Here is a 72,089-nt window from a genome sequence, read left to right as displayed (position 1 = left end):
CTCTCCCTCTGCCCCTCTGCCTGCCTGTGTTCTCTCTCTCTCCCTCTCTCTCTCTCTCTAATAAGTAAAATCTTTTTTAAAAAATTGATTACTGATACAATAACATGGATGAATCTCAAAATAATTACACTATGAAGTGAGACAAAAAAGAGTATATACTGTATGTTTCCATTCATACAACATTCTAGAAAATGAAAAGTAATTTTTAATAACAGGAAACAGATTATTTAGTGGTTTAGATTATTTATTTTGTGATGAGGGGGCGAGAAAGAGGAGGAAGGACAGTGGAGGGCATGATGAAACTTTGGGGGGTATTGCTGAATATGTTTATTTTATGCTGATGGTTTCACAAACGTGTACTATGTCAAAATTTATTAAATTGTACAATTTAAATATTTGTATTTTATTATTTTAATTATATTTTGATAAAACTATAAAAATTGGGATTGAGATCTGTGTTAGGTTCCCTGTTCCATGGGGAGTCTTCTCCCTCTCCTGCTGCCTGTCCCTCCTGCTTGTGCATGCACTCTCTCTCTTTCTCAAATGAATAAATAAAATCTTAAAAAAAAAAAAAAAGAAACTGAATACTGATCTTTCTGTTTAGAACCCAAACACAATCTTTTCACTACTTTATTTTGCTATAATAAGGCATTTCAAGAAATGACTAGAGGGCAGATTTTTATTAGTTATAAACAAATAAAGTGATATCTTTCAAAGAAAATACCAAAAAGCAGACATTCTAGTATATTTTTTGCTAAAGTAAGTCATAGTAGAGAAGGCACAGGAAGAAAATATTATCAGTTATAAGAGAATGAAACTGCACTTATGGAAAAAATTAAAAAGCAGAAGTCTTTTTATATAATTTCCATAGCTAACTAATAATCAACTGTGCCATTGATGACATAGAAAAGTTTCTGAAGCTCACATCTCTTAGATATAAAATAGATACAAATAATCTATTTTTCAGGTTACTTGGACCCATAATTCTATCTATATCCACTTCTAAATTATAAATTCTTTCAAAGATATATATTTTAAATAACCGAAAGAGTTCACTTCTTTGCCTTTTGGCTAAGATTAATTGTAAACAGAAATAGACATAATACAACATGTTTCTTGATAAATATAAAGCTCTAATCAAGGCCAATTGGTTTTATTAAATAAATATACAATGTCAAAGAAGAGCATTAAATCCAAGAAACATGGTGCTTCTGTATAGGAGGTTTTCAAATAACTATAAAATAGCAAATTCATATTAGAATAGAGTGAATATAATTATGGGAAAAACAGACAGGAAAAAAATCATATCAGGAATATAAACATTTTCTTTGAGAAGAATACTATTTACCATATATTATCACCCAGGAAGTAAAGTTGTCCTAAGATAGCTTCATTAATGTCCATTTATCTGAACAAGACAAATTTTTTAATTATAAATAATTAATAAACTATTTTAAACAAAAATTCATTAAGTATATTAGTTTCATATTGCTACCATAACAAATTGCCAACAAATTTAATGGCTTAATACATTTTTTTTTTTCTGTTACAGTTCTGGAGGCCAGAAGTCTGAAATCAATTTCACTGGACAAAAGTCAAGGTGTTGACAAAGCTGCATTTCCTTCCGGAGACTCTAGGGAGTCTAGGTTCTGGACACCACCAGCATTCTTTGAGGCGATGATTTCCTCCTCACATCATCACATCACACACTTCCTACTTCAGAATTTACCTCCATCTCCTAAGCACATTTATGATGATACTTACAACAAGCCTGTTAGGATTGTCCAGGATGGTTGTGAATTAAATTATGCCCCCCAAATTCAAATATTGGTTGAGTCCTAACCACCAAGACCTCAGAATGTGACTTTATTTGGAAATCAATCCACCACATGTGTAATTAATAAAGATAGATCACTAGGGTGAGTCCTAACTTGATAGGACTCACTTAGTTTCTCTTAGGACTCAGGTCCTAAGAGAAAGGAGAAATTTGGATATAGAAACAGACACGAGGCACACAGAGAGAACACATATAAAGATGAAGCCAGCAATCAGAGTGACACTTCCATTGGTCAAGGAAGACCTAAGACTTCCTTGCAAACAAGCTAGGGGAGAGACATGGAACTGATTCTCCCTCACAGCCCTTGCAGGAAAACAACAATACCTTGATCTTGGACTTCCAGCCCCCAGAACTGTGAGACAATAAGTTTCTGTTGTTTCAGCCACCCAGTTTGTGGTACTTCATTACAGCAGCCTTAGCAAACTAATACAAGGATAATTTCCTATTTCAAGATCCTTAACTAAATCACTTCTGCAAAATCTCTTTCATACATAAGGTAGCATTCATAAATTTGATATAGCTAAGTTTCCACTAGCTATACTGACACACAAAGTGACAAATCAAGATTCCTTCTCAACACCCATATCTAAAATACCCCTCTATGCTATTATAGTTATACAATTTCTATGACAAGAAAATTTTACGTGCATTTAGATTTACGGGTACCTTGTTCAGAAAATCATCAATCTAAATGCAAATAGACTCCAACCAGGACTTTTGAGGAAAAAGAAATCCTCAAAACTTTCTCATTTCTTCAAAATTTAAGATGAGAAAGTTTTGGCCAAATAAATGCTACCTACCTGTTCAAAAAAAAAAAGAAAAGAAAAAGAAAAAGCAGGCTTTGTATTCTGTTCATGTACAGTTATGCTATTAAAAAATAGCAGTTTAATAGTTTAATTGGCATTATAATAAATTATATGGCAACATGTTGGTCAACACTAAAGGACACAGAGATATCATTTCCACTTGTTACTATGAATAGAACCACCCAGATATCAATTAACATCACATCACTATGATTACTTTTTATTGTCCTTATTCCACTAATCAAACACACACCTTTTTAGTTTATATTTTGATTTCAAAAATTATGCTAAGAAAAGATTAAATTTAGGGAACCCTGAGCAGCTCAATCAGTTAAGCGTCTGCTTTCAGCTCAGGTCATGAACTCAGGGTCCTGGGATCAAGTCCTGCATCTGGCTCCCTGCTCAGCAGGGTATCTGCTTTTCCCTCTGCCTTTCTTTGTGCTCTGTCTCCCTCTCTCTCTCTGTCTCAAATAAATAAATTTTTAAAAGTAAAAAAAAAAGATTAAATTTATTTCAAATGCAAATGAATGTGAAGCATGTAAAGCTAATTAGGTTTATAACCACTGAGAATAATATGAAAAAGAAGATTAAATTGCTTTGGTTCAAGGAAAATCTTTTAGGAAACATTTGTTGAATAAATATGAAAGAAAATTTTTAATGTTTTCATTCACAGTTAATATTTGGCTTAGGGGTATCTGGGTGGCTCAGTGGGTTAAAGCCTCTGCCTTCGGCTTGGGTCATGATCCCAGGGTCCTAGGGATCGAGCTCCACGTTGGGCTCTCTGCTTAGTGGGGAGCCTGCTTCCCTTCCTCTCTCTGCCTGCCTCTCTGCCTACTTGTGATCTCTGTCTGTCAAATAAATGAATAAAATCTTTTTTAAAAATTGGTTTATATTTTACATTTGAAAATTATATGCATTTTCTTTAATTCTTAATATACACTGATTACTGTCTTTATAATGTATTAGTATTATGTGTTGGTGGTAGAAGAGAGGAGGAGAAAGATATTTATAAAATATTTAAATAAAGCTCTCACAATTTTTGAAGAGTATAGAGGAATAACGCCAGTTAACAGTGACAGATTTCAAAAAAAGCAAAATGAAAATTTATGGGAAACAAAAATACGCTGAAAGTTTTAGTGATAAAGTAACATTAATTAATTAATGTTCTGACATTGGTAATAATTTAGAACAATTAAATTTAGAACAATTTAATCTAAGGAGATGCAGCTTTTAAAAATATTTTCTTTAATTATATCTCAGCTATTCCCTAGATTCTCAGACATTGGGTAGGCAATATTATCTATGCAAGTATTTTGTTTATTATGGAAATGGGATTTCATTTTGAAATGCATCCGTGATGATTTATTGACTAGTTTTAAGTCCTGTATAAGGAAAGAGAGTGTTGAGTGGAAGTTTGGCACAGCCAATATTTTTTTTTTTTCCCCAGCTGACAGGTTTACAGGATTAAGCTTTAAAGTGTTTGCTAGCATCCCCAGGATGCCTTTCCATAGTGGAGCAGAGTTTAGATCGACTCTGGGGTATTAACACATGATGAAGGTAATCTGTTTCCTTAGCTGAAGCTCACAAACAAAGCAGTTAAATCCCCATCACAAATGACTATACTGGGACTCATTACACTTTTCATAGGCCTGGATCTTTTTGTTTCTAAGTCCCTAAAACATTTATATAGGGCAATGAAATTTTCACAGAACCTGAGCCAATTCCTTTAACGAAGAATGAGATACATTGCTTTGAAAGGTACAGTGTTATTCCAAAAGTAGGAATGTAATTCAAGGAGCAAAGAAAGACTGGAAGAATGAAGAATAAACACTGCCTCCACAGTTCCTGGTTGAAAATAGAGTAGGGACTTGGTCTCAAAATGCTGCTTATTTTGCCAAAGTTTTCATTTATGGGTTAATGTAACAAACCTTGGTTGAGTTTCTACCATGTGCCAGGCTTAATGCGAGGACCTGATATAAGAAAGTGAGTAAGTCATGATACAAATCTCCAAGAAGTTTGGTCCAGCAGAGGAGAAAGGTCTGTAAAACTTGTTACAAAACAATGTAATAGGGCCTATTAAAAGATAAGTAAAAAGTGCCTAATATTGTGAGACCAGGTAGAAAGGGGCTATTCAGAGAGTATTGGGGCTGGGATGAATGGGAAAGGCTGAACCATAGAAAGAAAGCCTTATAGATATATGAACGTATATGTTCAGAAGTGAGAACTGGAAAAAAAAAAGTGAGAATTGCCAGGTATAAAGTAAGAAAAGCTTTTTTGGAAAATGCCTTTTAAAGTTTCAGAATATTGACTTAATGAGTGCCGTAAACATGACTTTCTAAGTGAAGTTTAATGTTACAGTCGTTCTAATTTCCTACTTATTTCCTTGAAAATGAAAGAGAAATGCCTACAGAAACATCAAAGCAACATGAATATTGGACTTTTAATGATAAAGTTTTAGATATGTAGTCATTATGTGTCAGCTTTACAAAGAGATAGATGGAGACAGAAATAGAGAATTGAGAGAGAGAGAAAGAGATTAAGATTCATGAAAACCTACTGGACACTGGGTTGTGAGAGTTGAAAATGTGTCCTATTCAGTCAGAGATCACTTTCTGTAGTAGAGTATGTATATTATGCTAACCATGCTGTCAGATCAGAAGCAGTACTGACTTTGGTAAACTTACGTCAGATGTTTAAAATATAGATAAAAATTCTCATTTAAGTTCTGTGATAAGTTCTCTTCTAAAAAATGTTCTACATATAGTATCTTTTAATCCTCAAAAATCTGTGTAAAGGAAGTTGTTTTGTTTTATAAATGAAGACATGGAGAAACTCATTAACCTACCAGAAGGCAAAATGATGGAACTGGGTAGATGTGGGTTTCAGGCCCAGGTGGTCTAACTCTACGGCTCCTACAATTAAACCTAGCCTATTTGTTTCTAAATCATAACTATTTGATTTTTCTTCTCTTGAAAACTTTAGCTACTTATTTTCTAAAAATTTTTTTGTCCACAGCAATGAATATTTTCTACCACTTGCCCATGATGTTACTTTATAGAATACTTTCCATTTGTCTGTAATTACAGATTATAGATAATGTAATAACATTATCTTTGGGGAATTTGAAATTTCCTCACTTTGGTGTCATCTTTGTTGAACATTTGTTCCTCCTAACACACACAATGTATGAATTGCTTGTGAACCCAAGGTTTAACATATCTCTGTAATAAGAGGTTAAGTAATTATTAGAAGATACTGGTTGACTGCCCAAAGTATTTGGATAGAATGAGTGAACTCTTTAATAAAGACTTTCTTTTCCTTAATAAACCAAATAAATGGGGTTCCGTTATCAGGAGGAATGGTTACCTGTTACTGTGAAAGTTTAACAAGAAATGTCATTATCAGTATCATTATCACCACAGTTGTTTGTGCCTGGCCAACATCCATATCCCTTGGTGTGATAACAGCTGCTCAATATTTACTCTGAGGAGTTATTGGTATCTTATTTCAAGGAGGGCTGTTGAGACTATCAATTGAAGAGCCTTGTCCTCCTTTGGAGCATGTAGCTCAAACTATGCCAAAACGATGGTTTCTCCTAGGAATAAGAATAATGAGCAAAGTGATTCTAGGATAGAGAATGGCTGGACATGATTTATTCCAGTGACAATTGACTCAGGAGCCAATTATTACCACCCCATCACCCCACCTTCCCACACCTGAAGTCATCATGGTTGCTAACCTTTTAGAGACATTCTTCTTTGACTTCTTTTCTTCTATGAAAAACAACAAACCCTACAATAACATTATTTTTTTCTTAAATGACTAGAGTTAGATTCTGTTGATTTAAACTAAAGAACACTGACTGATTCAAGAGTCAATAAATTTTTGTTTAAAATCTATGTTGATGGATGCTAGAAATCATTTATCAGCCTGTATCAATAGCCAGTCCTTTGTTTGCCTATGTCCAGATTAATTTCATTGTGGACCAAAATGAAATAGGTAGAATTAGTATCTCCAAATTAGCGGGATTGATTCTAACATGAAGTTTGTTCTACTACAAAAATCAAATAGCTGCAACAAAATAAATTTCTATCTGCTTTTCATGGACAGCCTATTGCAGAGTACATGAATGAGATCTATTTAAAGGGGTAATTCTAATGCTTAGCATGTAGCAAAAGCTCAATAAAGAGTAGTAATATCATGAATAGAATTGTATTTTCTGGGCACTTGGAATATAAGTATAAACACAACTACATCCAGGAAAATTGTTTTCTGTCTGTCAATAAGGCAAAAGTTTCTTGCTAAACTTGGACTGGGCTCGGAGATCGAAAGCATCCTCAGAGATATACTATTCTTCTAGGAATATCCAAGAACCTGATAGTATAAGAAAAGGTATTTCAATTGGTTGTTAACTGCAGTGAAGGAAGGTACATAAAGCATAGTATGATATCCTAGTTTAAGAATCAACCTAGAAAGCAGGAGAACAGAGTTTGTTTTCTTGCTTTATCACAAATTTACTGTATGACTTAATGAATGTATTTCATCTACTTTACCTTCCATTTTTCACTTGTCTGTTGAGGATTTTGATTTAAACAAGATGAAGGACTTTGCCCTTCCTTAAAAATGGTATGAAACTGTGCTTTTTACAGTATCTATGGATCTAGACTTCATCTATTTATTCACTTGTTTAAGAAACAATTTTATTGAGTGGCTATTTTCTGTTAAGTGCTGCGGATAGATGCCCAAAGTGAATAAATTAGGAGAGCATATCTACAAGCAGGAATGGAAGAAAAAAGAAATCATAAATGCATCTTATAAGAAATTAGAACAATTAAAAATAAAGTACTAGAGGTAATTGGCTACTAGAATGTGAGAGCAAACTCTTATTGAATAAGGGTGAGGAATCATAGGTAATTTAAAAGATGACGATAAACCATGACAAAGCATGGTATATCCAAGGGATAACAAAAGCATCTGTATAACTAACTGGAGCATAGAATCTAGGCATAAAGGAGGATAAGGGGGAGCATTTTACAAATGACCTTGCATTGCATACCACTGAGTTTAAACATCAGTGTCTATTTGAAGACTTAGGGTCATCCAGGCCAGAGTACAGTTTATTTTGCCAAAATAAACTCTTCCTGTTTGTTTAATATTTCCAACTCTCATTTACTTGAGCATCAAATTCTATCTATTACTCTCTCAGTAGTCTATTCCCTCTCCTATACTCCCAGATTACTTTTTTTAGTTTAGGTCTTGTTCATTTTTACCTGGATTTTATAATTATTTAGGAGGGAAAATGTTGCAGGAAAACTTGAGAACTACTGCTCTGTATGCATCTGAATTTTCTTCTCTCACTACTAAAGTACAAAGATTTATTGTCTAGAAAGCAATTTCTCTATTTCTTCTTTATTCCAACCTCTTTTGCTTTTTAAAGGAAACATACACTTATGACAACCTGTCTCTTGAGTGTACTAAAAATCCTTCCTCTCATATGGACACTACTTGTCTGCATTTACTGCTTAAGATCCCAAGTTTAAAAATTACGCATTAAATCCTCATACTACTCCAGGCCCAACTCAAAACATCTCTAGCAAAAACCCTTTAGATTTTCCTTATATTTATTGCCTCAGTGTCCTCAGCTTTGACTGCTCAATGCCCTTAGCAAAAGCTAAGGCTTTTGCCCGTAGCAAAAGCTTCTACTCCTACAATCTACTGAAATAATCTTAGCTAAGACTGTTGTTTTATATTCAATGGACACAGTTCATTATTTTTCTTGTTTGAACTCTCAGCATCATTATACACAATTAATTCCTCTTTTCTGCTTGAAACACTCTCTGTTCTTATTTTTTGTGTCTCCATATACTCCTTGTTTTCTCTACACCTCTATGGTGGCTTTTTCTGTCTCCTTACATGTTCTTGTCTCCTTACATGTCTCCTTACATGTCTTTAATGATTCTTTAAATGATGGAATTCTTCAGTTCTCCCTTTGCTCTTTCTCTTTAACATTTTAACAGTGTCCATGACTTCAAATATGTTCTATACTACAGCCAAAGTGTTATCTTCAATATACATCTCATCCCTGGGTGTCAGGCACATGTATTCACTTCCCTCCTTTACATCTCAAGAAAGTCTCAAATGCACTACAAATATTACAAGTCCAAGAATTTACTCACAATATTATTCTTCAAATCTTGTCATCTTATTTTCTTACTTCAGTAACTGGCACCATCATTCATCTAGTTATTTAAGCCATCAACCTAATTCCAAGCAAGGGATTCATTTGTGGGTCAGTTTCTTATGGGCAGACCACTTTTAGAGAATTCTAAACACTGCCTGGACTCTGCAGAGATTCTGCTCATAATTTATCTGGTAAAGTGAGTGTTTGCTCAAGCATATTGTATCCTCATGCATTAGCGACACATTACTACACTGTATGCCCCAAAAGTACATTGCCTTAAAAAAGACATCAGATTCATAGTCAATAAAAATTATCAAGTGGCTATTTAATGTAATATCAGTGTAGAAATCCCTGAGAGTGGTCAGAATGGTCCATGCAATACCCCAGTGGTATCAACTGCACCTAAACTCCTGGCTTCAGCTATTATTTGCACAAAGAAGTAGGATTCTGTTAGTTGGTCTGTTATCACAGGTATTATGAATTTCCACAGGAATGAAAATGAGTGGACACTTTTCATATGCCAAACTGCATCACTTACTATTTCCTGAATAGCTTTTCATAGAGCCAGTCTACCCCAAAATTTCATCCCTACACATTTAATTATTTTCATTCTATAAATTCAAAATTTTTTTATGAAACATGAACTAAAGAGAAAAAGGAGGAGATATTTTGTGACCAACATAGGCCAGATAAAGATTTTTATAAGGAGAAAGATATTCTGGTCTCTTATTAATAAAAAAAGTATGAAGGTTGTATAAGGGTTAGACTATCATTCACGTGGAAACTGTTATGATAAATGTTGATTGTGAGGACATTAATTTAAAACCTGAGAATGTTATCATGAATATATCCACTAGAATTTTCTTAATTAAAGAAAAATTATACAAAACAAGAAATGTGAGATATATTTGATTCTGGCTTCATATGTATATTTTTCTAGTTAACAGCTACAAACACATGGGAAAAAATGAGTTGGCGATTAATAATTTTCACATAGGTCTGTAAACCTAGACTTACATTAATAGATCATCCTCTGCATGAAGTCTAAATCTCTTAGCTGCATAAGACTGGGGAATGCATTGCAGAGTTTAATTAAATTGTTAATGTGAATTTATATTGTTTCAGAACTATTTTTTCCACAACACATTAAAAAAAAAAACCCAGAAGCCATGCCAGCCTATTTCAATGACTTTTTATTCTAAATCTCATCAGCATTAAATTAGAAGTAGGAGTATAATCTCTACTCAGCCCAACCTAGAGGATTTGGGTTTCTTTTGTTCTCTTCCTGATGCTGTGTTTATATATTGATTGTTGTATATTTCCATTAAGGAATACTAGAACTCTTTCAGGTCTGACATTCAGGCTTTACCCCAGTACACAGTGGTTTCAATTCTTCAACTGCAAGCATTTATGTTTAAAAAGTTACCAATTAACAGATTTTCTTTCCTGAACTAGTTATGTTCAAGCAATTCTATCAATCAACTCTATTATATAGATGCATAAATATGGCTTTTACTAATTTTGTGTTAGAACATCCAATATATTCCGGGTCTACATATTTCCTTATTAAAATAGAATCATAATAATTATAATAATTATAAAAACAAACTTCTATTAAATATTTGTTATATCCAAATTTGGGGCACTTGATTTCATGAATTATTCTTTTTGGGGGAAAAGGGCAAGTTTTGGCCCTTGAGTAACTGAGGACTCATGGTGGAGTGGGGAAGTGGTGGTTAGTTTTTACCAATAAAAATATAACACTCACATTAGCATCTAACATTGTCAGGAACTACAATAATCAGTCATTAGGAATGTACTTATAATTAAATATTGCTTATAATTAAATATTATTATATGTAAATTTTCTTTTTTCCTAAGATTTTATTTTTAAGTAATCTTAATGTGGGGCTCAATCTCACAACTCTGAGATCAAGAGTCCCATGCTCTACCGACTGAGCCAGCTATGTGTCTCTTTAAACTGTCTTTAAATTAATTTTTGGTAAGTTAACTCCTGAAGGTACAGTAGAGAAAATGATATTCATATGAGTGCTGAAAAGTTTGGATTTGAAAATCTTTAAAAACTGAAATTTCCTGTCTGTGGATAATAAAATATATGGTTTTCATGAGTGGAAAAGCAATTACAAAATACCAAGTCAATTCTCTGTCTGATTGTTCATATCAGAAAAATTTAAGTGAGATTTCTGGGATCATATTCCTTATTAATTCATATCTTCATTTATTTATTTGACAAAAATTTACTGAGCATGTATCATGTATTAGGAATGATGCACGCTAGTGGTAAGACAGTCAACAAGACAGTTTTGTTTCCTGTTCTCTCAGTTTATATTCTATAAAGAAAGGCTAAAAATTAAATAAATTTCAAAGAATAATTTTAAGACATTAGTTAGAACATGACCAATATTTATGTACTCATATCTGAAGAAGATTAATCATATAAAAATTGTCTCCCAAACAAAAAAAAAGTGTTTATAAAAGCTAAATCTACAGATACTCTATATACTATATTCCATAGTCTTTTTCTTTCCTGGATATGCTGATTGACTGAAAGCTGTTGAGAAGGACAGTTTGCCTTTGAAGAAGCTAAATTAACAGGAAATCCACTTGTAGATATTGATGAGTTTCCTAATAAACCTCGCAGTTTTGCCTGTGAGTTAGAAATAATGTCCTCTTCTCAGTGTGATGGTTGTTATTTGCTTCCTTACATGCTTCTGCTTTATTCAGCCTAGATTTATACCATTTCCCACAATAGGACTATTTTGCAACTACTTTCTTCAACCTCAACTCCAAAAAGGACTGTGCTATGAGACTTTGTCTTCATTTTGAAGTAATATCAGCTAGATGTTTGTCAGGGTGTAATAACTGTGTAATAACATCAAAGCATCTAGATATTAAACAGTAGAAGGTGGCAAGAATTGTAAGGATAATTACACACATCTTGAAAACCAATAGACTATTTCATATTCACCCAAACGTAGGCCAAAAGGGACCAGGTTAGTCATTTAAACTGTTTATTACAAAAAAAAGATTATATCCAGAGGTGAGAGAAAATATATGAACAAGTTACAGTATTCTGAACAAGGAGCTTGATCTGAAGGTCTTGGGAAAAAGGTAAGTAACTATTTGGCATTGATGTCATCTTGTTTATCAAAAAGTTCTTTTTTAAAATTATTTTTATTAACATATAATGCATTATTTGCCCCAGAGATACAGGTCTGTGAATCATCAGGCTTACACATTTCACAGCACTCACCATAGCACATACCCTCCCCAATGTCCATATTATCAATAGGTTCTTGGGTAGCTGTCTACACTCAGAGGTTCTCTGATTCTGTAGGCCTTTTAATTAATCTAGGAATTAAATTTCTAGTGGGAATGTTTTGTGATGTAGCAAAATAATCTAAAAGGGAATAAAAAAAAACAGCAAAGCACTTATAATTTCAAAGCACTAGTGTGATAAATTGGAAACTTGGCACAAGACAGATGTTCTCCATGAGTCATTTAATGACTTTATCATGGGCAAAGTCACAACAAAAGCCTACAACATTTACAAAAGAATAAAGACATTTCAGAGTGCCTGAGTGGTTCAGTCAGTTGGGTGGTTGACTCCTGATTTCGGCTCTGGTCATGGTGTCTGGGTTGTGAGATAGAGCCCCACACTGAGCCCCACAACCAGCTCCATGCTCAGAGGGAGTCTGCTTGGGATTCTTTCCCTCTGCCCTACCATCACTCACCCTCTCTCTCTCTCTCTCAAATAAATAAATAAGTCTTTAAAAAAAATAAAGAAAATAAAGACATTTCATGGAAGGAAGAGTAGGGATCAGTCTCCATTTAAATATATTTCCCAAATTCTGACACTACAAAGCACTAAAAGATAAAGGTCTGGTGTGAAAAACTATATAATAAACATGTATGACACAATAACACAAAAGATAGGAAGAGAAGAAAATGTGGTAAAAGATGGTTAAACTCTAGCACTATCAGGAAATAGTAAAAATACTAATTTGTTTTATATGCTCATGAGACAAGGCCATGTTCTGTAACTTAGGACAGATAACTACAAAAAGAGGGGAAAGATGATATGTAACTGATAATTTAATAGAAGGTAAAAAATGAAATTATAATATATGTATATTTCATTAATTCTGAAGAAGGCAAGCAAAAAAAGAAATTGAACATATAAGTCAAACAAAAAATCATCGTACAGTAGATATAATTGGGCTCAACTATGTATCTAATTACATTAATTGTAAACTCTCCAAGTAAAAGCCTAAGATTGTCAGATTGAGCTTTAAAAAAAAACTATATGCTATTACAAGAGACACACTAAATATAATGAAACAAAAAAGTTTAAAATTAAAGAGGTGCCCCCCAAAACACAACAGATCCAAAGATGTACCTATTTTCACACAAACATACCTACAAATGTAGTTACTATAATATCAAAGTAAACTTTAAAGTCAGATATTGACCTTGTTTATTAAAGATAAAGAAGGATACCTCTTAATAATAACCTAACAAGTCAAATGAACAAGAAGATATGAATATACAAAATCCTTTTGCACTCAAAAATTGAACAGAATTATGTTAGGAAGCAATAATGAAAGTAAAAGTAAAGGTAATATTCCTAACTCATTGATGAGGCCATCATTATTACTGCAATAACAAAACCAGACAAAGACATTACAAGAAAAAACTATAGGCCAATTTCTTGTGAACACAGATGCTAAAATCCTCAACAAAATGTTAGCAAATTGAGCCCAACAATGTATAAAAGAATTATACACCATCACTAAGTGGAATTTATCCTAAGTATTCAAAGACATCCCAACATTTAAAAAATCAATCATTATAATCCATTACATCAACAAGCTAAAAAAGAAAAATTGCATGATCATATCAGTAAATGCAGGAAGAGCATTTGACAAAATTCTTATACCCATTAATAATAAAAATTATCAGTATATTAGGAATAGAGGGGAATTTCCCCAATTTGATAGAGAATATCTATAAAATCCTATAGCTAACATACAAACATTCTTTTTTTTTTTCATTCAAACATTCTTAATGATGAGAAACTCAAGATTTTTCTACAAGATGAGGAACAAGGTAAGGTTGTCCCCTTTTACCACTTCTTTCCAACATACTGAACGGTCTAGCTAATGCAATAAGACAACAAAAGGAAATAAAAGGTGTACAGATTGAGAAACAAGAAATAAAACTGTTTCTGTTTACAGGTGACATCATTATCTAAGTAGAAAATCTGAAAAAACTGACCAAAAAAATTCTTGAAACTAATCAGTTATTATACCAGGGTTACAGAATATAAGGTTAACATACAAATCACTTTCCTGCATACTGGCAATGAATAAGTAGAATTTGAAATTTAAAATAATACCATTTACATTAGCACCCCCAGAAATGAAATAGACATAAACCTTAAAAATAGGTACAAAATCTATATGAGGAAAACTACAAAAATCTGATGACCAAAATCCAAGAAGATCTAAATAAATGGTGATTTTCTCCATGTTTATGGATAGGAAGACTTGATGTTGTCAAGATGTCAGTTCTTCCTAACTTATCTGTATATTCAGTGCAATCCCAATTAAAATCCAGCACATTACTTTGTGGATAGAGACAAAAAGTTTATATGTAAAAGCAAAGACCTGGAATAGCTAAAACAATATTAAAGGAGAAGAACAAAGTTGGAGGACTGATACTGCTCAACTTCAAGACTTACAATAAGACTATAGTAATCAAGATAACTTGGTACTGGCAAAAAATACAAAAATAGATGAATTAATCAGAATCAAGGGCCCAGAAATTGACCCACATTAATATTCAACTGTTCTTTGACAAAGGAGAAAAAAATTACAATTAAGCGAGAATATTCTTTTCAACAAATGGCAACAAATAGACACAAGGAAAAAAATGAATCTAGACAAAGACCTTACACCCTTCAAAAAATTAACTCAAAATGGATCATAGACCTAATATAAAACACAAAACTATAAAACTCCTAGAAAATAACACAGGAGAAAAACTAGATGATCCTGGGGATGGTGATGGCTTTGCATATATAACACTAAAAACAAAATCCATGAAAGAAATACTTGATAAATTGGACTTCATTAAAACCTAAAATTTCTGGGAATGTCTGAGTGGGGCAGTTGGTTAAGGGTCCAGCTGTTGGTCTTGGCTCAAGTCTTGATCTCAGGGTCATGAGACTGAGCCCTGCATCAGGCTCCAGGCTCAGCATGGGTGTCTACTTCAGATTCTCTCTCCCTCTCCCACTCATGCTCTCTCTCTCTCTCTCTCTCAATATATCAGTAAGTATTTAATATCAGTAAATACTTAAAAAGAAAAAAAAAAGTGAAAAACTTCTACTCTGTGAAAGACAATGTGAACAGAACAAGACAAGCCACAGACTGGGAGAAAATATTTGCCAAAAACACATCTGATAAAGCACTGTTATCCAAAATATATAAAGAACTCTTAAAACTCAATAATAAGAAAACAATCTAATTTTTAAAATCTCACCACAGAAGATATACAAATAGCAAATAAGTATATGAAAAGATACCCTATATCATATGTCACTAGTGAAATGCAAATTAAAACAATGAGATATCACTGTATAGCCATTAGAATGGCCAAAATCCAGAACACTGACAGCACCAAATGCCTGTGAGGTTAGGGGGCAATGAGAGCTCTTATTCGTTGTTGGTGGAAATGCAAAATAGCACAGCCACTTTGGAAGATGGTTTGGCAGTTTTCTTCTAAAACTAAATATACACTTAGTGCATAATCCAGCAATCATACTTCTTGATATTTACCCAAAGGAGTTGAAAACTTACTAAAATCTGTATGTGGATGTTTATAGCAGCTTTATTCATAATTGCCAAAACTTGGAAGCAACCGAGATGTCTTTCAGTAGGCAATGGATAAAGTGTGATACATTCAGACTATGGAATATTATTAAACATTAAAAAGAAATTAGCAATCAATTCATGATAAAACATGGAAGAAACTGAAATACATATCACTAAATGAAAAGAAACAATCTGAAAAGGTTACTTACTATATGATTTCAACTATATGATATTCTTAAAAAGGCAAAACCATGAAAACTTTTTAAAAATCAGTGGTTTCCTAGAATCGGGGGGAGGAAGAAATAAATAGGTGGTATACAGAAGATTTTTTTAGGGCAGTGAAAATAACTCACTATGATGCTTTAGTGATGGAAACATGTCATTATACTTTTGTTCAGACCCGCAGAATTTATAGCACTAAGAGTGAACAATGATGTAAACTATGAACTTTGGGTAATTATGATGTGTCAGTGTAGGTATATCAATTGTAACAAATGTTCTGCTCTGGGGGGGAATATTGATAATGGCAGAGGCTGTACATATGTGGGAATAGGGAGTATATAGGAGATCTTTGTACCTTCCCCTCAACTTTACTGTGAATCTAAAACTTCTCTAAAAAAAAGTTTTTATTTAAAAAAAAAGGAATGAAGGATATTCTCAATACATATATTTAACAAAGAAGTCATTTCTGAAATATATAGAGAGAATTCATACAAATCAATAGGAATGACAACTGAATTAAAGATTCTCAAAATAGTAGGGAAATGGACAATTGTTAAAAGGCCAATGAAATATCTTTGCTTATCTTCTAGAATACCTTGTGTTTCAAAGACAGAATGCACCAGGTGTTGTTAAAGATGTGGGATAAGGGGCACCTGAGTGGCTCAGTGGGTTAAAACCTTTGCCTTCAGCCCAGGTCATGATCCCAGGGTCCTGGGATTGAGCCCTGCATTGGGCTCTCTGCTCAGCAGTAAGCCTGCTTCCTCCTCTCTTTCTCTCTGCCTACTTGTGATCTCTCTCTCTGTAGAATAAATAAATAAATAAATAAATAAAATCTTTAAAAAAAAGATGTGGGTTAAAATGGAAATTTCATACATTGCTGATGAGAGTGCAAATTGGTTAAACTACTTAAGAAAACTATTTAACATTATCTATGAGAGCTAAACATATACATTTTTTGACCCAGCAAGTCTACTCCTAGATATATTAACAAATAATAACATATCAGGGGTGTCCAGGGAAATATTAACCAGGTCAGGATGGGAAATACTTGAATTCTGAACAGCTGTTAAGTGGTCAAAAAATTAAGTTTCGTTAGGAAAAGTAAGTAAGTAGCTCTTAATTTTTATTAGGAAGCAGACAATAAAAGAAATTCCATAGGTAGAAACCCAGAAGACTGAGAATTTTTCATTACCATCTAGGTGCTCCTTTGGATCTACTGCAGCAATTACAGAGGTCACGCTTCCCACAGGCTGCTTCCAGCTTGTCTGAGCACAGCAGGGCTATTGGTGCTGGTCCATTACTACTGGACGCATGACTCTTCTAACTGATGACTCTGGCTTCCAGCATGATAAAGCTTTCCTGGAATTGCACTGCTGTCTGAGAATATTCCCACCAAACCTTTCTTTCTTGATGTCTTCATAGGTGTCAGCAAATGCAGACAGCAGAAAGTTGTCTCAAACAAGACCAGATTTCTTAATGACAGTAACCTAATGGTCAGAGGACAATATTTAGTTTCCCAAGGTTACTGCTTCTAACAGATGGTATAAAATGGTTGGGTCAAAAAAAAATTAATCAGACTTGCTCAAGACCCATATTATATACATAGGATCCAAAGAGTTTGATCACTATACATGAGACTCATCAGAGGACTGCCAAACTGTGTAGTTTGGTCAGCCCTAGAGAATAGACTAAGGGATGCAAATTTTGGTAGGACGTCTCCAAAAATGTGCCGAAGAATACTCAGAAACATTTAGTTAGGGTTGATACTTGTATATGAGGGAGATCAATCTTGTTATAGATCTTCTCTTAACAAATGAAAAGACTCAGGGTACCTGGGTGGCTCAGTGGGTTAAAGCCTCTGCCTTTGGCTCAGGTCATGATCCCAGCGTCCAGGAATCGAACCCAACATCAGGCTTTCTGCTCAGCGGGGAGCCTGCATCCCCCACCCCCTCTCTCTGCTTGCCTCTCTGCCTCTCTGTCTCTCAAATAAATAAGTAAAATATTTTAAAAGATGAAAAGACAGTATTTACAAAATAAAAACCACAGAGAATAGAATAGTCTTGTTTAGTTTTGTTTGCTTTTCACCCCCTTGCACAAGCTGATTGACTGAAATGTCAGGATGTGTGTGTGTCCTTAAATGGGCTAAAAGAATTGTCAGGAAGGCCATTTTGATTCTTCATGGGCTTTATGGACTACCTGAGAAATTCTGATTTATGAAATAGCTACTGGTGCCTTCTGTTGAGACCTACACCTTCCTTAGACCATATCTTCCACCATATCCCTCAGTGTATTTCTCGCAAATAAATTAAAAACTTAACTTCAGCTGTTACTAAATTCCACTCAAAAAATAAACAAAGGCTGTGTGATAGATAGTGATGTTTATATGTAGGGAAATGTATTTTAAGTCAATATTCATAGAAATCCTCACTATGGAAAGAGGTGATCTTTGAGTTGAATCTTCAGTGATGAGATGAATCAGTCATGCAAATATTAGAAAGAGACTCACCAGGCCAAGTGATCTGATATTAGAATTCATTTGTCTTTTTCTAGAAACAACAACAGTAACAACAAAAAAGATGCTTGGCCTATCTATAAGACAGGAAAGGATAATTGAGCTTAGAAAAGCAAGACACAGTAAAAGGTTTTCATTTTTTAAGTGCAAATGGAAACCACTTGGAAGGTGTTATGTGTAGTACAGTTACGATTTGCTTCATGTTTTGAAAATGTTACTCTGACTGCTCTGTAAATAATGAATTGGGGGCGGAAAAGAGTGGAAGCCAGAAACACAGGACAGGGTAATTGATTATATCATTGGGAATATAAAGTAGAGGTGAAGATCATGAAATATTTAGAGACAACAGTACCTGGTGTCCTGCTAGACTGTTGTGTACACAGGGAAAGAAAGAGGGAGGTGAACACTGACTTGGGATTTTGCATGAACTATTGGTGGATGTGGTTCCATCAACAGCTATCAGGAGGAAGATTAGGTGAGAAATCTGAATCCAAAGTTCTTCTGTGGACTTGCTGGGTTTAGGCTGCCCAACTGACATCGCAGTGAAGACATCAGATGGACTGTTGTATATATAAGTCTGGAAGCCAGGAATTTTATTGATGTTGGGGTTACATATTTGGAGTGATCAGAGTATGGATAATACTTCAAAGTCCCAGAACCATATGAGATTTCCTTAAGAAAATGAATTTAAAAAGAGGACTTCCCAGGATGGAACATTAGGATACTTCAGTATTTATTTAGGGACTGAATAAAGGAGGACAGCTTAAAAAAAAAAAAAAAGACATCGAAGGAAGAAAATATGTCAAAGATTATGAAAGTTCAGATAACATGAGGATAGAAGGAAATAACCATTGGGTTTAGCAATATGGTAGTTATTGGTTGCCTTAATAAAAGCAGGTTCAATGAAGAGGTAGGGATGGAAGCACATATATTTCATTACAATATGAGAGAACACTGAAAATGTTGGTTACATGCAGGTTGTTGGAAGGATATTTTGATGGAAGTGGTTTCATCAGGTTTTCCCTATAAGACTGCCTAAATCCTATGAGGTTTTCTAAAGGAAATGTGGCATAAAACACTGGAGAGAAGAGGATGCATGTTCTATACTAAGGAAGAGAGAAGAAAAGTTTACTTGGCTATCAAATTTCTCATATTCCAAGACTGGGCCACGAAACTCTAATAAAATCAAAAAAGATTAATCTTTCCTGGGAGTAAGTCACATGCCTGGGACTAGATTTGGCTGGCTTTTGTCACTCATTTTTCCCTCAAAAATAGTATTTTGAGGTGATTTTAGGGGAGGAAGAATAGTATGTTTCATCCAAACAAGAAAATATTTGAGAATAATTGATTTAATAGATGTATTTGAAGTGATATAAAATATATTTGAATTTGCAAATATTCTCAAAGTTTAATATTAAGATCTATGATAGGCTCAACTGTTATATCAATATATGATCAGGTGTCTTACACTATTTAAAGAAGCAGTATCTTTTTTTCTCTAGTTAAGTAAAAAGTAAAAGATTGATGGTTGTTAAACACAAATACATATTCATACCCATATAGATAGAGATAATAAATGAAATCCAAAGTGGCAGTTGGGCTCAAGTCAGAAAAGATTCTTAATATCCTGGAAGAAGGAGGTTATATGTAGGAATATTCCTGTAACCAGTGTGACTACCATTCAAGATCCGCACAAAAAATTGGCCTTTATTTTCTAAGTAATAAATATAACAGGGAAATAATTGATTCTTCATTATATTCTTATTATTACTAAATCTTCTATAAGACTGGAGAAAATGATCACCAATCTCCATGTCATAGAGGGGGCAATTTTGATTCAAGGAGATAAGTAACAAATCTAAATCCACACCAGTACTAAAGATAGAGCTTGGATCCAAATTCAGCATTAGTACAGCATTGTGCTTTTCCCACTATGCCACATTATCTCCAAAAAAATATATGAAGTAATGTGAGTGTTCCAGTGGTGACTCTGTGTTTCACAAGAGGGCACCTATGCCTGTTTCCGACCAAGATCAGAGATAAAGCATGTCCTAGAATATTCTGATAACTGCCAGAAACAAGCCAAAATGAATAAAAATTTAGGTAATAACTAAATTCTGATTTTTTTTCCTACTGTGTAAATTTCCACTGACTAAGATAATATGACTTACTACATAGAAATCCCAAGTTTTTAAAACTATTCCCTACACACACACACACACATAGAGAGACACACACACAGAGACACATGCACTCCTTGGTACCTACCAAGGGTTGGGAATAGCCAATCTTGTGGCAATCTAGGGCATCTATCAAAGCCACAAGAAAAGGCATGGTTGACTATTGACAACCCACACATCCACTGATTTGAACATTTTCCACTGAGTCTCATTCTTTGTCTTTAAATCTGACAATGTTTAATCGCATGCTAAATTGCATGCTAAAGGGAAGTCATTTCTAAACAATGATTTCAAGAAAAGATAACGTCTTACCAGGCTAAATGTTTTAAACACTGAGAGAATTTGTCATTATATTTCATTCCATAGGCATTTCATTTCTAAACTTTGTACACCAATTTACTTCACTGTGTTGATGATTTCACCTAAATAGCAAATAATAAAAAATAATAATTAGATTCTCTCTGGAACCACAAAATCTTGGATGAGAATAGATATGCTTGAAAACACTAATGACTAAAAGTTTTGTTTATTATTTTGAACTACAGTTGCATTTAACAGTCCCAAATGACATAGCCTGATTGGCCAAATTTTTATGAAATCTATTACTGTTTTTAAAATTACATTGTCTTCAGATTGATTGTTGCTGGAAATGCATTGACTCAGGTGTTGTAAATGACAATATGTCTATATTTAATAGGTAGTAAATCTAATTACTTTAGATAGAGGCAATGCCTAATCAAGAGACAGAGAAAGTTAGTGAAAAGGACACAATGTCAGTTAACGTCAAACTCCTTCTTTTGAAGGTAGGAAAGTCATCCCATACTCAGCATTTCACAGTATAGACCATAGCTACCTATAAAGGAAGTGAGAACTGAAAGAGCTAGGGCTAACAATCTGAGTGTTGTGATTGGATCCTATTATCTAACTGTGGTCTCTAGTTATTATGACATACACGAGAGTCTTTGTAACTTTATTACCTGTGTCTCTCTTTTTTAAACATAAATAAAATTTCCATCTGCATGCTACTTTAATTACTTGCAATCTCAGAGTTGCTTTAATATGTATTGAGATATTCCTTGGAAAAATACCAGTAAATGTAATTTCCTCTGCATTCATTACATCTGTCACAAAATCCAGGTAACTAAAGAAAAACTGACTGTGTGTTCTTATGTAAGAAACAATATTATAAAAATATTTGTAGCTTCACTGTAAGTAATACCATTCAGTAGCAATCCACCCAATCAAGACACAGCTGGTGAATCAGGAATGGTACTAGAGTAACTCTGTGAAAGTCTGAGATTTTTGTATAGTTGAATCTAAAGAGGACTCATGCTTGGTATTGCACAACTTTATTAAAATTTTAGATTATAAACACTTGGTGAGTCTGAAAAAAAATATTTAAAACTAGTTGCTTGTTCTAATGTGTAATGTCAATTTACATAATAAATAAGCACATATTTGACAGGCTGCTAAATATTACTCTTGGAATCTATTAGGAAGAAATACAGATTTCTGAAATTTAATTCCCTAAGCTTAATGAACCTAGTAAATTTGATCTGATTTCGTCCCAAGTTAATATGTTAAGTCTAAATTGACTTATTTTTTGTAGGAACAAATTTTTTCACATTTAAATTAATCTTGAAGAAAATATGTATTGCTATAGCAATGTGTTATTTAGAGTCCTCATATATGAGGGTCCTTATTTGATTTCATTCCTTTGCTGATATAAAAAGAGACAAGAGTAGTTAGCTCAACATGTAATGCTTGTATAGTAAATGTTAATTTTTTGCAAAGGTTTCCTAAAATCACACATTCAATTCATTATGTATGACTGAGTGCCCACTAAGTGCAAGCCCCCATACTAGGTTTTGCAAAATATGCAGCCATATTTAATATCTAAAACTTCCCCTGGAAACTTCAAGCCAATGAAAATGGCTTCTTTTCATTTGCACATATTTCTTCAATATCATTTCCTATTATTTCATAGTTCCTATATATGATATCACATTTGCTCATCTGTCATATCTATTTCAGGATAGAGACTCTATACAAACCACATTTATAGAAAACTTAAATATAACCCATGTTTATTTAAAAGAAAGAGCCTTATATTTATAATCTTAAAATGTAGTAGCTCAAAATCATGAAATCACAAACAGAGAATGTATAATCAAAGATCATAGTATAAATCTTGGCGGTGGGGAGTAGGAAAACAAAAAAATTATCGGAACGAATGGGACTAGGATTAAGTATCCAAGACGGTGAATATGCTGTGTTGGAAGAGTTGATAGGGTAGAAATAGATTAATTAGAGAGACGTTTAAGTGAAGAAATCAAAAGAACTGTTAATGAATTGAATGTGTGGGAGGGTGACAAAAATTGTGTCTAAGGATAATTCCTAGGTTCCCAGCTTGTTCAACTGGTAATATTACTTACTGAAAGTGGGAATCCTAGAAAAAAGCCAAGACTTGGGAGATGATCACTGGCTGGGAGGTCATTGTTTGAGTTTTTGGTGCACTGGAGTTTGAAGTATTCAAGAGTACATGCCATGTAAAGTTTTGGATAAAGACTTACGGAGCTCAAAGGAGAAATCTGGACTAGAGATGTAATTAAAGACATTAATTAGCCCTCTCCAAAGTTCAGTGTTATGTTGTAGTGTGGAAGGTGAATTCAGAGGTAAAAATATTACTGGAGACAGCACAGCTAGCACCCTCAAGTACATTATTTATCTTCATGATTTCAACATCATATCAGAATTTAAACTTCCTTTCTGTGATAGTCTAAGAAACAGATTTTTTTCAATTTCACTTTGGTCTAGACCACAAGACACTTAACTACTACTAAAATGCCAGAAAGAAATACAAAGAGAAAGACAACTCCCATTAAGGTAGGTATATGTGAACACAAGCAAGGTTTTTTTTAAAGATATATTTATTTGAGAAAGAGTGTGTACACAAGTCAGTGGGGGGAGGGGCAGAGAGAGAATCTTCAAGCAGACACCCTACTGAGCCTGAGCCAGGACTCCATCTCACAACCCTGAGATACTGACCTGAGCTGAAACCAAGAGTTGGAGGTTTAACTCACTGAGCCACCCAGGTGCCCTGCAGTGTATTTTTTCACTACAGAATGATGTACATGGGAAGTTTAGCATGCTTAATAATAATGAGATCTTAGTTATGTAAAGAATAATGGCATCAAGATCTGATAATCTTGTGCCTTTCTCCTGGAAATATCTAGCTACCTATCCCATGAGTCTGGACCTTGGCACTTTTCTTCCAGTCATTGTTCAGAGAGAGTTACCCACCCCTGGTTCTTTGGGCTTTCAGTTTCAGTTCTTAATCTTAGAATAAAGTTTTCGTTCATAAACATTTCTCAAACAGGATTTTTTGCTAAGTATTGTTGTGTTTCCCTTTCCCCATAAATAAAATCACTGAGTTCCTGATTATGAAAAGAACATATCCACATTACAAAAAATCTGAAGCTACAGATTTAAAGAAGTAAAAATCATTTGAACACCCATAACTTCAAGATAATCATTATTAACATTGTAATGACTGATTCATGATCTTTGTAAGCACCATATACATCAGATCTCCTCTTCCCTCGCCCCCTCATTCTTACTCTTATTCTTATTCTGTTCCTTTAACCTCTCTTCTACCCTTCATTTTCCAAGATAATTAAAGTCTAGATAACCAGTTTTAAAAACCTACTGTGTACATTTTCATACTTTATGTGGTATTCATATAATGAAATAAAGTTACATAGGTACATAATAGAGATAGATAGATGATACACAGGCTATAGGTAGGCAAATTTTATGTAAATAAATAAATATATATATATTTGTCATGTATGTTCTAATAATAGGATCACATTTTTTCCACTGTTCAATTTCATATTTTTCTCATTTAATATGGAAATTACTGCCTTCTTTTAAATGCTCTATAACACAGATGGTAGATACACCATGGTATGAATATCATGCCATTATTATAGTAACTTTTATTCAATCTTTCTCCACTACCTTCATGCACAGTCACTTGTTTTTTTACTTTCTACCAGAAAAATGTTATAAGAGACATGCTTGTAAGAAAATACTTTTATGGTGTATTTTAATTTGTTTGGTATACAGTCTCCAGGGTCATATTGCTTAATACAAAGATCTGTTTATTTTTCAAGAGGTCTGCAACAATTCATATTTCTATCAGCAAGGTGTGAGAATACTACATCTCTATGAGCAGCAGGTGTTATCTTGATTTAATTTTCCCAATATGAAGTGCATAAAGTGATATGACTCTATTACTATAATTTAGATTTTTTTTTTTTGCTACCCAGAGAGGTAGAGAATCATTTCCTGTTCCATTTGATGTCTTCTAAATTTTTTCTAAAATTCTGATTTTATTTATATATTTACATTTGAGACTGTCTAGATTTGTTTCTCATCCCAGATGGATAGTAAGTTGTATGATTGCAATTTAGAGCATAAACCATCTGTATCACACCAAACTGAAATATCTGCTTTGTCACATATAAAGGATCCATGTACATTGGTATTTATTTCTAGATACAAATATTTACAATTTTAATTTCATATTTTAGTGTATTTACTAAATCCACTAAACAATATGGAACATTAAGGGAGAAAGCAATCATTTGTGTGTTGTTCCTGGTTTTAGTAGAAATAGGTTCTATTATTTACAATGATGTCTGTTGATGACTTTAGGGGTCTCTATGATATTTTGGTAGTTGGCCTCTTTTGCCCATTTTATGAGCAATTTGAATTTGCAATAGCCTCTGAGCTTATCAAATAATTTTTAGCACATATAAATAATGATCATATGGTTTTTCTTCATTGATTGAATGATATTACAGATTAGGTTAAAAGGTTTCTTGATATATAAAGATTTTTTTTATACTTCCACACATACATTTCTTTTTAAGTTTTTATTTAAATTCCAGTTAGTTAACATACAGTGTAATATTTGTTTCAGGTGTAGAATTCAGTGATTCATCACTTCCATATAACACCCACTGCTCATCACTACAAATGCCTTCCTTAATACCCATCACCTATCTAACCCATTCTCCCACCCTGCCAACCTCCCTACAGTAATCATCAGTTTGTTCTCTATAGTTAAAAGTCTGTTTCTTGGTTTGCGTCTCTTTTCCCCCTCCTTATTCAGTTGTTTTGTTTCTTAAATTCCATATGTTTGTGAAATCATATAGTATTTGTCTTTCTCTGACTGACTTATTCATTGACTATAAAACTTTCTAGCTCTATCCACAATGTTGTAAATGGCAAGATTTCATTCTTTTTTATGGCTGAGTAAGATTTAAAGATTTTTGCATTCCCTGATATAAATACTAATGTGTGCAATGTATACTTTTTTTTATCATACTTAGTCTTGATTTCCCAGAAATTTATTTAATTTTTGTGCCTACATTAATGAGACTGGTCTATAGTTTTAGTGTGAGTTTATTTCGTTTTGTTTTATTTTTACTAGTTACTCAAGCTTCAGTATAAAGGTAATAATGGCTTCATTCAATGAGTTGGGGAGATTTCCATCATATCTGATACCATACGGCCCTGGTAACTTTATTTTTTTTAATTGAGACTCTTTAATTGCTTTTCTAAACTTTTCATAGGTAATTTCTTCTCCCTAATAAGTTTTGATAATTTACAATTTTCTTTAACAACATATTTCTGAATATTGAAATACCTTGCATTCCTGAAACAAATATATGTTTATAACATATACAGTATGTATGTGTAACTTTTTTTAGATATATTTATACGCAAGGGTCTTATGGGTTTTGAGGGGGTTTTTTGCTCTTTTAGCTTCCTATTTTCATGGCTATTAGCCTTCTCTTCTAATTTTATTTAATTGTTCTTTTTCACTGTTTATATCTTTATTTGGGTTAACAAGTAGTTTGTCTTTTCAGTTACTTCAGCTAGCTAGTTTGAATTTATTTGTTCTACATTGTACCTGTTTTCTAATTTTAAAACTTTTTCTTTTACCTTTATTAATCCCTGTCTTCTGCTTCATTTTGTATTTGCTCTTCTTTCTCTACATTTTTCATTTGCATGTTCAATGCATTTACTCTAATTTTTAAAACTCAAATTCTTATTTGTTATGGTTTCCTAAATTTCATTTTAAGAAATTCTTCAGTTTTGCTTTTATATACCTTTAGAAAGAAAATTTGTTTAATATAGCCCTTTAACATCCTATTGGAGAATTCTTGTTCTATATTTATTTATAGTTTATAGAAAAATTAGCTCACTAAAAGAAGTTGTTTTTTCCACCCATGAATATTTCAATATTAATTGCTAAGCACAAGGACTATTTTTTAAAAAAGATTTGATAGAAAGATAGCATGAGCGGGGGTGAGAAGCAGAGGGAGGGAGAAGCAGACTCCCTGCTTCCCAATGTGGGGCTCAGTCCCAGGACCCTGGGATCATGACCTGAGCCAAAGACAGACGGTTAACCTACTGAGTCACACAGACAGCCTGCATTAGGACTATTTTTAAATATATTATAATATCTCTAAAAAATTAACTATAACTCATTAATATAATTTAATATTCTAAATCTAGCATTAGTAAATTACATCTAAAAAGAGGAATTTTTCTTCATTAACTACTCAGTTACCCTAAAGTACACTTGGTACTGTTAGGGTCTGTGATCAAAGGAATGGGACTGACACAAAGCGAAAGTCAAGCAAAGCTTTATTTTGCGCCAAGCATCTAAAATCAAACCGACCAGTCGGGACCATCTCTTACAAAGAGGCGACAATGACCAAGACACCGACCCCGACAAATTCACTTATCCGACAACGATTCCCCTACCCGACCACGACGCTCCTGGTGGCACTGCTCCCCAGCGAGGCCTCTCCCAAGGATCCCCACGATCCCCACGCTCCCCATGATGCTGCGCCTGACGTTCCCCCAGGCTATCACTTCCTCCCCTGCCTCACAGACTAACCTTTATAGAGGTGGTTGATCCCTGCCCACACACAGGTGGCCAATGAGATTGCAACATACAGGGAAACCTGCACAGTCACCCTCTGTCAGCAATACGGGTGGCCAATTGAATTCTAATTCACCATAGCAAATATATGCGCGCCCCACTGATTGGATGTCTCCATCCGGCCTGGCCTGCCCCAATATCTGGGGTTTGCAAGCAAGTTCTTCTGGGAGGGGTGGGGTCAATCTAAGTTTATAACCAAACGGCTCCCTCTGGCTAACCAGGCCCCTACAGGTACATGAAAGTAAAGTATATGTGTGCCCTTTCTCTTTACTTACCAGGTGACAGAATAATGAATTTTTCTCTAGTATTCTGCAAAGGAGACCAATGAGATTTTTTAAAATCAAATCTTCAAAGTCAAAGGAAATTAACTTCTATAACGAAAAATTGGAAGATTTTAGCAGCTTGACACTTAGTGTTTGATCATACCACAGTCCAATATAGTTGTCGGAGGGGGTATGGTATCTGCCACAGGGACTGTCAGGACACGGATCCCTTTCATCTTGAGATGCTTCCATCTTCAACAAAGTTTCCAGAGTCTGCAGGAAGGAAAAGAGAAAGTGCATAGATAAGACTTGTCTTATCTTTCTTAACTTTCTTAACCCAGAAATAGTATACCATTTCTTCTATATCTTCCACTGGTAATACTTCATTACAAGGCCACATCTCTATGGAAAGGGATAGAAAACACAGATTAGCTAAGTGCTGGGGAGGGAAGGAGATGGATTAAGATAATATGTGACACAGTCTCTGTCACAAGAACTGTTAGGGTCAGAAACTGTAAAGAGTCTGAAAATGTACCCTACTTAAAAGCTAATAGGTCACTTTCATATATATATATATATATATATATATATATATATATATATATATATATTATACATACACACATAACACAAATACTATATATGTGTTCTATATATGAGATATATATAAAAATAAGTGTATGGCATGCTAACATATTTTATCTACAGAAAACATAAAACCTATGGTTCAGAGACAAACACTTATTACTGAAAGCAAAAGCAGCAGCCATAGCAACATTTTGTGTTTGTTTCCCAAGCTGCAATCCCTGAAGGAAAATGTATTAGGGGCCAGAGGGTACTTGCACATGCAATGGGGAGCATTATAGAAGAGGAAACTTAAAAATTAAGAAATTGATCATATATGGGGCTGCTAATGACTTTCTCAACTCTCTCTCCCCCAGAGAAAGAGGAATGTTATCTTCACTCTGTAATATTGGCAAATATTTTCTGGAGATATGGAAGAGATGTTTCTATCTTTACTACCCTGAACCATGTCTGGAGGACAGATGTGTATAAACTTTACTATCTGGAATATCTCTTTGTTCAACTATTCTCAAATTAGAAATGTGAAATATTCATAGATGATTGTCTTCCTACAAGAACCAAACAAAAACTTTTTTAAAAATCAGACTTTTATGAAAATGATAAATTTATTAACTGCCTTCCCAACACTTAGTTTGGCAGAAAATATTTATAATTAAACACATTGTATAAAAATATCTGTATTATTTTATTTTGGGTATTTGCTGTCACATTTTCTATTATACTAATCTAATTTACACTGCTGGTACACTGGAATGTCTCCTTTACATTATTCTAGAACCCCTGGGTGATGGCACAGCAACTATTTCTTTCCTTGTAAATTCTGTTCTCACCAAACAGAGCTGTTTTGTCTTTTCCCTGTACTGGCCTATCTGTTACAGTGTATCCACACTTCTCAAAATGGAATGATTTTCTCCTTTCTGTTTAAATTCAAAACCAACCAGTTCTTTTTGACTCATTAATCATCATTTGCGGGATAAAATCTTTTTCATCCCATCTAGGATCTGGATTAATGAGGTAATGTATGTAAGTGCCTAGCATAGAGCTTGACATTATGACATAATAAATTGTAGTTTATTTTTCTTCCTCTAAACGCTCACAATATTGTCTAAGTACCTACCACTTTTAATCATGTGTTATAGATTGGCATTTGTATTAACTCTCCTATCAGACAACTGATTCTTCAGTGACATAAGCCACCCTGTATATGCATTACAGAATCCTCTGCAGTGCTTAGCTTAGTGCCAGAATGAATTAATAATACATTAGAAAGGTGGATAGATTCAGTGACTAAATGAGTGACTGAATAAATGGATTTTAGTACTATTAAAAGCAAATGCTTATATAGCACATAATATGTAAAAGATATTGTTTAAAATTCTAGATATGCATTTTTGCTTCCTTAATCTTTAAAATAATCCTGAAATGTAGATTCTACTATTTTACTGAATCACAAATTAAGATACTGATGCCAAAAGAGGTTAAGTAACTTGCCCCAGTTACTCAGTTCATTAATGGCTGAACAGTCTTCAAATCCAAGCCAAGTAGATACCCCTAATATTACATTATCTTGAATAAATGATTATGGTGAGTGAAGGACATATTAACTGACTGGTAGCTCTTCTTCCATGATATTGTATAAGGACATCCTCTTAGTAAATATGGAAACAAAGAGCATAATCTTCTGCTACTTAATGAGAAATGGAGAGATATTTAACATGAAATCTTTTGCAAATATCTGTTGCTGCTGCTGCTGCTGCTGGCATTCCTGCTCAGTAACTTAAAAAAAAAAGAAAAAAAAAAGATTTATGCAAAACAGCTGAATCCATGGGGAAGTAAAATTTATTACTTCCATACTGAACTGTATGTGTGAAAGTTGCGATGAGGGTAAAGATTTCATGTTCTCACCATAACAATGACAATAACAAAATGGTAATTATGTAAGGTAGAGGAGGTGTTAACTAACCTTATAGTGGTAAACATTCCTATATATGTATATCAAGTCATCACATCATATACCTTAAACATATACTATGTCATACATCAGTTATATTCTTTTAAACTGGAAAAAAAAATTATTACTAATTATGGCTATGGTGTCCAAACCCAGTGTCCACACCTGTTGAAAGATGAATCTTGATGAGCCACGGAAGTCTTTCTGCCCAAACCATCATCTGGCTTGTTTCTTACCCCATGGTTCCTTTCCTAAGGCTTCCAGTTTGGTTTCTGGGTCAGATCACAAACCTAAGATAGAAGACATTTTTAGGCCTGCTTTGTTATGCTAAAAGTATGAAATTCAAAAGAGTATAACCCAAAGGAAAATTCAGAAGTTGTTGTTGGGCTTAAACATGGAAAGAGAGAACAATGTCTCTCTTTCAAGGTAAATTAAAGGGAGAAAAAAAAATCTTTGAAATGCTTCATAGGCCTAAATGGTAAAATTGGACTTTGGCAAATACCTGGATAAATATGACATTTCTTCTTCCATCACCTAAAACAAGAATAGTTCAAATTTTGTCTTTATCCATTCTCTTATAAGTCCAACCTATAGTGGATGCTTAGGCAGGGGCTCAACTCTGCTTCCAGGCTAACTCCACAGACCTCCTCAGCAGTCCATTCTAAATGTAGTCTGCAGGAGAGCATTCTAATTTTAAAGGATTTTAGAACAAGACTTCATTTTTATGTTTTCATGAGTTGACTTTTACCACAGTAAGTCAATGGGCTTTTTGACTCTTAAAGAGGAAAGCTACAGTTTGAAATTATAATAAACTATTATTATTTAAATTTTAAATTTTTGGAAGATAACAACATGAAAAATAGTCAATAAACTATGATACCAAGGTCAACAATTTTTAGTATTAAAATCAATTTACAGTATGTTTGCTTGAGGTGCACATAAATTTGAAGAGGCAGTAAGTGTAAACAGAATAGCTGATTTCTTGGATGCACTCCAATATAATTATAGCTATTCACCCTTGTGACTATATGTGTGCGCAGCTTAAAGCTATTTCCCTGCCCCAAGCCACACTATTTTTTTAGGTAGGTTTGCAATTGATTGAAATGCAAAATCTCTGTGAACTAGGAAAAATACTATCTAAAATAAATATACAAGTAAATTTAAATACTAGATTAAACATGTATTTTGGTATCCATGTCAATTCATAGCCCGTAATCTCATGACTTGGAATTGAGTTATCTCTAAGTATTTAATCACAAAATAGTGTATTTCTAATAGGCAATTGTGAAAAAAAATCATCAATCACATTTATTACAAACATCTCATAAAACAGCAAAACGTTTATGGGATTGTAGAAGGCAGCTAGGTTTTTCTGTAATGTATAAAGATTTGCATATATAAAAAAAACAGCAGGCAGCAAACAAGGTTTCTCTGTTTTCCAAAAAGTAAAATTGCATTTGATATAATATCTACTTAATTTTTATTAAAAATAATAAACATATTTTTCTGGTGATAGCATTGATCATCACCATAGTCTAATAAGTTTGTATTTTGAAATAACTAAGCTCAAACCTTAACATATAGAAAAAAATTCTTTCTCCAGCCCCAGGGGTAAATCAGAGCGTCTCAAACGTATTTGTGATGTTAAATTATATTACCTTGTATTTCATGCAGATATATGCATCTGTGAAATTGTTATTGTTTTTTTATTATTGTTTTGTTTTCTATGATGAACATATTTAAGTGAAAATAGTGGTCTCAAAATAATTCTGTTTTATTAGTTTACATAGCTGGCATTGTTTGTATGTGGGTAAAAATAAAATGTGATTTCACGGAGAGAAAGTGGAGCTCTTTTATCTGTAGCCTTAAGGCCACCAACTGTCTATACCTTAATCCACTAATCCCCTCTGTAATCATGTGTTCACGTGCTGTGCCAACACTCAGAAATCATTCTAAGAAACTCTTTTTTTCCTAGTCAACAGTACATTCACTATAGGTTGTATGCTATAAGATGGCTACTAAAATATTTGAATATTTACATGCTATCATTGAAAGCAAACATCTTTAGGCATGTCTTTTCCTTTAAAAAAACAAATGTCATTAAAATTCTAGAAACAGAACAATAAAGAGAAAAATGAATGACATCACACTGTATAAATCTGCAGGATTTTTTACATTTGGCTTTCAACTAATATTTTTAAAGATTCTGCCTTCTATTTACTTGTCAGAGACTAGATTTAATTTCCGTATGCTGCAAAGAATTCTCCATGTTAAGATATTGATATAACAAATTGCTGAATGTTTTAGTGATTGATTCTTGCTGACCAAAATGGGCTTTCACATTAGAAGTCTTTCTTTTTTTCCCTAGAAGGCACCTGCTGAGACAGAAGTCTGACTGCCACACAAAAGAAATATATGGTTTCTTCAACTGGCTCCATGTAGCAATTTGCAATGCTATCAAAAATTGCATTTTTTTAATGAAAATTACCTAAGGATTTGGCAAAAAAAACCGTTGGTTAAAATGGACTAACTACCCATTCTCAGGCAGTATTAGCATACTGATTGGCCGTTACTTCTGTCACTCTTCTGCCTACAAAATTATGACAGGCCCCACAGCAGGAAGCAAATGATCATTAATACCCTGTCCTCTGGGACACAATAAACTGCCATTCACTTGCATACAAATAAAATATACAAGGCTTGTCAGCAAGGGGACAAAAAGGGAAAGATGCTTTTGCAAAATGGTGTGATAACAACTGTGTGATGGGACCACTCAAAGGGTTTTGTTTTTTGGTATATCTCATTGTGGTAGGAAAATTCTTATATATAGATTTCCTTTTAAAATATCCTATCATTCTCTACTTGAGCTCTTTGAGTTCTTCACTCAAATTATAAAATCTTGTTTCTGAGGAGAAAAAATTTTATGATCGTATAATTAATTTCACAACACAGAAAGCATTAAAAAATTCTGAAATTCCATTAAAACATAAGACAATGCATTTTTTTTCACTTCAAATATAATTTGCAGGCACTGTCTGGTTAATGCATTTGAATAACCCTGTTGCAATTAGTAGGGATGAAACATACTGCTCAATATCATATACTTGATGTGATGGGATCAATAAAAATAAAACACAATTGGAAAAAAGATACATGCATGGTATTGCAGTTGAAACTCTACTGTCTATTTGTTACACTAAAAGGTAAGGTCGAATTAAAATTTAATAAAATATTGTCATATGACTGAGATTGTATATTCTTATCCCCAGACAATTTGAGATTGAGGAATAAAATAACAGCAATATTTTATAAAGAATAGTGAATGCTTACGTCCTTCGATATTTGTTCAGCCAACAATTAATCAGATAAATGTTTAATTTTCAATCATCTAACCTAAACTTTTCCTGAAAGCATGGAGAAAATACAAACATTCCTGGCAGATCCAGATGCTTGTTATAGATTATATACTCACAGTCTAAACCTATAAAGGCATTATTTTTAACTTAAAAAGGTATAGAATGAACATATTTAGATTCTTCAAATTTGGATTGCTTAATTAGTTTAATTTATTGCTTTTCCTAAATTTTTGTTCTCCTTGTGAATTTCCAATGAAACAGACAGATGTTATGCTCAGGGATTTGAAAGTAGGTATTTATATACTCCCAACTTATGAATCAGCTTTAAAAGAGTTCGAATAAGAGACAGTTGCTGATTATATCATTTAAACTCTAGGCTAAAAGGAACAAACTACTAATACCCCAGCAACATAGATGAATATCAAATGCATTATGCTAAATGAAAGAAGCAGATTCAAAAGTCTATATAATGTATGATTCCATTTTTATGACATTATCTAAAAGGTAAAACTATAAGTACAAAAAAATAGGTCAATGTTTTCCAGAAGCTGGAGCTGAGAGAAAAAGTTAACTACAAATAAGCATAAGGAATTTTTGTATGTGGTGGAGCTATTCTATATCTTGATTTTAGTGACAGTCACACAGTGATGTGCATTTGTCAAAACTCATAGAATTGTACACTAAAATGAGTGAATTATACTGTATGTAAATTATACCTCAATAAATCTTACTCTAAAAAAGAACAACTCTAGTCTTAGGAGCATCAGGAGAACATCAGAATATTCTAAATTGAGGTCATTTAGTCTGGGCAAAGTAGCAGAAATGACAGTCGTATCTTTAGAATTGGGCAGTTAGAAGCAGTTTTTGTAATTGCCCGTAGTGATACAGCTCCCAATGTTGAATGTTAGAAGACCGAGAGTAGATTAAAAAATACTCATTGCTATTTTAATGTCTCCCTCCAGTAGCATCAAGCAACATTTCAATATATTAGTTAACACATTTTACCAGATATAGAGATTATCATCTTCAATGAGAAAAGAAAAAGTGTCAGAGAATGCAGTTCTGTTAGGCACACTAACTCCTTCCCCTTTCCTTGACTTGCAGAAGCAAGGTGGGAACACATTTAGGCCTTAGGACCAATCTTATCACAATACAGACTACTATTAAAAATAGTAAATTGAAACTATAAAATTGAAAGAAAAAGATCAATAGTAAAATTTCCATGAATGGACTTAGTAACAGATTAGTCATGTTAGAGATGTATCAGTAGAAAAACATGTGGAATGAAGCGTGGAAAGAGGACAGAAATTTAGAAACAGAAAGAGAAGAAAGCATATATGGGAAATGGGAAATAGAATTACATTTAATTGAAGTCTCAAAAGAAGACAAAAGAGAGAATGGAGTAAAGATATATTTGAAAAAAATATATATGGTTGAGAATTTCCCAATTGTGAAAATAGACATCACACCTGAGCTTCAAGATATCTGCAAAAATCAGGAAAATATCTACAAAAAATGCCACCAAAGGGTGGCATTATAGTATTTACTATATTATAGTAAAAGTTCTGAAAATTAAAGAGAAGGGAGGGGAAAAAGCTATAAAAACAGATTTTTAAAAAATAAAATAGTGACAACCAATTTTTCAATAGATAGAATGGAAACCAGAAGACAATATAGCAATATTTCTAGGTGCTATAAGAATATAATTGACATATTAGAAGTTATACTTCAACCCTCAGAAAAAAAAATAAATTTTTCAGTCAAAAATAAACTGAAAATAGTTATTACCAGGAGTTTTGAAATAAAGGGAATACTAGTGAGAGTTCTTCAAGTGGAAAAGATATTATCCCAGAAAAAAAGGCACAATCATATAGAAAGGAATAAAAAACAACAGGAAAGATATTTGAGAAACTCTAAATAAACATTGACTTTAAAATTCAAAACCATGTGGGGATAAAATATTGAAATAATTCAACATTATGGAATAACATCTCAAAAGCAGGAAGGGGTTAAATAGAGTCAAAGTTTTGTAGTGTTCTTGCATTATCCAGGAAATGGAAATAGTACTAATTTAAGGTAAACTGTAATGAGTCTAGAATGCATGCTGAAATCCCTAACGCAGCACTACTGAATAGAACTTCTGCAATAATAGATGTGTTTCATAATCTGTGCTGTCCTATTTTACAGTCATTAGCCACATGTGACTTATTGAGCACATGAATTGTGGCAAGTGTGATGGAGGAACTGAAATTTTAACATTATTTAATTTAAATTGCCGCATGTGTCTAGCATTTACTGTATTGAACAGTGCAGCTCTAGAAAAGTCACAGGAAAGAATAAAAGATTATATGATTAACAAGCTCATGGAAGGGGAAATGACATAATTTTTAAAAAACCAGCTTTATTTAAAATGAGACAGGAAGGGGGTGAAAAAACAAGGAAAACAAATAGTAAGTAGTAGATTTAAACCCAATTAGAAAAGAAATTACATAAAATGTGAATGGAGGAGCTACTCACAAGAAAAGTCTATAAAAATACCTATTTTTCTTATAAAAGATACACTTTAAAAATAAAATCACAGAAATTATAAGTGTAAAGTTTTGAAAATATATACCATGTATATGCTGACCCCTCCCCCACAAAAAAGCCTATAAAATATCAGAAAAAGACTTTAAGGCAAAAGTATTATTGGAGATTAGAAGGGACATTTTAAAATTTTAAGAGTCAATTCAATAGAAAGATATAAAATCCCAAGTTTGTAAACACCTAATAACATGCTACTAAACAATGAAAGGGTCAACCATGAAATCAAAGAGGAAATTTTTAAAAATGCCTGGAGACAAATGAAAACGAAAACACAATGGTTCAAAATCCTTGGGATATAGCAAAAGCAGCTCAAAGAGGAAAGTTTATAGCAAAATAAGCCTACTTCAAGAAGCAAGAAAAATCTCAGATAAACAATATGATGGAGCTAGAAAAAGAACAGCTGACTAAAAACTCAAAACCAGTAGAACAAAGGAAATAATAAAGATTAGAGCAAAAATAACAAACTAGAAATTTTTAAAAAATCAATAGAACAAATTAATGAAACAAGCATCTAGTTCTTTTAAAAGATTAACAAAATTGATAAGCCTTTAGCCAGACTGATAAAAAGAGAGGACTCAAACAAAACCAGAAATCAAGGAGGAGAACCAAAACTACAGAAATAAAAAAGATTATAAGAGAAAATTATGAAAATTATATGTCAACAAATTGGACAACCCAAAAGAAATGGATAAATTCCTAAAAACATATAATCTCCTAAAATTGAATTAAGAAGACATAAAAAATCTGAGTACACTAATTACCAGCAACAAAGTTGAATCAGTAATCAAAAAAGGTTGCAGGATACAAAGTCAATATACAGAAACCCTTTGCATTTCTGAAGCAGCCAGCAGAAAGAGAAATTTGAAAACAATCCCATTAACAATTGCACCAAAAATAACAAAATATCTAAGAATAAACTTAACCAAAGATGTGAAAGACCTGTACTCTGAAATATATAAAATGCTGATAAGGAAACTGAAGACAACACAAACAAATGGAAAGATATTCCATGCATGGATTGGGAGAACAAATATTGTTATAAGGACCATACTACCCAAAGCATTCCACGGATTTAATACAATATCTATCAAAAAAACCGAATAGCACTTTTCACAGAACTAGAACAAATAACCCTAAAATTATATGAAATCACAAAATACCCAAAATAGCCAAGCAATCTTTAAAAAGAAGAACAAAACTGGAGGCATCACAATCCCAGATTTCAAGATCTACTACAAAGCTGTAGAAATCAAAATAGTATGGTACTAGCACAAAAATAGACACCTAGATCAATGAACAGAATAGAGAACTCAGAAATAAACCAAAGCTTGTATGGTCAGTTAATATTTTAACAAAGGAGGAAGAATACATAGTGGGGAAAAGATAGTCTCTCCAACAAATGGTGTTGGAAAAACTGGACAGCAACATGCAAAAAACCTTAATGGACCAGTTTCTCACACCACACACAAAAATAAACCCTAAATTGTTTGAAGACCTAAAAATGAGACCTGAATCCATGAAAATCCTAGAAGAAAGAACAGGCAATAATTTCTCTGACATCAGCGATAGCCATGTTTTTCTATATATGCTTCCTGAGGTAAGGAAAACAAAAGCAAAAATATTGGGACTACATAAAAATAATAAAACTTCTGCACAACAAAGGAAACAATCAATAAAACTGAAAGACAACCTTTCAGTTGTGTTCTCTTAGGAGAAGGTATTGGCAAATGACATCTGATGAAGGGTTAATATACAAAATATATTAAGAACTTTTACAACTCAATACCAAATAAACAAATAACCGAGTTTAAAAAATGGACAGAAGACCTAAACAGACATTTCTCCAAAGAAGACACGCAGATAGCCCACAGACACATGAAACAATGTTCAACATCACTGATCATCAGGGAAATACAAATCAAAACTACAGTGAAATGTCCCCTCACTTGTCAGTAAGACTAAAGTCTAAAATATAAGAAGCAACAAGTGTTAGGGAAGATGTGGAGAAAGAGGAACCCTTGTTCTCTATTGATGGGAATGCAAACTGGTGCAGCCACTGCAGAGAACAAGTGGAGGTTCCTCAAAAAATTAAAAACAGAATTACCTATGATCCAGTAGTTCTGCTACTATTTACCCAAAGAATACAAAAGAACACTAATTTGAAAGAATAAATGCCCCTCTATGTTTATTGCAGCATTATTTACAATAGCCAAATTATAGAAGTAGCATAAATACCCATGGGCAGATGAATGGATAAAGAAAATGAAGCATATATATAGATATATATGTGTATATATATATATATATATATATATATATATATATATATATAATAGAATATTACTTAGCCATAAAAAATGAAATCAAGCTATTTGTGACAACACAGATGGACCTGGAGGGTGTAACACCAAATGAAATAAATCAGAAAAAGATAAATACCATATGACTTCACTCACATGTGGAATTTAAGAAACAAAACAAAGAATAAAGAAAAAAAGAAACAAACCAAAAAATAAACCCTTTACGATAGAAAACAAACTGATGGTTACCAGAGGGGTGGTTGGTGAGGGAATGAGTGAAATTGGTGAAAGAGATTTAATATTGTGATGAGCACTGAGTAATGTATAGAGTTGTTGAATCACTATATTGTACACCTGAAACTAATATAACACTGGATGTTAATTAGAAAATAATAACAAAAGAAATAGTCTGTGTTCCTCCACATGTTTTTTATAAGGTGAACAAATTTGCTGACAGATTAGATATGTTGTGAGACAAAGAGTCAAGGATAATTCCAAGTATTTGACTTTAACCACCTGGAAGAATGAAGTTGCTAATAAATGAGATGGAAAACATTTTAGGTGGATCAGGTTGTGGAGAATAAAAATCGAACTCAATTTTGTAGCTATTGGGTTTAGTATACCTGTTGGGCAACAAAGTGGAGCTGTTGGGTACATCATTGCATATACAAATCTGGATTTCAGGGGAAAACTCTGGGCCTGAGATATAAATCTGGGAGTCAATATCACTCTGATGTTTTTTAGGACCATGAAATCAACAGGGAAGTGAATGAGCTAGAGGAAAAAGAAGAAAACCAAGAAATGAACCCTGGGACACATCAACAATGAGGGAAAATTGAGAAAAGAAGGAACCAGCAAAAATGAGGCAGAAGGAAGGAGGAAAACTGCAAGACAGAAGTATTCTGTCAGGAAAATGAAGAAGAACACATACAAAATAAAAGAAAGATCAGAGGGTCAGATAGGGTGATAGTTGACTAATGAATTGAGCAATATAGGATTATGTATGACTTGACGAGAACACTTTTGGTGGAAGACTAACAACAAGGGTGGCATTGCATCTTATTTAAATGACACTTTGTGGATTTTAAAATGTATATATCACAATTGAAGCAAGCAAAGGCAGATACGAAAGAGTAACTCTACTTATAGAAAGAAAAGTAGGAGAAGCCAAATGAAGTGTGTGCATTTTTGTTAACTGTACTTCTAGTGACTGTACAGTTGGAAATTCTATTTTTTAATCAATCTAATAAAATTGCAGAATTTGGGGGTGCCTACATGGCTCAGTCAGGTAAACACCAGACTCTTGGTTTTGTCTCATGTCATGATCTCAGGGTCCTGAGGTGAGCCTCGCCTTGGGTTCTGTGCTCAGTGTGTCCCACTCCCTCTGCTCCTCCCCATTGCTCTCTCTCTTCCTCTCTCATAAATAAATAAAATATATTTTTTAATGCAGAAATTTGTTTTCCTTTTTTTTAAAAGCTATGACATTAGCTCACAGGACACTTCATTGCTGTTTGCGGGGAAGAGCAGATGTCACTAACAGTATCTCGGAAGCTAGACTGATACAGTGGGGAAAAGCACCTTTCTCTTCTAGTTTTGAGAAACTTCCTCTTGGTACCCAGGAGGAGGGATTCCTTGATTTTGACATACGTCAGCCACTTTGGCACAAATGTCTTAGTGTGTAGATAAACTAAAATTCATTTTTTATATCCTCTTCTCCCTCTGTCTTCAACATAGACTTGACTCCCTTAAGCTCAGAGACCTGTTGGACCTTGACCCCCCCAAAAATGTTCCCAGTGTATCAGGCAATCTGGACTTTGCAGTGTCACCATGGAGATGACATCCCTCAAAAGAGCTCCTTTTGTAGCTTATGGGATTTTCAGATTGATAGTTCTGACATTTTCATTTCATTTCCTGAAAGTCAGGGTCAGCTTGTGAAAAGTTGTTGAGCAATATGCCAAACATTAACTGTCAAACCTCACTCTAAACTTTCCTTGTTCAGAGCATCACCTGAAGACCTCATTGGATTTTATAGTAGCTTTCTGGTTTTGATAGCCCATTGAAGAAGGGAGTTTGAAAGTTGTTGTATACTGTCAATGACTGTCTGCTTATGTCCTGCCTGAAATACCACAATTGTTTATGAAAAATATCTTCAATAAAGCTGGAAAGAGTTCGGCTTTAAAAAAATTTTAAAAATAAAAATGAAAGTAAATGCAGTAACTCTATGGTGTTAGAAGTCAGGAAAACTGACAATTTAGGGCAATTGTTTCTCAAAGGGAACATAAAGAAAGCCTCTGGGGTGCAGGTATTATTGTGTCCTGGATGCTATTTTCATAAGCGTATTCAATTTGTGAAAAATAATCAAGCTATACACATATAATAAGAGCATTTTTCTGTTTTAAGAGAAAAAAAAGGGGGGATGTGCATAAGAACTGGAGAATGAAATACAGAAAGTTCTTTAGAAAAACTGGCTGTGAATGGAAGCAAAGAAATGAGGTGGTTGCTAGTAGAGGAAACAAAGTCCAGATTTTTTTGTTGTTTTCTTTCCTTTCCTTTCTGTTTGTGAGAGAGAGAGATTGTTTCTATGCAATCAGACAACACGGTTAAGAGAAAAACCGATCATGTAGGAAAGAGAGAAAAGAATTTGGTTGGAATGATGTCCCTGTGTAGCTTGAGCGGATGGGACCTAACACACAAGAGGAGAGGAGGTTTCAGATAGGAGTATAGAGAGTCCATTGACAGGACTAAGTGAGAAGACAGTTTGTGGATGAAACATGTGTACAGATTTTTCTTTAAAATACTTTGATTTGCGTGGTTCCTGTGTGGCACAGTTGGTTAAGCACTAGACTTGTTTCCGGCTCGGGTCATGATCTCAGGGTCGTGAGACTGAGCCCCATATCAGGCTCTGTACTCAGTGCAGAGTCTGCTTAAGTTTCTCTCCTTCTGACCCTCCCCCTCCACTCTTCCCTCTCTCTCTTTCTCTCTCTCTCTCTCTCTCATATAAATATATCTTTAAAATAAGTAATTAATTTTAAAAAATAAAATACTTTGATTTTCCCAGTGAAATCGGAAGCAATGTCAACAATAGGGAATGAGACTAGATAGGTAATGATAAAGATGTGAACAGATAGAGAAAAATAAGTAATAGTCAGCAGAAACAGTGTTAGAGGAATAGAAAATAGAGGCATAGGAATAGAAAATAGAAATAAACTATGATTGCCAGGCAATATTTAAGTCTCACTTAAGGTTTTGTCATTAATTTAAAGCAAATTTAATCAGCATAGTAGTTTGTCTTTCTCCTACAATTCAGCTGCAGAGATCCAGGTATTGAGTTGGTGATGAGTCAAACAAATTACGTGCTGGCTTTGCTACTACAGTGCAAAGAAATAAGTGAAGTCAGAAGACAGGGTATGTGCATAGTAGTATTTGCATAGTAGTATTTGTAATGATTAAGCTGTGGAAGTAAGAAGAGGGCAGTGAAAAAGTATTCATCAATATATTGGAGGTCTAGTAAACTGAAAAACTTTTTGGAAACAGGGCATTAATTTATGTTCTAATTATATATTACATATGGAAATCATTATTGTTTTGTCAGCCGGTCTTAGTTATCTTCATTCACTATTCCTATTTGCATGTAAACTCAATCTCTTCTTCCTAAAAATATCTCTTAGAAATTTTTTAAAAATGAGAGTCTTTTAGTAGTGAATGGTTTTTTTTCTGAAAATATTGATTTTTTTTTAAATCTTGGTTTTCTGGAAATGTCTCGATTTTTTGGAAAAATCTTGGTTTTCTGAAAATATCTTTGATTTTTCTGAAAATATCTTCAAAGGTGTTTTTGCTGGAAATCGAGGCTGATGGTTATTTTCTCTCAGCTCTTTGAAGGTATATTCTTCTGTATTCTAGCTTCCAGAGTTGCTGCTGATAGATCATCCTTCATTCTAATTGCTATTCTTCTGTAGGTGAGTTCTCTTTTCACTCTGGGATTTTTTTTATAATCTTCCCACTTTCTTTGGTGTTCTTTAAATTTACTAGCACTTGTGTAAGTGTGGATTCATCTTTATTTATTTTGGGTTAGATTTTCTGGTCATACTGAGTATGAAGGTGATTGTTCTTCATATATATCATCTGGAGATAAGTTTTGTCTAAGTATGATGGACTGTTTTAAAAGGGGGGAAGAGGAGAGCACCTGGGTAGCTCAGTTGATTAAGTGTCCAATTCTTGGTTTCTGCTCAGATCATGGTCTCATGGTTGTGGGATTGAGCCCTACGTCAGACTCTGCTCAGCACCGAGTCTGCTTTAGATTCTCTCTCCCTCTCCCTCTCACTCACTCTCTCTCTCTCTCTCTCTGTGCCAAATAAATAAATGAAATCTTTAAAATAAATAAAAATTTGAAAAAGAGGGGGGAGAGGGAAGACTCCATAAAGAACCTGTAGCAGCCTACCTGTATGTGTGAGACTCAAAAGATTTTCAACCTAACAACTCACATCTATTTTCATGCTTGACAAAATATCTACACATAGTATGTTTGTGTACACAGTATGTAAACTACCATGAAAAAATCCTGGTATGATTGTGAATCATGGAATGTGAGATTTCATTGTATCACATTCATCTTTCTGAGTCCCTGTTCTGCTTCAAGCTTCAGGGTCAGGCAACTTTGGTCCTTTTCCTTGAAATATTCTTCTAGATTGATTCCATCCAGACAGAATCTACTATCTCTGATTAAGGTAAATGAGCTCTAGCTAAAATACTTTATTAATTAGCATTCTAGCATTGACATCCTGAGCCTCTCTTTCAATTAGTGAAATGGAAACATTTGCCCCTAGTTGAAAGAAGTTCAGTCACCAGCAAATAGGTAAAGTGAATTGGAGACTGGATAGAAAAGGTAAAAAGTACACTGTACTGTTTGAAAGAATTTCTTGGAATATTCATGTATAAATCAGGTATATCATTAAGCACACACAGATTCCTACTGAGTGTTTTTACAGTAGACTGAAGGTGAGGAAGTTTACTTACACATGGTTCATGATCTGTCTTATTTTAGGTCATCACCAGCTTCCCAAAGAAAGGGCAAGATAATTTTCTAGCTATTCTTCCTGGATCCACATTACCAAAGAATTGTTCAGGATGAGAGATGGTGTTTGTTTCTGTGAATTCAAGGAGACTTCTCATGTTCATCTGGCAAGATTCCTCTCTCAAAGCCTCCTCCAACACCCACCCTTCCCTAGTGCATACCTCACCTGAGCCCTTTGTACCACTGCTCACTCTTATATAAAACTTATTATATTCAAGGACACAAACTTTTTAAAATTGACTGAGTTTGACATACATATTTTACTCCATTTGTTGGAGCTATGCTGAGATGAACAAAGAAATGTATAAAACATATCCACTGCCATGCCTAAGCTTCTCATATACTTTCTGGTTTTGCTAATGAAATGTCTGACAAAGTATGATAGAGTTGTTAGAAACAATCCTTTGGGAATCAGAAAGACCTATATAGGAATACAGATGTAGTCACTTACTGCCTAATGTTTCATCATCTGTAAAATGGGGCAGTCACCTAAGGTAAAATTACCATAAGAAAATGAAGGTTAAGCCTCAGCACCCCTCAGAAGGACCAATGGACTCCTTTTGAGGCTCTGGGGAGGGCCTTTACAATGTGGTCATAAAGTCTTTTATTTCTGTAAAATTTTATAAAAGGAAGATCTTCTTGTCTTTCTCTTAAGAAGCTCCTTTCCCCAAATTTTATGAGCTTCCTGTCTCTCCCACAAAACTTGGGCCTTTCATGATGTTAATAATACACGTACATATTTATGAAGAGAATTAAGTAGGATAACACTTCTGCTCTTCTTTATTTTTCTCCCTTTACCAACTAAATCCTCTTTATCATCCATATTTTAGTTTACTATCATTCCCTCAGAAGTTTTCCACACCCCTTCTCCACCCCAGGTCAAGTATTGGGGTCAATGCTTTCTAAGCTTTCTGCACTTCTACCTGTTAATATCAAATTTAATTAAATAATTATTTCTCTAGTTGGTTGCTGTCACATATATGTCCTCTGCTAGGGTATAATCTCTATGGAAGAGAGGTTTGAACCTATCATGTTTATTGCCATGTTTCCTATGCTTATAAGTGAATTAATAAATTAGTTAATTCATTCATCATTAATGGATTAATCAATGAATTAATCAGATACCCAGTAAATTCAATTAACTAATATTTTCTTTAATGCTATCCACTTCACTAATATACAAGTAAAACTATAAGTTTTATGAAGATAATAACTAAAATGTATTTTAATTGAGATATTTTATTTAATATATAACAAAATCTTAGTGGCCTCATATACAAGGGTAGTTATGGTGATTAAAATGCTTAAATGTATGCAATTAATGCTGTATTTTATTTTAATTGATGGCTGGATTTCCTTTAAGTTTTATTTTTAGTTGATTTTATTTTAATTAATAGTTATGGATTTTTTTAAAGTACTACAAGTAGATAATTACCACACAATTTATCTTAAGTAAAAAAGGCCAAAATTCAATAAATAGACCATCAACTCAACTGTTAATGTGTAGCTACTGAAATTAGCAGTGAGTGTAAAAAAAATAATCCTATTCAGGTTCTAGCTTAGACACCTACTGATGGTAGGATTTGAGGAAGGTTGCTTAACTTTTCTCACTTTCCTCATAAAATCATGACAATACTTACTTTGCTCTGTTAGAAAAGTAAGTCAATGAATAAAACTTAAGTAATAATAAAATAATAAAACTTAAGTAAGTCAATGAGTAAAATCTTGGCAATTTTTGGCAAAATTTGGCAAACAATATTTGGCAAAGAGAAAGTGTTATTAAGTGTTAAATATTTTTTTAAACTATAAACAAATTTTAACTAAAAGTTCCAATCACACTAAGCTATTGGGCAATAACAAGCAGATAATGCTTTAGATTTGTTCAGAGAACATATTCTGGAAGTTTGTACTAATTATTTTAAGCACATTTTGGTTTGAGTTTCTATAGTACCTATTTTGCCTGACTCTGATAGTACACAAGAAGATAAATGTCATAACAAAATACAACTTTGTTAGTCGCTATCTTAATGTGGAAAAAAATTAAAGAAATAATGATACTGATTAGGAACACATGCAATAGTAATCATCAGGGCAGACGCTATTCCTTACATGTTCTTTGAAAAGAGTACAGCCTTTTAGCTGAACTTGATATGTTCAGTATCAAGGCTGAACATTTTTTCCAGCTATGATTGGAAAACACTGTACTAGACATACCAGAATAAGAAAATGCTGCTGAACATACTTCAATAAACTTAGGGGCAATGTGGAATGTCATATCCTGAGAAAGCAGAAAACTTCTCATGAGAATGTTTAAAATGTCACTCGGGTTCAGTTTAGATCAGAGTGCAGGTGGCTCTACAAAGCCTTTGCTGGAGGCTTTGTGTTTATACAGTTGTTGCTTCCAGGATGGTATTGATTGGCTAGGCAACTAATAAAACAAGCAGCCCTGCTTTCATCTATGTGCATTTGGGGGATTTTGAAAGATAGAAAAGTGGTTTTAATTAGGACGTCCTTTCACTTATTTTACTTTTTAATTCTTTTTTTTTTCTTTCTTGACCATTCTAACCCACATCCTTCTCCTATTTGAGAATTTCTCTCCCTGCGCATGATTCCAAAGCCACAGATGCTTTGGAAGGCAAATGATCCTAAGGAACATTCTTCTTGGATCCTTAAAACAAAAACTCTTAACATTAAAAAATCAACAAGCTTTAATGTCTCTATTTCATCAGTTTCTATTCAGAGTTACTCACTTGTAACCTAAGGCAATGGGGATCAAAGTTTCTCAGTGAAAAATAAACTAAAATTTATAATAGAACTGATGAAAAAGATATAAAATGTTCTACAATTTACATGGCAGCTTCAATACATGAAAGTAAGGCGTTCACTAATCACTATATATGTGTGTATATACACCTATATATATGTATACATGCATATATGACCCATTTTTAAATTTAGGTATATTTGTATTTTTAAAATATGTTCCTCTATACTCTTTATATTCTCTTAATTTATTTTTCATGTTTTTTTCTCACACATTTTTGGTATTGCTTTCTATCTCTACTTTCTATATCTCCTTTTAAACTCTTCAAAAATTCATCTTTGGTTTTATAATGAACATCCAAGGAAAACTAAACATGATATTCAAAATTTAATTCAAAGACTGTAAATAGAATTTGTCAGATAGCCACACAGTATAAGCTGTGGGGCGGGGGGGGGGGGGGGTGTTGATTGTTTTATTTTTTTCCCCAAGAAAACTTTAAAAAATAGAACAAGGTGGGAAGTACTAAAAACTGACCACATAAATTTGCATATAAACCAGAATTAAAGTGTTTCCAAAGATGAACATAAAATGTAAAAGTACTAGTGTGATTCAAATGGTAATAAGCTAAGAAAACGAATTATCATATAATTACTATACCTTTTAGCTCAAATAAGACAATTCTTCTCTCATTTATAATTCATTTAAAGTATTCCATGACTCTAAAGAATAAGAAAAAACTATTTTGATAGAGCTTCAACCATGTGTCGTCTTTTTTTAAGAGAAGGGGGAGCCTCATAGGGAGAGGGAGAGAGAATCGTGAGCAGGCTCCACACGCAGTGCAGAGCCTGACCCAGAGCTCAATCCCATGACCCTGAGATCATGACTTGAGCCGAAATCAAGAGTGGGACACTTAACTGAGTCACCCAGGAACCTCAACCTTTGATTATGTTTTTAAATACAAAATTCTGAGAATTCTTCTCACCCTGTGGCACCTGGGTCTGTAGCTGCAGCGTCACTTGGGAACTGGTCAGAAGTGCAAATTCTCAGGCACTACCCTAGACCTACTACATCAGAAAATCTGAGGGTGAGACCCAGAAATATGTGTTTTATAATAGCTTTCCAGATGATTCTGATGAACTCCTGCTTGAAAAGCACTAATAAACTGATTAATAATATTTACTCAGGAGACAGACTGACAGTTCAAAGCTCCAATTTGCTACCAATTAGCTCAGTGATTTTTGTCAAATTATTCTAATATATGTTCTTCTGTTTCCCTCTTGTAAAATGGGGCCAAAGTAGTAGTATCTCATAGTGTTGTACTAAAGATTAAATGAATTAATACATGGAGAGCCCCCAGGCCATTTTTGGATACAGAGATAACACTGAGTAAGTGTTATCAAATGTTTCCATATTTTTGAAGCTAAGTTTGACTGAAAGTAAGGGACTTGGTCAAGATCATACAGCTAGTGTCACATAAGGAATAAAATACCAATTTAGTCATACATAGTGTTTATTTCATAGCTTGGAAATGGTAAAAAGCACCACATTTTCTTTAAGTGACCAAATAGTAAACTAACCATTTACAAATACAGTATCTTTACAAAATATGTGTCTTAGTCTGCATCTTCATTTTGCATTCTTAATTGTATGTACTGAAAAGGCTATCAGCAAACTTTCAACAAAATAGTTAAGACATAGTAAACTTTTCACCTCTTTTTTCAACGTAGGGATAACCATAAATTAGCATTATTTCATAATCAGTATAAATAGCATGTGTCAAAACTTATGGAAAGGTTTGTGGAAGAAAGATCATAAGAACAACATCTACTCTAATAACAAATAGAAACCTGTATCTTCTATGTTACATCAACAGGAAGAGAGTTAAGAGGTCCTAACAGAATATGTTATAAAGTCTGGGGAAAGGAAGCAAGGAAACAATTAAAATAAGCATACATTACTATAATACTACTGCCTTAACAATTAAGTTCAAACAGTACCAGAGTCACACACAAGAGGAAGTGTTGCAGGAGCTCCTTGGTCTGTGGACAGATTTTCTCCTTGACAACAAAGGCTTCTTCTGCCTTGTGACTCCAGTATCTTGAAAGGCTTTGTTGTAATCTTCACCCTGTTGGAAAAAGTGGAAAAGAACGTGGAGTGTAGATTACCCACTTCCTAAAAGCTTTGGCCTAAAAATGGCACACCATCCATCCTCTCAGACTTCCTCCAGCAGAGCTCAGTCATCTGGTCACACCTGACTGCAGGGAGACCGGGGTGTACAGCTGTGTACTCAACCACAACCAGCCACACTACATTCATTTGCCTGATGCCAGATGTACTACCACATAGATGATACAGAAATGATAAACTTAGACATGACTATTTGAATTTTTTGTTCCTCATTTGCAGAAGTAAATCAGAATATCTGCTTAAAATTCTCCATCCAAGAAAATAAGGAGCAAACCCTCTCGTACATTACAGGATGACCCTAAGGATTAAATGAGAATGCACATTACTTTATTTTAGCCTACTATCTACATAATAAGAGGTCAACACACTTCATACGTGAACATACCTAGAAAAAAGGCCTGGAGGTCGGGTAAGGAAAGGGAAGGAAAGCAAATAGTGTCTGAGTTCAAGAACTGAAAGCAAAAAACAAGGTTGGAGATTTTCTTATCAGAATTTTTAGATCATCATTTTAATTATGAGCTCTCTTAAGCTTTTCTTTCTTAAGTTACTCTATGCCACTTAGCTTATTAGCTCATAATTAGCTCATAATTTCTCTTATTAGAGAAAATTCCATTTCAACTTAGTGCAGTTTTAATTTCTCTAGTCTAGAAGTGATATATGGCTTTAGATCCCATGAGTTCATGACCAAAAGACTTGTAACTCAAAGAGTAGTTGTTTCTTTATTTCCAAATGGGAATGAACTTAGGATGCACTGTCCCAAATATCAGGACTGGTCCAACTTACTTTCATAAGAAAGCTGTCTTAAAAACCTGTTGTGCTTTATGTAATCCAGTCACTTACTCTCCTTCATAAGTATTTTTATTAAAGAGCAGAATCTTCCATTAAAGGACTTTTCTGAATAGACTTTGGAGTTGAATTTTAACTTTTTTTTTGATTAAAAGAGAATAAATGGAATATTCAGTCATCATACTAAGAATATGCCACTCAGCCCGTTCCAGTCACCGAACATCTCAGTAACAGAGAATACATAAAACCCCCGCCTACGGTCAATGTTAACAGTTATGACCAGGTACCTTCATTCTGATTCAGGGTCAGATGCCTTGACTTTTGTACCAGAAATCCTATTAAGAGTCAGTATTAAATTATTAAAATATTCCCACCAAGCCAACTTAATAGGGACTACCATAATCAAAAGTTAATAGAAAAAAAAAAACAACAACAACAACATTTAAAAGAATGTTCTGACCTGGCTAGAATGTCTAAATTCATAAAACAGATGAGAAGAAACTTGAAAATATTTTAAAATCTTAGTAGGAGAGACCCTTGTTTAGAGAATCTTGAGGGTTTGTTTGTTTTCTCTATTCATCTTGAATTCTGCCAGAAAATCAAGAAAACATTCTCAAGAGAAAAACAAGAAATATGTAATATTTGAACTAAAATAGCTAGTTCAGAATCCATGACTTCCTTTTAGTCTGATAGCTCAGGACATTTCTACACAGACCTCCCTCCCTAGAGCATGCAGGAAATGAGAAGATCACAGAGTAAGCCATGATGGGAAGCTTTACTGAATGAAGACCAATGAAGGTCAGTGGAAGGGAAGGCAAATTCTGCACAAGCATTAGACTAAATACACAGCCTCCCCTCAATTCTCACCTTCTCTGTTGGGTTGACAGACATGTCCGTATCAACATGATTATGTCCAAAGTTATGCTACCCCATGTGACCTCAAAGTGGTCAAAGAAACAGAACCTCTGAGCAGTTACATGTAGGGCAAAATGAGGAAGCCTAAGTTTGATTTTGAATTCTCTAAGGACCCCCTGCCACACACACACACACACACACACACACACACACACACACACACGACATTACTATCCTCTGCTGACATTTGCTCAACCTGACACTAAGTCAGCCTTCCTGGTAACTGAACTCTTTTAGGGCATTGGGCCAGCATTTTGCAGAATTATAATAATGAATATAAACATAACTCAGATAGTAGTTGTCTAATAAATGTGAGTTCCTATCTCTTCTCAGAAATATCTGTACTATTAAGAAGAATCTTAAAATCTGATCTTTAAATCTGACAATTCTAAGAAATAAAATACTCATTCCAAAAATCAGATTTCATGACAGGTGGTTGGAGACAGATTTGGGGGCAGCCTCCATCTCCACAAGTCAGACCACATAACTTGTTACCTGGTTATGTACAAAGATTTTATCTTAAATCAGTGCTTTGTGAATTACTATAGGGAAGGACCAGGGGAATCCCCCCTCCCCGTCCCCACCAGAAAAATACTTTTGTCAGAACCTAAATCATGTACTTGCCTGTCCTGGAACTCTCAATTTCTGTCCTTACTGCCTCACAAAAGACAAAAAATTCAAGGATGGGGAACTGCCAGCACACTGTGTGAGATTAGTGTCATTTTAAACCCTCATAGATGTATCCGCTTCAAGGACACTTCATGAGGGAATTAGTAGTGCCTGAACTTTTAATTATTCTTAATTGTATTAATTGTCAGCAGAAAGTAAATGTAGTGTCTGTGCTATTTTAAGAAAAAGGGCTTGCAATTCTATAAACAATAAAGTGGAGTACATGAGCAGACTGGGAAGAAACTCACTTTTAAAAAGTCTTAGATGTCGCTTCTAATCAGAAGTGACCCCACTCATGGCTGTTTCCAGGCAGCTAACTCAATAGCCTGCCAATCCAGGAGATTTTCTTGACCAGATACAGCTATAGCTTCCAGAGTTCAAAAATCAATAACCATTTTCTAAAGGGCAAGTAGGTTGGGAATGGGAGGTATTTATACATTTTGATGCAAATAGCCTTAAAATATAAAGGTTTTTATGTAATAACAAGAACTAACATATTCGAGTACTACATATTATGTACCAGGATTCTTCTATGCATGTCCTCTCTGCCTTAACACAACTTTGTTAGTGTTATTGTTACTTTACTGATATAGAAATATAAGACCACCAGCAATGGAATTCTATTTCTATTCTCATTATATTTCTTCAGAAACACACAGAGACCGACATAACTCTTTATTCTTCACTCCCATGCCTAGGACAGAAATAGGCTGCTCAGCCCTTTGTCTCTTCATTAGAAAGCATGCAGTGACTATAATAACACCATAAAGTAAAACAAACAAACAAACAAAAAAAAAAAAACACCATAAAGTACTTGTTTTCCAGCCTCTGGCCAAAATGAGAGTAAGGAGAAGAAGATAAAAAAAAAAAAGTTAAGAAATGAAGACTAATTCATACCACCTAATGGGAATTCCTTAACATTTAATAACAACAAATTTCAGACCCAGATTTCAGAGGGTAAATATTTACTTTAGTTTTTCTATCCATTATGCACTGATCCACAAATACATGTCTTCATGTAAGGGTGGGAATTTTGATTTTACTCAGTGGTCTCTTTACCCTGGGAAAATACAAGGTGCCAGGATCTGTTTCTGAGTAGTTACTTGAAAACAGTCAATAAAACAGTCAAAACAAACACTAGTTTTCCATAGTTGTCAAATGGCTCCCATCAGTATGAAAGTACATTTATTCTATTTTGGATTTGTTCAGCTTAGGTCTACTTGGTTGAAGTGTATCCATGCTGTTCTGCTTACTGTATGAAGCCGATCCACCTGTACACTAAACACCTTAAACTGGACATTCCGATATCCTTATAAAAATCAGAATCCACAGTACTAAACTATCAGAATAAAGAATACTTTCATAGTAGATCAGCAGTTGCTTGGGGATGGGAGTTGGGGAGGGGTGTGAGGGAAGGGTGACAAAGGGATAATACAAGAAAACTTTATCAGGTGATGGGTATGTTCACTGTCTTGATTTTGCTGATAGTTTCTTCAGTGTGTGTGTGTCTGTACACCAGTGTAAGTCAAAGCATCAAATTGTGCACGTTAAATATGTGCGATTTATTATATATGAATTATGCCTCAATGAGACTATGGAAGGAAAGAAACAAAGAGAAAGAAACAGAGGGAAAGAGAAACTTTCCATCATTTTGTAAAGCGCAGTCAGGTCGGAATTAGATTAGAAACGCAAATAGTAAGATGCCAAACTGCACGCTCACTGTGGTTTGTAACTTAGAGATGACCACTTATGTGGTAAAGAAACAAGCTGAGCAGATAGTGGAAGTAAACTTTTTGCTCTTCCCTTAAATAAAGTAAAATAGAAATCTGAATTAACGAGCCCTAGCTTTTATAATGAATTGGAGTGAAACTGATGATTCGTTCAAGTTCTGCTCACCAAGTTCATTAACTTAATGTAATACACGATGAAAAGGACTTTACCTACCATGATTATAATTAAAATGTAAATGTTCAGGATATCCATTTCACACTCAGTTCTAAGTATCTAAAAACATGTCTCATGGTACAATGCAGTATCTTGAAAAGTTAGGCAAAATAATTCTCACTCGTTTCATGATATTACTTGTGTCTTGCTTCCATTTGGAGGCTACTATCTGTACTGATCATAAGTAGGTAAAAATAAACCCATAATTTGGGTATTCTGTAGGCTTTGATGTAACTAGGTTTTTTGCCTCACTCACATCTTATTTTCTTCCAAATACTTTCATCCATCTCTTCTGCTAAATAGGACACCAACAGGCAGGAAGACAAGAAGTAAATGAAAAGAAAACTGAATTTTGACAAAAATGCAAGCATTATCCAAAAAGCAAAGACCAAACCCCCAAATTTCAAAATGTCTTATTTAATTCATAACTGGATACCACATCTGTTAAAATACTGTTGTTGTTGTTTTTTACTTTCATCAGCACATTTCCATCTCTTCGGCATCTTTGTTTATCTGCAAGAACAAGTAAATGGAACTGGTAATCCAAAGTTTGCTTGGCCACGCCAAGTCCAAGTCCTTGGACTATCATGTTCTCTTCTTTCCACTCTGTGGATCTTGGTGACATACATTGTCTCCTACTTTAGGAGAATTACAGAGGCAGAACTTTAGTAAAATATATACTGATATGACTCCAAATTGTTAAATTTTCTGATAAAATGTTTTAAAACACATTAAATCCAAAGGCTACTTATTTGGGTTACTAACAACTTGTGCTTTTCTCTGCCAGCTGGGGTTGTTAAAGTGAATTAGAAATAGGTTCTGCACCCATTCATCCTTTAGTTTTTGAAGATTATATATACTTCCATATCGCCTGGCAAATAACACTGCCATGGTTGCTGAGGGCTTCCCAGAAAACTCAGCAGCCAAGGCTCTGGGACACCTTGGAATTCGACAGGATCCAATAGCTAAGATATTAATGGTCAGCATAGATAACCTCCAGACTTCAGCACTTGGCCAGCATGTTTGTTTGTTTTTAAAGATTTATTTATTTTAGAGAGCATGAGCAGGGGTGGGGCAAAGGGCGAGGCACCCCACATCTGTACTAGTCATTAAACATGTTTACTATCAACCCTCATCATGATGTCAATTTATTTTTAAAACTGGGAGCAGGCTGCCTAGGTGGCTCAGTCAGTTAAGTGGCTGACTTTTGATTTCTGATCAGGTCATGATCTCAGGTCCTGGGATAGAGACCCCTAACAGACTCCATGCTTGAGATTCTCTCTCCCCCTCTTCCTCTGCCCCTTTCCACCCCACACACGTGCATAGAAGTGCTCTCTCTATTTAAAAAAAAAAAAAAAATATGTGTTCTGGGAGCTGAGAGAATGAGGTGATTAACTCCAAACCTGGCAATTTAAGAAAGCCAAAAGAAAGCAGTTGAAATGTGATTTGAGTCTGTAAGTGACCAAAATAAACCTTTCTTCTCCTAGATATCTAGTCTTTTCTCTGATGTTTTTAATTGTCCCTATATTAGGAAATAAAGCTGTTCATTTATTTGCTTATGTTTGTTTGTTTGTAAGAAAGTTGAGCAGCGGCCTCTGGGTTTCAGCTCAGATCATAGTCTTGGGGTCTTGGAATAGAGCTCCAGTCAGGCTCAGGGCTCAGTGGGGAGTCGGCTTGTCCTTCTCCCTCCCACTCTGCTCTACGTCCCACCCACCCACCTCACATGTATGTGCAAGCATGCCTCTCTCGCTCTTTCAAATAAATAAATAAAATCTTAAAAAAAAAAAAAAAGAAAGAAAGTAAAATGAAAGACCTCTTCTGAAGACCATGTGCAGGTTTGACTTTGAAGTCTTAAACCAGCAATTATAGTTGTACAGGAACCATTTTGTTTATTTCCTGGTCTCGGTCTCTTCTAGCCAGTTGAGATTAGAGCCAGGAACTTCCATGTACATGGATATTATTAAATGGCTTTTGAAAAAATTTGCAAATAAAATGATTATTAAAGGCAATGTTATAAACTCAAGCCCTCTGAACTCAGAGTATATTTGATATGTTTATGTTACTGATTACTGTATATTTGATTTATTTATGCTACTGTACTTACTACATTTAGGAATGTTAATAAAAAAGACAAGTTTTTACCCAACATTTTCATTAGACCTATATCTTAACCCAGATTTTGTTCCCATTGTTACTTTTCACTTATGCCTTGGAATATGAAAACAAAAAGTAATAATTTCAGAGAAAAAATCAGGAAACACAAATTGTAGTCATAGTATTTTAAAAATTCTGTCGAATAGGGAAGTCTAGTTAAAAATAATAAGTCATATTTTTACACAATATTAAAATGAAAAAAACTTCAATGATAGTTGCTTAAAATGTCTACAATTATATGGGATTCATAAGTCCACCCCCTACTGTTTTCCATTCAAATGAAGGGAAAGCACATGGGTAAATTACCACCTGCAGTGTATGATAGCGGACATGGTAAGCAGCTGTCAGTGGAGCCCTATAATTATGCAAGTATCTTTTCACTATTATACAATTAGAAAGACCTATCTTTCTTCCACAAGGTAATGTTTTTGTTGGTGTCAAGAGCACTGAACTCTCTGTACTTGTTCAATCGCTTACATCTGAATTGAATATAACCAATAAATCCCTGGGAACTTATTTTTTATTATTATTATTTTGGGGGCCCTTTGACAAATTTCTATCATAATAAGAAAGCTTATTTTATTGTAGTTAACTTTCATTAAATAAAAAATTTGTCAACTTTTTCTACCTTTTTTTCCAGTAATCAGTTCTGTCATAGCTTATCAAGGTGGCAGGTAGGGAAGAAAAATCCTTTGGCAAAGTCTTTCAATATCATAACAAATCAGAGGACAGACATAAAAACTAAAGCACAGCTATTCAATTATTTTTCATGTTACCTTTATGATCTAAAAAATTAGATTTTAAAAATCTAGAGTTTAATAAACCATTAAAATCTGAAATATTTCAAGATTACTGAGGAATAGAAATTTAATTGAAACTTAGAATATTAAAAAAATTATGATTTACCATAAATAAAAGTGCAACACCTTCTAAAAGTTTATGACTATCAGAAGCACTTGACTAAAAAGAAAAATGTTTCACTTGATTTTGAGCTCATCAGTAATAGTCGCACACAGTGACTGAACCATGAATGTATGAGTCTCTCTTAGAAGAGAAGCAGAATTAGGTGGTTGGTTGATGATACAATGCTGTAACACTTGCATGCATACTTATTTTTATCTATGTATCACTAGTTTGGAGCTGAAAAATATATAGTTCAGAATTCCTAATCTCACTAATTATACGCTAGCATTTTAAATAAAGACCAAATAGAAGGTCACATAGTAAACTAAGAGTCACTTCTAAATGCTGCCAACCAGGTTACTGAGGATTTGAATTTAGTATATCATTAGAAAAGATAAATTTCAAAGTAAGTTCAGTCTCACATGCTAATAAAACTTACATTTACCACTTGATAGAATCAGCTGACAAGACTGATGTTCTTAACTTCTCCCTAGCTCTACTCCTTGAATTCTTAAGTCAGTGAGGGTCACATTCACTGCAATGTGGCAGTGAATGTGACATTATGTGACATAATGTGACATAGATATGACATTATCCATTCCTGCAGCCACTGCCTAAGCGCTAACTTTTAAATATCTTCTGCCTCTTACCCATAAGGAATTTTTGTTTTTAAAGTAGCAGAAAACCTGGAGCACCTGGGTGATTCGGTCAGTTAAGCACCTGACGTTTGGTTTCAGCTCAGGTCATGATCTCGGGATCTTGAGATTAAGCCTGTGTTGGGCTCACGCTCAGAGTAGAATCTGCTTGAGATTCTCTCTCTCCCTCTCTTTCTGCCTCCGACCCCGCTCCCACATTCCCAATCTCTCTCTCAAATTTTTTTTTTTTTTTAAGTAGCAGAAAATCCAAACAGGCTTGAGCCCAAAGTACTCTACTGCCCAAAGTAACTAAGAAGTCCTGAGGTAGATCTACTTTTAATAGGAATCCATCTCTCTCTCTAATTCTTGGCTCTACGCTCCAGTGTTGGCTTCATGTCGAGCACGACAGTTTTTTCAAGGTGGTAATATGGCCTCAACGAGTTCTAGACTTTGAAGCAACAGTTCCAAGTTCATAAAAAGAAAACTAGTCTTTCCTAGAAGTCTGAGCTAAAATCCTGTAAAATCACTCTCTTTGGTTGAAATTAGGCCACGTAACCATCCCCAAAGAGATAGGACACAGTGTCTTCTCATTGGCCAGGACTAAATCATTTGCCTAGCTCCAAAGCTGTGAAGGAATCAAAAATGTCAGAACTATGGTACTTGTATGGCTCAGCTGGAAGAGCATGTAAATCTTGGTCTCTGGGGTGGTGAGTATGAGCCCCACTTGGGTGTAGAGATTAGTAAAAAATAACTAAACTGAAAAAAATGTGTCCAATGCATGGACCCACAATGAAAAGTAGATGATTTTTTCTGGAGCAGCACTGTCTGATAGGAATATAATGTAAACTACATATATAATTGTAAATCTTCTAGTAGCCACATTAAAAAAATAAAAAGAAATAGATTAAGTCAGTATATTAATTATAAGATACAATATACTATAATCCAATATATCCAAAACATTATTCCACCATCTTATCAAAATTTAAAAATTATTAAAATATTTTCCATTCTTTTTTTAATTTAGAGTACATTTTCAAAATTTAGTGCATATTTTACACTTCCAACATAATTCAATTATGAATTCATTTCCTCCCTCTCACTAACCTCAGTTTCAGTATTTAATGACCTATGCAGCTAGTGACCACCATATTGGGCACCACATCTCTGAAGTCTGGAGGGCACTTGAAGTCCAGTTATCAAAAGAAAAATGAATGCTATTCGTTGGCAAAACAACAGATATATACTATAACTTCCTTAATTGGCTTTCTGGTTTTTGGTCTATCCACATTCTGGTATTATCAGTAAGCAGACCAACAAGATGACAAAAATTGAAACAAGCAGACTATAATTGAAATCTGTTTATAGTCAGTCCCAACTTATTTTTTTCTAAACCTAACCTGCTACATTGTTTCTATGTCTAAGTTTCCCAGCAGAGAGTTTTCATTACCTACTGTCACATATTGCTTAGTCATCCCTGCAGCAGTGGGTGTCGTTTGCAAGGGGTTAAATCTTCTAGGGAACATTTGGAAACATATGGGGGCATTTTTAGTGGTTTCGGTGACTAGGGTTTTCTATCATGGTGTTTATGGGCCAGGGCCGAAGATGCTAAATGTTCTGCAGTGGGTTGAAAAATCCTGCAGAAGAATACTATTCTAATCAATAGTTACGGATAGTGGTCCCAAGTAAGAAACACTCATTGGTGTACTGGTGACAGGCTCTTTGCCCGGCAGGCATGTGTTGAATTTGCTGAAATACTCCCACAATGGCTATATTCAAGATATGAGCACGTGATTTTTAAAAAAAAGTCATAAAGATTTCATTGAATATGGGTTCTAATGCCCAGAAATATGCAAAAGTAAATGTTATCATAGTGACCTTTACCAGAATAACTAAAAATTCAGTATATACAACATATTCATAATGATGGTTACACTTACCTGATGTAGCCAACTGAGACTGGGAAAGCAAATTAAAAGTTAACATTAGACTATTATTTAATGTTTTAAGTTTTTATAAAGAGATAAAGATAATATAGTAATGCAATACTTCTATGTGTAGATATATACACACACATATATATGCATATATATAATTTTAATAAAACTTTAAAAAAACACTGACAACTGTTACACAGTTTTGGATGGAGACAGAAATGATCTTTGAAGTTGTCTTATCTTCAGTTTCCTTCTCTCTGCTTCATGAAACATGAAAGAGATGCTTCCTATTGAGAAATATATTTCTTCCATCTAAAACTTTCAGTTTTAAGCTTAAATATTTAACCTACTAAATCCTGGTTTATTCTATATCCTATCTGAAACTTAAATCCATGTAACGCTTGAAAAGATAAAATGCCCAAATGCTATACATTTAAAGAACTCCTTAATTAACTTCATAAAATTAATAATTTTAAATATTGGGCGCCTGGGTGGCTCAGTGGGTTAAGCTTCTGCCTTCAGCTCAGGTCATGATCCCAGGGTCCTGGGATTGAGCCCGGCATCGGGCTCTCTGCTCAGCGGGGAGCCTGCTTCCCCCTCTCTCTCTCTGCCTGCCTCTCTGCCTACTTGTGATCTCTGTCTGTCAAATAAATAAATAAAATCTTTAAAATAGTAATAATAATAATTTTAAATATTTGTGTTTTAACAATTTTCACCCTAGTTGTCTAAAGATTTCAAACTTCTGCAATACTAAGAACATAGTTTCATGAATTTTTTAAAAGGATTTTATTTATTTATTTGAGAGAGAGAGAGAACACAAGCAGAAATAAGGGCAGAGGGAGAGGGAGAAACAGACTCCTTGCTGAGCAAGTAGCAGATTCAGAGATCAGTCCCAGAGTCCTGGAATCATGACCTGAGTCGAAGGCAGACACTTCACCAACTGAATCACCCAGGCGTCCCCATAGTTCCACAATTTTTTTAAAAGATTTTATTTATTTATTTGACAGAGAGAGATCACAAGTAGGCAGAGAGGCAGGCAGAGAGACAAGGGGAAGAAAGTTACCTTCCGAGCAGGGAGCCTGATGCGGAGCTTGATCCCAAGACCCCGAGATCGTGACCTGAGTGGAAGGCAGATGCTTAATGGACTGAACCACCCAGGCCCCCCTAGTTCCACAGTTTTTAAACCTAAACCTTAACTAAAGAAAAGTTTCATTTATGATAATATATAATGAAACAGATTGATTTAGGAGCCCTTGAAAATGCCAACATTTCTCAATTTAATAAGGAAGCAAGCAGTTTGTTTTAAAGCTATTCTATCTGGATTAAGAATAAGTTGGTTTGGATTTTTACAGCAATTTAGAAATGTATGCATTTACTGAAATAGTGATAAACTGGTATAGTATTTTCTTTTAGGAAATTAGGTCTCCCAAGGATATATAATGAGGCTCATATTCATTTCCAATACTGTCAAAATAAAACAAATTTGGATTTAGAGAAGTATTCTTATCAAGAGGAAAATCCAGGATTTTTACTATGAAATAAAATACTTGCCATCAGGGAGCAAACCAAAAACATGACATCATAATGCCCCCTATTGTTTAAAATGTGATATGCATTAGAAATAGTTCCCAAATTATATACAAATAAATGGGACATTTTGGTAAGTTGTCATGACATTCAAAACAACTACAAACACGGGGTGAGGAAAGTCATCTGGACTCTTAAAAGAACAGTTCCAAACAGCTATTTAAGATTCATAACTTGAATAATCTGCCAACAGAAAGGGGACTTCAAAGAGCTTCAGAAGATACATATTAAAATCCCATTGTGTGAGAATAACAGTATACTTATTTTGTCTATTTTAAATTAATAAGTTTAAATATTTGTCATTTCATTGTAATAATGACCCTAACAGACACCATACTTACCTCCAAATACTCATGCATCATATAAAAATAGCCAAAAACTCAGGCTAACCCAGAGGAAAGAGAAAGATGTGATAGATGGAGTGGCCACATGATGGCAACATTTCACCATATAAATGCAAATAAGCAAGCATTTGACAGTGGAAATCCCCTTGATTTAAAGAAAGTGCATAAAATAGGGAGTAAATAAAGGCTCACTTCCTCTATAGCACTTTATTACCTTTATAGTACTGCTTTACTATCTCTGTAGTAAAGGAAATATTATCTAAAATCCTACCTACTGTCTCTATTTAAGTATGGAGATATTAATTTTATTTTGTGGCTGAGTGTGTCAATTCCCACATGTAATCTGGTTTACATGCAACGCATACTTTATTTCACTTTTACAATGTTCTATTTCAGCATGTGAAGGATTTGTTAATTTTCTCCTTCTTGGAACAGTTACATATTATAGAAGATTATTTTAGAGCAGACCTATCTACTTAATCTATTCCAAATCTATAACCCTGCTCAACTACTCCCTAAAACCCCTCCCTGATGGGAGAATCCTAGAAAAGCCTTCTGGAGTCCACAGCTGTTCCTGGCATCCAAACTGCAAATAGCCCTAGGGTTGGAAGGAATCTGATTATGCTTTAGTGGAAACACCTATAGAGGGGAAATAAGACATTCCAGTTCTCCTGACAGCTGGCCCCAGAGTGGTTTTTAAGAGAATCTTCAATTGTCTATGATATTATTGATAATTAAATAATTAGGTCCACAAAACTTAAAAGAACCAAGAGCTAATATTTGATTAAATACTTTGATAAAGATAAAAGCAAGTGATATACTTTTTTACTAAGGAGGTACCCTCAAGCCCCATACTTAACTTTTATATGCAAAGGAAGTTAAACAACCCATATTCTGAAGTGCCCTAACATATGTACTAGTTGTTCATGCACTGATCTGTGAGATGATAATGGATGGTAACTTTCCTGTTCATTAACATATAAACCAAATCAAAGATACAATACTCTTGGAAATTTATTAACATTCTTGTATTCTGTGCTCAGAGAGTAGAAACACAGTCCTTCCACAGATGGGTACCCTGAGTCATTAGAAAGAGGCAAAAAAAAAGAGCATTTTTTTTTTTTTTAAATTAACATTTCTATTAGAAGAGCAAACCAACCACCACATTCCCAAAACTGATCAATAGCAGCATTTTGGACCTTAAAAACATATATATTTTATCACTTAAACATGAAGTGGAAACAATGAATGTAAAAAATAAGTACAATTAAGACTAAATGACAATTTTTATAACAAGTTAATAATGTTAAAGAGGGTAGTATTGCATTTTAAGGAAATCATTAGATATGAAATAGTTATGATTTACCACATATCAAGTAATTTAGGCTACCGTGAACATCACAGTGAAATATACATATATAAATATATATTTGTAATATATACACACTCATATAGTTAAAATTATAAAACAAAGATAAAAGAAGACACGCGGAATTATTTATAAGGATTTTTGTGCTCTGAGCCTATTTATGCTCATGATCCCAAAATCTATAATCCCAGAAAAACTGATGGAACAAATATGGTACAGTGATTCAAACATTATAATAGAGGACCAATTATATATTTGTGAAATAATACTATATTTTCTAGTTACCTCTGATGTTGCAAACTATTCCTAAAAAGAAACTTATTTCATGAAGAAAATTTGCATTATTAGTAATTTTCTTTTAATTCATAGGCAAACCAAGAATTTTAGGATGCCTGGCTAGCATTGTTCCATACATCAGTGATCTGTGGAAATATCAATAACCCTAATCTACATGCAGGATAAATAAGCTGTAAAGAAACTAAGGTTAAGTTTTGTATGATGGTTTGTTGTAGGAAAAAGGTAGGAAAAGGATCATAAAAAATGTGTACAAGGAATTTTGTTTATTTGAGAGTGAGAAGCTCACACATATAAACATTGGTACTTATTGGTCATTATTTACTAGTATTACATATGTACTTTGAAATCATTTTAATTATACAAATTATAATTTATATTTTATATTATATATTCTAAAAATAAAATTTTCTCCTAAATGTTATTTCATAAAATTGCTATGAAATCTCAAAATCCATAATTTTTGTCTCTGTAACACATGCTTCTAGCCACTAGGTGGCTCAATTATGAAAGTTCCCCTTTAATTTTTAATTATGAATATTTATAGTTCTTTCCAATGTATTATATGAAAGTGATGAAAAGCAGAAAGGAAGAAGCAAGAAAACAATATTAGCTAAGTGTTCTATGTCAGCTATTTCATATTAGAGAACCAGACTTTGACCCTAATTAGAGATCCCAAAAGCCAATTTATAATGGCCCAAACAAAAAGGATGTATACCGGCCTACATGGCGAGCAGCCCAGGGTTGAATAATCTGTCTGTTCTATTATGTCATTAAGAACCAACTCCTTTGGTCTCTACAGTCTGCCACCAACAGATGCAACCTAAAGCAGCTTCTAACCTTGTGGTTTTAAGAGAGTTACCACTACCTGTCAAAATCAAGTATATCCTTGTCCGTGACCAGCTGAAGAGGAAGAAAAACACCTCTGCCCTAAGAACACAACAAAATCCCATTGTATTGGATTCACTGGGCCACTTAGGTTACACCTCTGTTCCTAAACCAGTCACTGTCACCAAGAAAATGCAATGCACTGGGTGGCTTATGCCTGAGCTCCTGAACACTGACAAGAGAAGCTGGATTTTCATAATTGCCTTGGATGTCTTAAATTTAAACAATTGGACAAACTGCATAGCAGCTGCACTGAGTGTGAAGAATGCACAGACGTTGGGAGGCTGACTGCAATTTCAACTCGCCCATTAAATAGAAAGGCCATCTAGCTGAAATTACCTAATATCTACCATCTGATCAATTCTGAGTCAATACCTTTTAACATGTTTTTGTTTAGAAAAGGACTCCTCTTTAAAGGATTTGCTTCTCAATAAAAAGTAGCCTTCAACTCCTGAGCATATGCTTTTACAATGTAGAAAGAGAAAAACATGCACCTGACTTGATGAGTAGACATGAAGGAAATAATTCAACTTTCAAAGTAGCAAATATATTTATTTCTATCCTACATACACAAATGTATGTATATATCAGTAGACAACTGTTTTTCCAGTAATTTAGATGTCAATTATTCTTTCTAGTTAAACTTAATTGTGCATCACTCTAAATTGTATCAAGCAAGGTGAGTTATTAAGAGGATATATGAAGATCATAGAGTCTTCTCAGTGGTTGCCTGGGTGGCTCAGCTGATTAAGCATCAAATTCGTGATTTTGGCTTAGGTTATGATCTCAGGGTTTGAGATCAAACCCTGTGTTGGGCTCTGGAGTTGTGTTGGGTGTGGAGCCTGCTTATTATTCTCTCTCTCCTTCTCCTTCTGTCCCTCCCTATTCCTACCCCCTGCTTGCACTCACTCACTCACTCACTGTCTCAAAAAAAAAAAAAAAAAAAAAAAAAAAGTCTACTTGTGGTAAAAAGGAGTTTTGCAGGGCACCATAAAGTGTTTGAGGTCCAGCTAGTTCTGGCATTTGCATGTAATGAGCACTGGTCATAGTTTTTTTAGCTCCTTTTTATACCTCCATTGCATCTACTATTTCTTCATATAATATTTGCTCATAAATAGTTAACTAGAATTTCTAATCCAAATATTTACCTATTACACAACCATGATTATAGTTAGAGCAGATGCATAGGATTTATTTTTCCCAATAGTTTTAAGTTTATTTCATTATGTAAATTTAAGAATAAGATGATGCTAACATTTAGCATTTCACAATAGAAAACTATACAGATTATTAGAAATAGAGGAGGAAGCCTGTCCTACCAGTTAAATTACTTTCTTCTCTGTATTATCAGAGGACTCTCCTATTACCATTTCTTAATCCCCCATGAGAATCAATTCCAATTTTTTACTTCCTTTTTTTCCTTTTTGGTGGTTTACTTGTATCTTTAATTTGCAGGCTTTCACATCTATTTCTTGACTTTTTGTTAACATTATAGACATTATCTATTTATTTCCCATAACAGTTTAATTCAAAATCAGGCATTTTTTATCTTTTTCTATTTTCTTGACTCTAGGGTATGTGGGAACGTCACAAGCAAGAAGTAAATTCTTCACACCATTCTGATAAAACTTATATTTATCTTCCACTGATATTTTGCAAAAAGAACATGTCTTTATCACCAAACAGCATTAAGTACTCTATTAGGTATTTATTCTTAAAGGTAGCTGAGTAGCCCAAAGCTGGCAGTCTGGTGGTTTGTCAAAGTTCTGTGGTCTAGTCTCAGTGACTGTTATAGAAATGTGTCCAGAGCCATTCAAGCATTATGCCTATATCACCTAAACTTTTACTTTCAGTTGAAGTTCCAAAGCTGTCAACAAAAAAGGATAACTCTGCTTGGGTTTAAAATGGGGGTCAGAGAAGTTATGCTGAGCTTGCTAAGTGACATCCCCAAAATAGGGGGACACCGCAGTCCATCACTCATACAAAGGTATATAAGATGCGATGAGAACATTCAGGAATGACTGGGAGAGATTAGATTTTTGGAGAGAATAACCAGAGGGCCATGCAATCTCCCAGTCCTGTGAGGAGGGAGCAAATATGTTTCTTACCCACAAAACAAGCAGGAGGGATTCACCCCAACCACCTGGAGAACATGATCTGGAGTTCACCAGTACTGAAGCCTGTACCTAGCTCTCAACTGGATCAGTGAACATAAGAAATCAAGCAGGGGTCATCTGAGCATATGAATTTTGATTGTGAGCAAGCACGTGTGTGTGTTCCTCTAGGCCACACTGACCCAGGGAGATCCCCAGGTGATGGGACATGAATTGATTTCGAAAGGATCCAGTAGAAAACTTTGAACTATTCTGGGATACAGAAGCTAAAGGAGAGTCTAAATCATCAGGAAAGAATGACCTTTCTATTCTGTGGTTGTGCTACCAAAAAATAACACAGATTCATTTATTGCATCTTGAATTTGACTTTTTAGGGATTTAATTTTTCAATTTAAGTTAGCTTCAGAGTTACTGAAATAATGTAAATATTGAAGAGTCGGAGATATAGAACAAAGTATATTCAGTGAAGTCTAGAGGCCACCCTACCTCCTCCCCCTTGTTCCATCCTGATTAGATGGGTAGATGAATACATCTATAGATATACACATACATTATATGATATACATGATATATACATAGATAATACATACACATACCATGCAGAGAGAGAGAGAGAAAGACAGAGATTCTACAGCTCCACAGAATTCCATTATGTGAATACACCAGTTTCTGATTGGTAAGTATTTGGTTATTTCCTGCCATTATTTTTTCTACCACAAATAGTAGCTGGATTTTAGAGGATACTCTAGCAAGAAACAGAACTCATAAGGCTTGAAAGGCCTTTGTAAGACTTTTAGAGTTTTGTTTTTTGTTTCTTGTTTTTTAAGGGTATCCATAAGCAAAGAAAAGTTTCAGGCAGAAGACTGGCGCGAAATGGGTTTTGTTTTACCCAGGACTACATGAATTAAAGAAGAGGGGCCCAGGAAGATGACTACTGCATGAATTGCAAAAGCAGGGCTCTGTTAGGAAATCATTTTTATTTATGAAGTATGGCCTTTGCTTACCTTGGAGCCTATAATTGGAGATAATTTCCTAGGAGATCAGATTGATATGGCCAACTAAATTTTACAAGTTACTTCAAAATAGGTTTCCAAGAATAAAATTTTGATATCATATTGCCTGGTCCCAGTGCTTTTTTATTTACTTACCACATTTACAGTATGTTTAAAAATCTCATATAGTGAAAAGAAGGGCCATCTGTACCCCGGTGTTTATAGCAGCAATGGCCACGGTCGCCAAACTGTGGAAAGAACCAAGATGCCCTTCAACGGACGAATGGATAAGGAAGATGTGGTCCATATACACTATGGAGTATTATGCCTCCATCAGAAAGGATGAATACCCAACTTTTGTAGCAACATGGACAGGACTGGAAGAGATTATGCTGAGTGAAATAAGTCAAGCAGAGAGAGCCAATTATCATATGGTTTCACTTATTTGCGGAGCATAACAAATAGCATGGAGGACAAGGGGAGATGGAGAGGAGAAGGGAGTTGGGGGAAATTGGAAGGGGAGGTGAACCATGAGAGACTATGGACTCTGAAAAACAATCTGAGGGTTTTGAAGGGGCGGGGGGTGGGAGGTTGGGGGAACCAGGTGGTGCATATTGGAGAGGGCACGGATTGCATGGAGCACTGGGTGTGGTGCAAAAACAATGAATACTGTTATGCTGAAAAGAAATTTTTAAAAAAATCTCATACAGATTATAAATTATTTAAGAAAAATGCAAAGTAAATTGTATATGTAAACAAGGGCTGAAATCTGAAACAGTTTCATGGTCAATGAGAATCCTGAAGGTCATTTAACTTTTTTCAGAATCTGTAAAGATTTTGGAAACCATGTCATTTGCTCTTCTATGTACCACATATTAGAACTAATAATGCAATTATAACTTACAAAATTGAACAGTGATACTGCTTTTTTCCTCATAATTTCTTCTTTTTGAATTACATAGTCATCTTCATTGTGCAGTTCTATGGATTTACATTTAGTCTCCAAAATAAAATTATCAATAAATATAAGTTCTCTGTCACCGTAAATGACAGATTTACCACCAGTTACCAAATACTGAACTTAATAAAAGCTCTAACACATTTTAAAGAAAATACGTACTGTTTCCAGTACGTATTTTCTTTCTTGCCTTTTTTTTTAATCCAAGTGGCTTAATCTTGAATAATCTAGAATAATAAAGAATAATCTACAGAGGATGTTTTGTTTCCTTTTTGGTTTGTTTTTGTGTTTGCTTTCTTTTGTCTTGTGAAAATGTGTAAATTCACTTTCTACAAAAAAATTTAAGTGACATTTTTATTTTCTAGCAACAAATAGTATATCTTACTGGGATCCCTGGTATATGAAGTGAACCTTTATACTACTACTACTACTACTACTACTACTACTACTACTACTGGTCTATTTTGAGTCCTGACCATGTGCTAGGTGCCATTAAATCACTCTAAATCCTATCTTCTAAAACCCAGTTCCCTAAGTTTGGGGGTTTTGTCCTATAGTTCAACTCACTGACTCTGTTTTCTTCTTCTTTCAAACCTGTTCTAGAATTAGGACTGGGGAAGCCAACACAAAAATGATGATACTCTGATTATCATTACAGCTGTACATATTAAACTGTCTATTGTCCCTGATCCAAGAGTCTCATGTCTTCTGCCAAAATCTATGAAACTATGGCAGCCTGGGTGGCTCAGTTGGTTAAGCCAAAATCTATGAAACTATGGGGTGCCTGGTAGCTCAGTCTGCCTTCGGCTCAGATCATGATCCCAGGGTCCTGGGATCCAGCCCATGTTGGGGTCTTTGCTCAGTGGGGAGTATGCTTCTCTATCTCCCTCTCCCTGCTGCTCCCCCTGCTTATGCTCTCTCTCTCTCTCTCTCTCTCTGACAAATAAATAAAATCTTTTAAAAAGTCTTTTAAAAAATCTGTGAAATTATGGGAGGCTAGTTCAGCTTTCAAATAGATTCTTCAGAGTTCTTAACAACAAGACAACTCTCCTACGTGAAGAGACCAATAGACCACTTGCAGGTGAGGAGACCAATAGACCATTTGCAGGTACATTTCCAATGTACTCAATATGGAGTACTGGAAAGGCCAGCAGTCCAATTCCTCTTAGAGAGACAGATGCCTGTTCTGGGTATGGGTTAGGTATTCTTACCTGCATGGTTTCCGTAAGCACTAATATCTTAGAAATTATAGATTTCATATGGATGACATCAGACCAGAGGACCTACTTTGCAGTGAAAGAGATATGGGATGAGCCCAGTACCATGGATCCAATAATCATATCACATACCAAACCATCTAGAAGCAGCCAACCTCACAGAATGCTGGAACAGTTTTAAAAGTTTAACTTCAGTACCAGTTCAGAGGCAATTCTCTGAAAGAACGGAATGCCATCCTTTTGTATGTATCATATGCATTAAATCAGAGCTCTTAACATGGCATTGTGTTTCCAATGATAAAAATAGACTTAAGAACCAAAACACAAAAGCGAGAGTCACCCTATGTACTCTTACTTCCAGTGATCCATTGGGAATTTTGTGTTTTCCATCCCTACAACTAGTCTGTGCAGGAGTAGAGGTCCTGAAACCCAAAAACTAATATACTTTTACTAATGGACTTGGCAAGAATACCATTATATCATAAGCTACAGGTGTTAGCAAGGCACCTTGTCCACCAGAACCCCTTATGTCTGCAGACTAGCAGACAAGAATGGAAGCTACCATACTAACAAGGTAAGGAACTCTGAGTGGCAGGAGAAGGTAGGGTTGCTTTTACACAATGGGGAAGAGAGTAACACATGTAAAACTCAAGTTTTCCAGTTGAGCAATTCCTGGTACTCCCTTGCCCCATTGACTAGATATATGCAGGCCCGCAGAAGGTATGATCATTGAGCATTCAAACTCTCAGAAATGAAGTTTGGATCACACCACTACATAAGTAATCAAAATACACTAAGGTGATAGGGGAGGGCAGGGAGATTTAGAATGGATTGTGTAGGAGGAAAGGGATGAGTAAGTACCAGTTGTAGCCCAAGCTCAACTGCAGTGTCTGGGGCTGTAGTTCATCAAGTTTCCCCTCAGGAAGAGAGACTCAGGAGAACCATGGAGGAGAGTCTCCCCAAATAAGTATGAAGAAGTAAATCTGCGTGGAACCAGTGGTGGACTGTGGCAGGATACTTCCAGTCAAAGACGGAACCACAGAAGGGCCTTCTCTGATGGGTGAGTTTCGCTCAAGTACTCCTGACTGGGTAGTTGAAACTTTCTTCAAACAGCAGTGTAAACCTTCCCTTCATTCCTTTCCTCCCTGACAGGAGTGAAAAGTGCATTAAAGTCTGAAGTCTCTCCCTACCTAATCCATCCCCTTCCTGTTTGTGCCTCTCAGGTTTTCTCCAGTACATTTCTTGCACATCTAATCCCACACTGGTGTATACCCAAACTAGCACAATGACATTGTGAATAAGTACATAAAGAATAAATGACTTTATATTAGGTAATCCACTAAGAGTAGTGTCAACACTGATCTTCATTGGCTTTCATGGATGTGATAATCATCATTCTATGAATGTGTGCCAAAAATAGAAACTGACTACACTGACTTGCTCTATCACAGGGCAATTATATAGCTTAAAAGTGACATTTCCTTGTGATTTTCTTGAGCTTAGAGTCAAGATTAAAACTTTTATTATCAAGGAGAACCACCCTCAGGGGGCCTGGATGGCTCAGTCAGTTAAGCATCCGACTCTTGATTTGGCCCAGGTCATGATCTCAGGGTCCAGAGACCAAACCCTGTGACCAACCTACACTCAATGTGCAGTTGGCTTGTCCCTCTCCCTCCCTCTCTGCCCTTCTCTCTGCTCGTGTGAGCTTGCATGTTCTCCCTCAAATAAAAAAGTAAATAATGTCTTCATAAAATCTTTTAAAAAGTAAATCTTTTTTAAAATCTTTTTTAAAAATCTTAAAAAAAATAAAATAAAATAAAATCTTTAAAATATCTCTAAAAAAAAAGACCCACTACTTTTGAATGGTGAACAGAGCTGGAAACAACTCTTTGCTATAGGCTTAATAATATTTCACTAATGTGACCTAAAATTATAAGGCAAAATTATAAGTACTAATAATAGTACTTACATACAGAACTTATACTGCATGAAGTCATTCTGATGACAACTAATATTGAGTCACAAGTGATATCAAGCTCTTTTATATACTTCATTGCCAGAAGGTAAGATGAAAAGAAATACCTTTATTACCATAGTTTTGCAGGAGATTCACATTGCAAGTTCAAACGAAGTTCTAATAGTCCAAGTTCAAAGGAAATTTCTATATCTCAAAGTTGACTTACCTCTGTAAGCGAGACGCTTCCCCTCAAACTTCAACTGGACATGAATAATCAAATGCAAGGTCATGCTAAGAGGCCAATATTTAGAGAAGAATCTAAGAAGATTCTGTATGTGTCTTCCATATGTTCATGGGTTAATATCAATATTTGACAGACCTACCTCTGTGAAAAACCATTTTGAAAGTTGAAATACATAACATCTCATTATAGATCAGCATTGACAAATAAACACTTGCAATTAATTTTGATAACAGGAAACACTAATTTGAATCCCAATTAAGTGAAGTATTATTTCTAAAAAACAATTTCATTCTTCTCTTTAGTAGACTTGTATTGTCAAAAATTGTCTTAATTATTTTGTTTTGAATGTCATCAATAAGCTTTGTGTAATTCTGTTTTCTCACTTGCTATATACTGGCTTCCATAATAGTCTCAATTTTGCCTCTTGGCCCATAAAGGCTAAAATATTTATGATCTGATTCTTTATGGTTTAGGTTATAAGTACGAAAGATTGAAAAACAGCAATCAAATGTAAAATATTGGGTTTTTTTTTCTTGTATTCTGATATTAGTACAAACACTCTATTTTCCAATGTTCAATTTGAAACCATTCTATGGTGCCTTCAAATACAAGCCCGTTTGCAACAAAATGGATATGTAAGAGAAAAAGTTCTATGAGGACTTTCAAAAGGAGGCCATTTGGGGTTTTACAATCCAGTTCCCCTAATCTTATACCACCTGAAGCTATCATTTGTGACTTGACATGAGACAAAGTGTGAAATTGTTCAGCATGCTCCCTTATAGTAGTAATCTTAATATGGTACCAGATGCACTATTAATCTAATCTGTTAATTTAATTTTATCTAAAATGTTTTAGCTGTATTTAAAATACAAGGATGTGTCAATAATGGGAATCTAGGGTAAAATATATGATTACACAGAAATTATATGTATGGGCAGAACAGGGAGTTATTTACAAATTCTATGTGCCTTGTTCGTAGTTGTACTCTGGCATCCTTAGATACCTCATAAGTTAGTGAGGAAAAAACACTAGGACTGAAATAAATGTGAGCTTTACACCCAACAGAAAGTTTAATAATATAACATATTAAATGAACTTGTGCTCACATTAATAATCTTTAAATGATATAATGTTAGAACTATGGTATCACTAATAATGAGGCTTATAAGAAATATGCACACCCAAAATGAAGCTTTAAATTAAAAATAATGAATATTAGTTATATTACTCTTCTAGATGGAATTTCAAGACTGTTATTAAAAGTATAAAACAAATTGGATTGAGATGGTTAATGTTCTTTTTATTATTTTAGAAGATAAATGGTTTGCTAGAATTAAATTCATCTCAAACTTATTCCTTCAGCATGCTAATTAATAGAACAGGATCATGGTTTTGTTAATTAAAATAAGATACCTCCGGGAATTGAAATTAATTTTGATGTCCTAATAGATATCCTTA

General features: G+C 34.3%; 1 long non-coding RNA gene across 2 annotated transcripts; it reads right to left on the bottom strand.

Annotated features, from left to right (window-relative positions):
* Window positions 1–28,270: 28,270 nt before the first annotated feature.
* LOC116864651 lies at window positions 28,271–58,020 on the bottom strand. Of its 2 annotated transcripts, XR_004382057.1 has the most exons (5): window positions 57,838–58,020; window positions 48,535–48,662; window positions 43,716–43,846; window positions 30,626–30,750; window positions 28,271–28,326 (listed from the first exon to the last, which is right to left on the bottom strand). It is a non-coding gene; the product is annotated as an uncharacterized LOC116864651 (long non-coding RNA). The 2 variants fall into 2 exon arrangements; XR_004382058.1 differs by lacking the exon at window positions 57,838–58,020 and having other exon boundaries at window positions 48,535–48,767.
* Between the last annotated feature and the right edge of the window lie 14,069 nt (window positions 58,021–72,089).

The sequence above is a fragment of the Lontra canadensis genome, unplaced genomic scaffold (assembly GCF_010015895.1).
Source record: "Lontra canadensis isolate GAN:19392208 unplaced genomic scaffold, GSC_riverotter_1.0 scaffold6, whole genome shotgun sequence".
NCBI lineage: Eukaryota > Metazoa > Chordata > Mammalia > Carnivora > Mustelidae > Lontra > Lontra canadensis.
The sequence above is the reverse complement of the archived record's forward strand: the minus strand, read 5'-3'. Positions and strand labels throughout refer to the sequence as shown.